This window comes from Dermochelys coriacea, chromosome 10, assembly GCF_009764565.3.
Source record: "Dermochelys coriacea isolate rDerCor1 chromosome 10, rDerCor1.pri.v4, whole genome shotgun sequence".
Classification (NCBI taxonomy): domain Eukaryota; kingdom Metazoa; phylum Chordata; order Testudines; family Dermochelyidae; genus Dermochelys; species Dermochelys coriacea.
The window spans coordinates 24,857,948-24,930,036 of record NC_050077.1 but is presented as its reverse complement, the minus strand read 5'-3'; positions in this window follow the sequence as shown (position 1 = coordinate 24,930,036).

The window sequence follows — 72,089 nt, the reverse complement described above, 5'->3', positions numbered from 1 at the left end:
CTTCAGTAATACTAATTCCACTTGTATTAACAAGAAAAAATGAGGAGCTGTGATAAGAAAAACTTTCCCTCCTTAAAATAAGGATAGAATCTAGGGCTAAATTCAGAGGTTAGTCTAAAGTGAAATTGTGATGTGGAGATCTCTCTCCTTCTCTATCAAACAGCCAGATCCAAACCCAGACCTAGATCAAAGTTCACAATGGCTCCTAGCTTTGTAACAAGCTGAAGCAAACACAGTATCAGTACTCCCCTGAGCTTCAGGATGTTCAAAAGCCAGATACCAATTTTGCAGTTTGTGCCCATTTGGGATTTTCTACATTTGTGGCATTCTTCTCAAAATACTCAGTAGGGATAGGCCTAGACACCCCCAACTTCCCGTGTTTGAAATCCAGATCTAATTCCAAATTTTTGTTTATTACTATAAGTAAGGAGGTTCTTCCTCATAGCTGATGGGCAGCTAACAACCTTCTCCATAAATTCTTGAAGGATCTAAATGATCTTCACCATGAAAGGGGAAAAAAAGCATGGTTTGTAGTGTTTCTGAGCAGGAGATTAAAGCAGATACCAGAAATATACTCTTTTGATTCCTTAATGTTCTTTTATTATGCTGCTTAAGTTTCACTGTAGTTATCAAGCTGTTCACCAAATGTACTACAATAATGTTAGTTGCTTCAAAAACCTCCTCCACACAGACCACTTTTTCCCTAGTAAGCAAAAATGGATGTTGATCTGGGGCCAGTATCATTTGGCTACTTGGAGTGATCTTCATAAAACAACTAAAGAAGTCCATGTAAGATCACATGCAAGCTGTTCATTAGAGCAGATGTCACATGCAGCCTCAGCTCCACCTCTCCTGGAAAACGCTAATGGTTTTCCATTACTCAGAGAGCGCTTGAAAGATCCAGTGGATACAATCTCAGTTCTTCCTTATCTGCTCTTTGTGGAGTGGCATTAGCAAGCTTGCTTAGAGCTGTAGCTTTTGTAAAGCCTGACCGATTGTGCAAGGGGTAGTGAGGAGGGAATTCATGTGCAGTGATCAACAGCATCTTATCCATATTATTGCATTTTCCTAAGATGCACAATATTTCAAGTATAGCATGTGGCTGTATTTCTCATACTGCATTGTGCAGCCAGTTTTAAATCTCGGAGGAGTGTGTCACTTTTATTGGGACAGATTTGATTGTGGCTCTGTGCCAGATACCATTAGGTACAGAGTCTTTGTGGCATCATATCTGCCAGGAAGGAAGGAAGGTTGTAGCTGTGGAAAGCACTTTAATCAGCCGAGGTCACAAAAGGAGCAGCGATGGATGGGGAGCAGTATGACTAGGGCAACACGAGGCTGCCCTGATTCAGTGCATCTTTCCTGACCACCTCCACAGTGAGTTTCTGTGAACATCTGGCAGAGATGAAAAGCTGCCCTTCCCCCTGCAACACTTGAGGGAGGAGAGCAATGGGAACCTCCCCTGTCCTCTCCATCCGCCTTCACTGTCAACACATGCAGGTTAATATTGCGCCTCAGAGTGCCAGCAGTGTGGAATCTGGCCAAGACGGTATTTGATTTCGTGTATGTCTGTGTTCCCAAATATGAGCTCTGCTATGTCTCTAGCAGCACCTTGCAGACAAGTATACTTTCCCATTGGATTGCAATTCCACCTGTGGCTTTGAGTATCCTTTCTATAAACCATATTTAGGATGTGGCATTGCCATCTTTCCTGCAGTGATGTGGCTAGTGGAATTTCAAACTACCTGGATCTGCTGGATAATCCCCCCATACCAGCGTTCCTACAGGCTGGCAGTTGATACAGCACAATTGTGTATGTGCTCTGTTTCCAGGGTGATAAAAAAAAGACTTAGCTACTCGAGCCCTAATGTAGGTCCCCAATACAACTGGGTTTTTCACTTGGGTTTTGCACAGGGGTGAGTGGTTGAGTATTTAAGAGGCACTTCTTAGAGCAAGTATCCACTTGATGGACTATTGAACCACAAACACTAGTCATTACTTATGACAGCAACTGTTCTACTAAATGGATCCTTGACACTATGAACTGTAAACCTAACCTACTGTAGGCCGTACCAGTTAATATTAGTCTACGCTCATGTGTCACACACTAACTGGCCCGTATGGACCTCCTGGTGTGCACAAAAAGTTCTCTCGTGCACCTTTAACATAGTACTATTTGAAATGGGACTGCGTTAATGTGCATGATGGAACTTTTAGTGCCCATAGGAGGGTCCACACCGGCCAGTTACGGGCAACACACTAGTGTGGAGTAAAGTACCATGTAATAAGCCCTCAGTCATTATGTTACTCTGTCACATCAGTGTAGCAGCCACGAAATCATACTTCTGAACTGTCTTAGAACTATAAAGGTCCAATTCTACCACTCTTCCTCCTGTTAAATAATGTTCATGCAAATTGTTCCCCTGGACTTAGTAGGCCAACTCTTAAAAGAAAATGTTATTTTCTATGAATAAAAGTGGCAGAATCTGGCTGTATGTGAGAAATTGCTGCCTTTATGTTTTAGTGGGAGAGAAATTTTATACCATGTGATTGCTTAGGGCCAAATTATCCGCCTTTTTTTTTTCCTTGATGTAAGTCCAGGAAATGAAGTCAATTGTGTTATCATGGATAAGCAGCATTATAATTTACTGAAGAATTTGGCTCTAAGGGTTTGTCTACACATGGCATTATTCAGAATAAATATTGCACTTTAAAGTCACATCCTACCTTAATCTGAAACAATTTTCAAGTGTAGACAAGACCCACCCCCAGAAATCCCCGGAGGCCTTTGTTTCCACTGTGGGTTAATAGCCCAGAAATGTTTGTTTGAAAATCAGAAAACCATACTGAATAAAAATACTCAACATTTCTATTGCTGTGTATAAACACTAACCAATACATTCTCCCACCAGCTCTGTAAGGTACAGATAAGGGAATTTAGATACAGAGGGACAGATTTTTATCTAATTTACTTTTGTGTAAATCCAGGATCATTCAGTGGAGTTCACTGGGGTTATGTTTGTGTAAATTCTCAGTGGATGAGATCAGAAAATGGTCCAGTGAGGCATTAGTTATGGGAATACAAAACCATATCTGAGAGTGGAGATACCCAGCACACCAGCTTCTAATCAGGAGAGACTTTAGTGTCACAGATTTGATCCACTGACTATGACACACATCTCTGATTCCACAGAGCCCAAGTTTGTTGACATTCAGAAAACCTATAGTGCTTTTTGCTTTGGGCCCAATCCAAAGTCAATGGGAGTTTCTTATTGCCTTGAGTGGGCTTTGGAGAAAGCTTTTTTTTTTTTCTTTTCTTTTTCTTCCCCTGAGGGTTGGCCTTTTCAGTGCTCTGCTGTATTGAGGTATATGTGCAGAAAAGTCTATCATCTAAAATCATAGATGAGTACAATTTGTGTCAATAGTCAAATGTCAAACCTTCTGACATGCAGACACATACTGAGCACTTTAAAATGAAAGTGTGGAGTCTGATATGGATTTTTAATAAGGGAAACTCTTCCAGAAATTATATGGCGCTTTGCAAGTAAGAAATGCATGCCTGAAATCATAAAGAATGCAGCATATATTTATTCTAGTGCGACAGACCTTGAAAATAAGTTCAAAGTTTGAAATGTGAAATATGGATAAAGCTCTGCCCTTAATCCAAACATTTACTCAACATAACTTTTTCCTTTTCCATCTATAAAATATCAGTAATAAGGATTCACTTCCCTTGGTGCTGGGCTAACAGGAGATGTAGAAGCTGCAGTTGACACTAATGGAAAGAATACTCTCACGAAATAACGTCAGTCACCTTGCCAGAAATGTTGAACGACTCTGAATCTCTATTGGACTGGGAGTACAAAACCACAGATAAACACAGGGTAATCTATTTGGATGCATGGTGGGGAAAACTCATATACTGCTGTTGAGGAGGAATTCATATCTGCCATTTCATACTAGCAGCAAACAAAGCATCACTCCATTTTTATTATAAAAATAAAATGTTATTGTATCACGGGGGGATAACCCCCAAAAGAAATACTGAGCGGCACCGAGACCCCATGTGCCAGGTGGCAACCCCGCTCACTCAAATTTGGCCTGGCCACTGCTCCATGACAAAGGGACAGCAAGTCCAAACCTGAGCAGTGTGGCATCCTGTGAGTGCAGGGTGGGCAATGGGAACAAGAGGAGACACTGTAATCTGGGATGGGAATGGAGCGCTGAGTCGGGCATACTGCTGAGTGGCCAGGAGAGTCTCAGGGCAGTGGGTGAAGGGCTGGGAGTGAATTGCTGGTGGGCTAGGAAGTGAGTGGGGAGTTGTTGGGGTGCTGGAATGAGTTGTAGGGACTGTAGGAAAAATGGAGGGTGGGGTTGGGGCCTGGGCTGTTGGGGGTGAGTAGGAGATGTCGGATGCTTCAGTGAGTGGGATGTATGTCAGGGCTGCTGGGATGCGTATGGGAGCTATCAGGATAAGTGGGGGCTGGTGAAGACTTGCTGAGGTATATGTGGCATGGGTGGGGCATTTGGGCATGTGTTTGTGGGAGGAGGCATAAGTATGGTGTGGGGGCACTTTAAGGAAGGCTCCCAGTTTGCACAGTGCACAGGGCCACAAAATTCTTTAATCTGAGTCTCAGCAGCATTGCAGCACCATAAACTAAATGGCTTTGGAAGACTATCTATAAAATTGTGACTGGAGGATCATAAATGCCAGTTTAATGAATAGTATGTCATAAAGGGGAGAGCGAGAGAAATCCAATGTTTTTAACCTCCAATTCAGCAGAGCACTTAAGCGTATGCTTATTTTTAAGGATATATGTCCATCCCTTTTCAGCAAAGCAATTAAGTACAGGCTCCAGTCATCACAGGTGCTTCTCCATATGTTTAGAGTTAAGCATGTGCTTCAGCGCTGTGTGAATCAGTGCCCTAAAAAAGAATCACTTTTTTCAGGAGGCATAATAATGTCCATACTCAACATAGTGGCATAAAAACCAGATTCTATGTTAGCCCATATCTGTCTAGAATCATTGGACTGTTAAAACCATTCATTTAATGTTTTAAATATAGCTGGAGAGAGAGCAGATGATAGTCAGTGAAACATTTTTGATTGTGGCATTGCTACTGCTGTTTCTCAGGACCCATCAGTGTTTATCATTCAGCAGACACAGATGTTTTCGCAGCACACTGCAGCTTTCGGGGGGTGGGGGATCCTCCAAAATTAAAGGCAACTATGTATTAGCACCCCTGAGGACCGTTCAGAAATTCAGTGTATTATACAGAACAATGGAGATGGTCGTGGCCAACCTATCGAAAACCATCTCCCACAGCCAGCAAGAAAGAAACAGATATAATTTTCTATTCTGTTCAGATTCTTACACCAGGATCTCGAATGTAATCATTTCCTCCAGGACAATTAATAGCCTTATAGCACATGAACATGCTTGGATGATATTCACATCTTTTTTGCATGTACATTCACACAGCTGATTTTTAGTTCAGGAGAATTTGGCTTTCTGCAAACACTCTTGAAAATATTTCTGTGAATGTGTTCACAGGAGGCTCTGTAACCCTTGGCCAAGAACATAACTTCTGAGGTTCTACACAACTCTTCAGAACTCCATAAAGGCCCAGATTCAGCAAAGTACTTGGAATAAAGAAAAGAGTTCTTGTGGCACCTTAGAGATTAACAAATTTGAGCATAAACTCACGAGAGCTTATGCTCAAATTTTAGTCGCTAAGGTGCCACAAGTACGCCTTTTCTTTTTGCGAATACAGACTAACACAGCTGCTATTCTGAAAAGAACTTGGAGACGCTCTGATCCCAGCTTCTTTAGCCTCCTGAAAGGGGCTGGGATGAGGGCAGAACATTGTGTTCATATGGCTGCTTGTGGCCCTGCCCTTGCCTTCTGCATTAGCTAGCAGGACTGGGCTGGCATAGGAACGAGTGCATGCTACATCCTTTCAAACTCAGCAAAAAATTTCCCAGGACTCCCACAGCATCATCACTTCTACTCACCTCTCCCTGCCCACACCTAATGCAGGCCATGGTTTGAAAGCCATTATTTGACCCTTCTCTCTACAGAAGCCATTTAAAACATCAATTTTTATTGCAAAACTTCCCTTCTGTAGCATTTGAAAATGTATACATTTTACACCTCTCTCTATTGCAAAATTTTGAATTTTTCTAGACCAGTGGTTCTTAACCTGGGGTGCGAGATGCCCTTTCAGGTGGTGCGAGACATGCCAGATTTTTTTTAGAAGATAAATCATCGAAAACACAAATTAAGCAAAGTCAGATAAGTACAACTATTTTGTTTCATCAAACCTATGTATTTATTAACATTATACATTTTTAACAATTACTGTAATATACAAACAAAAATATATCTAAGTTTAAAGAACTGACCTATTTCAATTATTTTTGATATGGGGTGCGAGAACATATTTTCAGAACCAAAGGGATGCAGGCTGCAGTAAAAGTTAAGAACCACTGCTCTAAACTCTTTGGTATTTAATTAGCTTAAATTCAGGAGTCTCATATTGATCCTAATCATTTACAGGAGATTTTGGCATATTCTCAGCAAATGTGGGTCCATGATTTTGGCCTTTAATATTAGTAATCTAAAACTGTGTTCAGGAAGCAAGACTAACTCAGTGCATTTCTCCCTCCATATACCTTTAGAATTGCTCCATCTTTTATCACTCATGATGGTCAGTGGTGTAGTAAATTAGTCAAGAGGTTAAGAGTATTATGGATTAGAGACGTACTCCATCCCTCCCTTACTTCCAGTTCAGTTAATGGAAGATTTTTTTTCTGCCACTCTGTAATGTAGTTGGATAAAGCAGCACATTCCCAGCTTGCAGTGCTGTAAGTAAATTGTTTTGCACTCAGCAATCCCTTTGCAAAAATTGGGGATAGCTTCCTCCCACTTTTGAGGAGCTGATTGGGATATAGTCTGCATTTCAAATGTACCATTCCTGTTGTGAGCTCCATCCAGGCAGAAGAGATGAATGCTGCTTTTGGATCTTTCATTCTAAGAAAAGTCGCTTGCTATTTTAAATTCTAACAGAAAGAAAAGTCGGTCAAATTTCTATTTTTCTCTGAATAGATTTCTCTGAGACTTTCTAATGGTTGCCAAAGAAAACTCCATAATGTACTGAGGTATTTTTTTTTTACTAGAGTTTAACTGATTCCTTCCTATCTGTAAGAAATCAGCAGAACCTGGTTATCAGATTTAGAAATTTTCTGAATTGTTGTTGTTACACCTTTTTGAGAGCAATAAGATTTCTAATGTTGTGGTCAGGTAGCATTTGTTGTCTCAAAGTTAAAATTAAAGCTGATAGGAAACTTCCTGTGTTTCCTGTTTTCAACAGCATTTTAAATCAGAAATTCAGTTTGCGGTGGAGTGAAAAGCATTCAGTTTTTGACAAAAAAAAAAAAAAATGGAAGGGTCAAAATATTCTGGATTTTGAGTTTCTAGTGAAAATTTGTTGGAAACCCATCACTGAAGTGTCCACGTTTTTCAAGCAGTTCTAACTGAACTATCCTTCCTGCATGATTTGTCCATTTATCTCTAACTCCCCTGTGCCCTGGCTCCATAGCTTCTTCTTTTGTTGCAATTGGCCCTAACATTTTCCCTGTTCTATTTCAAGGAATCTTCCCTTTTTGGTTTTATATTTTCATCTTTATTTTTAATGTTCCTTATCAAACCGCCTTAATGATAATGAAGGAGACAGTGAGCTGTTAGAGTCTCTATACTCATTCACTCCTTGCCCTCTGCTGAAACTATTCACAAGCCTTCGGCCACAAGGAGTCAATTCGCGTCAACTGTTGAAACAGTTTTTGGTGTGAACACCCATCCACTAGGAATTGGACTTAGACAAACTCATTTCACATAAATAATGAAACTAAAATTATTCACCATATGAAGTATTATGTATCACAAAATAATCAAAAAAATAAATACAATGGCAGCTCGAAGTCTGAGTTCTCCTAGTCATGATATACATGCCAATGTACCTTTTATTAGTTTAAATTAGAAAAAACAGACTAACTCAAACATCTGCAAGTAGTAGAGGTAAACTTCAAGTGAGCAACTATTTGGAATTACTCAAATCATTTGGTAGGCTTACAATCAAAATGAACTGAGGAGTCTGAAGTTCCGACAGATATGTCTGAATACTTGTAGAAATTGATTTAATTTTTGCAGCGTTAAGTCAAACTAAAGCAGTCTGTTATCCTTTGGAATTTGAAATATACTGAATGTCCCTTGAGTTTTTATTCCACCTGTCATAAAGGAAACTTATTTTTCAAGTCTTGAGTTTGGATGAGTTAAGTCACACCGTTAAAATCTGTTTCTCCATGACATGTTGGATGTCACTTGAAAATACAGTCTAGACAAATTATACAAGTCTACAATATTTTCTGTGGACACATATTGACCGTGGTGGTTGAGGACATCCATATAGAGGGAACATCTGTTCTACAAGGACACTGAACAATCTTTGTTGGGAAATGCAGCTTTCTTCATTGTTAGATCACTTGTTCAATATACATCTTTCTGATTTTGTATACAGCATTCCACTGGCAGGGATACAATATCAGGATGGGCTGCCTTATCCACGTGCAATACTTCTGGGGAATGACAACCTAGGAGAAACTGAGTATTTGGAGGGATATTTTAATTCTGAATGAGGTCAAGAAGTTCAGTGTTCTTGATAGTTTCCATTATGTAAGCGGGGGAATAGTCCCGCTATTGTGGGAAACTTTCCTGGCTTCTGCACTACCCCGGTGAAGTGGGCTAGTGAAAGGATCCAAGTCCTCGCTCCCACTTCCTTTACCCAGTGGCCTCCCTGCCCTTGAGGACTCCCCTTCCACTCTCCTGTCTGGCAGAGTCCTCGTAACTCCAACAAGGCAGGGCCCAGGATTCCTGGTTGGCTCAACCCCCAACCCTGCTGTGGTCACCTAGGAAAGGGGCTAGGGTGTCCCCATTCCAGGGTACTCTCTCTGCACTGGGCACTTCTGACACACTGACCATTACATACAAGTTAAAGCAAATGCAAGTTATTTAATCAACAATTAATTTTAAAAAGAATAAGGAAAAATGGGAAAGGTTAAAGGAAACACATCAACCTGCTCAGTGGCAGGGAACATCACAAACGGTGTCTCTGGAATGTCTGGGCAGTTCACAGTCTGTTTCTTGTAAGTCCCAGGCCGCCTTCTCAGGCCCTGGCTTTGCTGCACAGATGCTGTGGGTTGGACACTTACTCTGGTGGTGGCCACACACTCTCAGGCTCTAAGTGGTAGGACCCTTTTCCCAGTGTTGCCCCCGCCCTGTCGGGGTTACGATCCAAGCCTGGCCTGCAGAACCTCTTGGCTGAGGTATCTCCCTGTGCTGGGCCCGCTGCCCAGGGTCCCCCTCGCTCTCGCCAGCTGCTCACTGCACCCAGCTCCGGACTGCTCCAGCCCCAGCTCCACCACTCTGTCTCTGCACTGCTGCTGCTCTGCCTCCAGCTCCCTGGGCTGCTTCTCTAGCCCCTCTGGCTCTAGTTGCTGCAGCTCTGCTCCCAAGGCAGGTCTGCACTGCAGGCTGCTTCTGTGACTCTGCTCCCAGCACTGACCTGCTTCATGGGCTGCTTTTCTGGTCCCTCTGGATCTGGCCCAGCTCTGCTCCCCAGCTTAGCTCGGCTCCACTCTGTCTGACCCAGGCAAATCCAGCTCACACGGAGGATGGGACCTCCCTGGCCTCCTGACTCCCTGATTAGCCTGCTCACCCTGTCATTCAGGCTGACCTGGAGCATTGGCCTCTCCGCATTGTTCCTGGGAGCTGTTGGTCTCAAGGTCCTGATTCCCCATCGACCCTTCCCCCTTTTTAGTTTTGAGCGCTAGCAACTAAAACACCCGCACTGAATGTTAGTAAGGGAGCAACAGTCCCCTTACATTTACGTCATCTTGGGTCCACTGCAACGTTCATTCTTTCCTTAACGTTTTGAAAATTGGAGGGGGGAGGGAAGAGAAAAGCACTGGAGGAGGAAAGGGATTTGAGTTTTTAATTTACCATGCTTACTTGTGTTGTGCTGTATTAAATTGTGCTCCTGCAGATAGGGTATTATTTGTGATGTATTTTAAAGTCATGTTAGGGTCACCTACATCTCTTTTTAGCACTTCTATAAATCTACATAAATAGTCATTAATCTAATTATGCTCCTTAGTTCCCAGTTGAAAAATTATTCTTAGTTAATTTGAAGCACTGGTCTATTAGCTAGGAAAAATCTGTAGTTATATTTGTTTTCAGTCATTATTCTTCTTCAACTTGCAGCATTTTAGCAAATAAAAGGAGTACTGCAGTTAAACAGTAATTCTACTGTATTTAATAGCAACCACTAGACTGCTCTGAGCTACACAACTGTACAAAGATGTAGAAGTTGACATACTTTTTTAAAATCTATCATGTGAATACCTGACGAGGCTTCCCTCCCCCACCCCCCAAAAAGTCTTTGGGGGCAAATTTTAGACTCACTTGTGCTGTGTTAGTTTGGAGAGGAACTTTGGTATAAAAAAGAGCAGAATTTGGTTCTTTGGGCTTTGGTCATTCAAAATGCATCTTTTCAACCCACATATGTATTGGCCCTGATTCTCAATAACACTGGTTGACACTCAATGAGGCTGGTTTATGCCAATGTAATGTACTCCCAACTTAAGGACTCTTTACTCTGCCAGAGATGTTTAAAAGGGCCTTACTGTAAATGAGATCCAGGCTCTAAATGATGAAGCCATTTAAGCAAAGGAAAATAATCCGCCAGTTCCTCAGCTAGCTCCATGCTGCTATACCAATTTACACCGGCTATGAAGTTGTCCCACTATTTTGGCTGAAGCAGCAGAACACAACATAACTTTGCTTTTGTTTAGTATCCTTGCAGTTTAAGGAAGGAGGGCTGCAAAGCTGAGTCAGCATGTGGGTTGCAATTGGAACAAAAAAATGCTTCAGTTCATGCTGAAAAGAGTCACCAGTGCAGTTTTTTTAAAATTATTAACGTATTCTGGTAATGTCCCTGTGACAGGGTTCAGCTGGTCCACCGAGCCGCTGGGGGGTGATGGGGAGCTACTGTCTCACTGGCAGGCCTTGGTCACACCTTTCTGTCACTAGGGAATTAGCGGAGGGAGGTGCGCCGCCCCGAGTCTGTGGCGTGCCCCGTAGGCAGGGGGAGCACCGGCCCACCCAACTCCACTGCGTTCCAGCCCAGGGCCCTGACAGTGGCGGGAGGAGAGGGTCCCGGCGCAGGGTCAGTGGGGAGCCATCTGCAACACGCTGACCAAATAGACCCACTGCACTGTGCAGTTCTGCCCCTGGGCTACTTCCTACCCGGTCTCCCGAGCGGGTCCCTCTGGTCCCTCCAGCTCATCTGGGTATTCAGCTGCTGGCAGCTCCAGCCCCCCTTCAGCATCAGGCTCACGCTGGCCCAGGTTACTGCCTGGCTCCTCCGGGTACTCGGCGGCTGGTAGCCCCAGTCCTTCCTCCAGGTCAGGTTTCTCCTGGCCCAGGGCCTCCCCGGGCTCGGCAGCAGGGTCTGGAGGGAGCAGCCTATGTCTGTCTCCCTCCCTGGCGCTGCCCTCACCCGCCCTTTGTACTTCCTGTTCCACCCTTCCCCTTTCGGGGATTGCAGTAAAGTTGGTCTGGCCCCGCTCACTCAGGCTGAGAGGGTGGCTCTTTACCCTCTGGCTTGGAGGGAAGCCACCCTGGCTCCCTACCGACCCCCTTTTTGAATCAGTCTTGTGGAGAGCCACAGGGCTGAAACATTGAGTGGATTTAAGAAACCTAACATACCATTTCCATCAGAGGTTTGGAGGCCGGGGGGGGGGAAGGGGAGGAGGATTTTGTGGCTTCATGAAAGATTAAGTTCTGGCCCTGGGTGAATGTTGTCAACTGGGAACTTACTGGGGCTAATCGTTGAAGCCAATGACAAAATGCCCATTGACTTCAGGACTAGACTGTTCCTCAGGCCACTGGGAGATGGATATGCTGAGCCACATTCTGTGCTTCATCGTGTTACATTCAGAGTGGGAGAGTAAGGAAGCTGGTCACAGCTCTCTGATTCTCTGTCCAGTACCATTGCAACCTAGGGGTTGCTCTAACCTGCGTCAGCTGCCAGCAATCCTCATGGGACCCTCTACAAGCTGAGCATAGTCAGAGTTCATTAGGCTCTGGCCACTCTTCCTCCTCTGATGCCCATCCCCTGTGCTGCAGGAAAAGCAGCATAGGAGACAGCTGCGTTGGCTACACACCACTGAGGACATCCCAGTGCCAAGGGAATCCTCGGCTAGGAGGATATGGTCAGTGTCTGTAGCTCTTCAAAAGAACAAGGGGACAGTCAACAAAATTAAAACATGGCAAATTCATACTTTTTAACCCAATGTGTACTTAGACTGTGGAAATCATTGCCACAGGATGTCATTCAGGCCAAAAGCTTATAAAAGATTCAAAAACTATTGAATATTTATGTGGCTAATAAGATCATCCAGAGTTATCAGAATTAATTATAACTATATTTTTAGAAGGGATACTAAACCTCATGTTTCAGGTTTAAGCCAATTCTTTAACTATTGGAGATCAGAATAAGACCTAGCATGGGGTCATATTACCCCACATCTGCATGCTGCAGGGTTATAGCACCTTCCTCTGAAGCATCTGCTACTGGCCAATGATGGAAACAGGATACTGGGTTAGGTGGACCTCTGGTCTGATGCAGTTTGGCCAATCCTATGTTCTTTTTTGTATTGCCTGAGTATTGCAAAGGGAAAGAACAAGGCAGAAAAATCTGCCCCTCTGTATCTAACTAACCCCCTCATTTCCCCTCATCCCTCAATGAACCTTCACTGGATAATATTTTTATATCCTTCAGTACAGTGCACTGGCAAATTATTTTGTGCCTTCAGCAGGCATTGAATCATTGATGTGGGCTGAGCTTCCCTGCAAAAGCGGCTACAGTCTATTGGCATTTCTCATTGATGGCAAATAACAGAACACTTCCCTGAGAAAATTACTTTGAACAAATGATCCCTTTGTAAGATAATATCCATGGGTAATCCCATGCCAAATTTGTTTGCATTTTCCTCAACTGTGCTAATGAGACCTGATTTATAAAGCTCCAGATAAGCTTGCTTTCTTTAGTACTTCAAAGAATGTTACCAATAACAATCTCCTAGAACCCGAACAAGTTGATATCTTGATAATCCTAAAGCAAATAGATTTGATGACTAAAATCTAAGCAGCAGAGCTGAAATACCCAAAGATATGAAAATCATGCAAAATATGTATCTGAAAATCAAGGTGACCTTTTCTACCCGAGCAATTTCTTTTGCATGTGAGGGACATTAAGAAAAAAAATTAATTATGGGCTTGAAAGAGAAATCCTCTTTAACAAAATGAAGCTGGATATTTAGTTACTGGATACTGCTACTGAAAGCCAGAATAACGTACACTGTTAAATTGATATTTGTATTAAATGTTTCCACAGTTTATAGGACTGAATTACCTAAGAAGTGCAAAACAAATTAAAAATTAATATAGTCAGAGTTTGCAGTAAAGCAATGTAATGTGATCAGCAGGTTTCCTGATTATTGGTCAGCAGTGAATTGCACTTGGTCCTCCCCAGTGTGAGATGGATTAACCCATCTACAACATGAGATGCTATTATTAATGCAATCACAATTGAAATGAAATAGGGATGCCAAAGTGCATTCTTCACAAAGTAACAAAGGATGCTAGGGGACTATTTAATAAGACAAGCATGACATTTCATAAGCTTCTACATAAGAATTCTGTAAATGTTAGTTTCTGTTTGTATAACTAACATTTGTTAAAAGCTCTAAAGGCATTCAAATCACTGTTAGGTGAATATATTAAATTTGGCATGAGAGAAAATTACAAATATAAACTGGGAAAGTATAAAATGCAGTGAATATTTCAAAATATACACTGCTTGTAGGTAGCTGCATTTTTTTCCCCACTGAAGAGCAACAAATTTTAAAGGGATAAAAGGATATTTTGCTCTAAACACAGCATACAATTAATCTATGGAACTCATTGCTGCATGGTAATATTAGAGATCTTTCTTACCAAAACCTCAATGTAAGTTTTTGTTCTTTACTCCCCAAATTTAACATTTCCTCCTGTCTGAGATGCAGCAATACTTAGCGTGGCACTAAAGGTAGGATTAGGTACAATAACTTGGGAACCATTTGGAAAATGCAGTGGTCCTTGTTACAGTTGAGTGCCAGTGGCAGAATGGGGCCACTCCCGCCACGCTGTGCCTCTTTGCCCCCTGGACAGCCCCTCACTCTGGGGACCCCCCCGCGCCATGCCCTATTGCCCCCATGGGGGCCCATAAATATGTTTGGGGCTGGGCCCACAAAAAGTTAATCTGGCCCTGGCCAGAAACCTCTCCTCAATGGGATACAGCATTGATTTCTAGCATTTATAAATGGTGAGGTAGCAGACCTTGAAAATGCAATATTATGATTTATAAACAAGCTATTTGAGGTCATTTTAGAGGTTTCTAAAATGTATTTGTAATAATCTTTTTCTTCCTCCCAATCCTGTTCACTTGAGCTCAAGGTATTAATATATCTTGGTTCTACAGGCAGAAGGATATGAAAAATATCAATAAAATTCTCAAAAGCCATCCTAATTTTTTTTCCTGTAAAATATGTGGTGTAATCCAAGGAAATGTTGGTGTGGTATAAATATTTTATTGGCATTCCATTGGGATGACTTGCATAAATCACAAGAGGCTACCTGTAAAACAAAGTTGCCTTATGCCATGAGTCAAACTACGTGTGTGTGAATGCGTGTATTAAATCTGAGTAAATATTGCACAATAAATAAGTTGTTTGAAGTTTGCCCTTATTTTTATTCATGAATTGTCTGTGAATATAGTGCAAAATTCTTGAACTCTTTATCAGGCTGATCGTACAACCATTGAAATCAATGGCAAAGTTCTCCCTGATCCTATCTTGAAATAATTCCCTAGTGTCTGCAGCAGCTATTTTTTGGTCTCCAGATCACTGCAAAGAATGTGTTGAAAGTCCAGCACGGTATTTAATTTTGAACTCGGAATATGTGTAATTCACGACAGTGCAGTAGACTATCAAAAGACACATGCACCACTTGAAACTTCAAAATAGAGGGTAAGTGGGATTTAAACAGTTCATATAACTTGATCTGGCTCTGTATACAGAGGTGATTTTTTTTCTCAACATGGACATGAAAGGGTCATAAATATGGAAAGATCAATTTTTTCTTTTGGATTTGAACAGATATTCATGATCAGCTTTTCCACTCTTGACTCAGCTATAACTCTCTCTCAAAATAATAGAGACATAGTCTCTTTATTTAGTGAATATATTTAGCAACCAACCTACACAGACAGTATGGGCCTGATTCAAAGCCCATCAAAGTTTATGGAAGCTCTCTCATTGACTTCAGTGGATTTTGGATCAAGCCCCATATTGTCATGGAGACCTATCCTGTTGTGTTGGATGATAATTCTTGGGTGATAGAACAGCCTTCTGTTGTGGGAAGTTAAACATTTTTTTTAAAGTTCCTATTCCAAATAAGTTAAAACTTTTCTTAAATTTATAAAATATGATTTCCATCTGGCAAAGATCCTAACTTGTTTTCCTGGTGGAAATATTGTAGTAGATCAGAGCATAAATAGAGAGGACATCCACATTATTACCATATAAATTCATTAGGAGCAATGCTAACACAGCAAATATCAAATGAATTAACAGTGACAAGGCAATAAATTAGAAGTGTTATTTATCTTTCTTACTGTTTACAAACTTGAACACGTTCCTGACTTTTCGTGTAAAACTTGACAATTGCTGGTAAATCATTCATGATCCCTTTGGCATTCAGTGCAATAACACAGACCTTTCCCACCCGAAGATGTAACCGGTAATTTTCTAAGAATTCGTTTGTACATTAACATTGATTTATTATGCACCTTTTGTGAAAGATTAATAGAGAAGTAAGTGGTTTTCCATTCAGAACACTTCCCAATACATTCTTGAGGAAGTTCTACCTGCCTGTGATGCGTGCGCATAATGCAAGTTCCCTCTATTGTCATCCGCCACCACGTCCCTTCTCTTGACATGGCAGTTGAAGAACCTTCCCGTTGGTTGCTTGGAGTCTACAAAGAAGTTCTGATTGGTTGGGGCTATTGCGATGAGGGAATAAAGAATAAGCCAGACAAAAATAGAGGAACAGCTTCCTGCCTGTCTGTCCGTTAGTGTTTGATTTGGGGGGGAAGGCCACAGATAGTATTTGACAATTAGATTTATGTAGCTGTTTGTATCTGTAAGATTGTGAGTTTGGTCCTTGTCATTTGTGCTAAAATAACAGATAATTGCATTTGGTGTCGATAATGAATTTGCCCTGTAGGGCACCTAAGGTTTTCTGTGTCTCATGCTGCAAAATGAGCATCAGGAAAGAAAAGTAGAAGTGCTGGATGCTGCTGATTGTGTAAACGCAATAGACTGGATTATAGTTGGGTTCATCTGTTTTCATGCAGATTGATAAGGTATTTAATAAAGTTCTGATCATAATTTGAGTGCCAGTGTATTGATTAGTGGTTGGTGGCAACTTGGGAATCCCCATTGCTTTCACAGCAGAAATTCCCTTTTATGAGAAGTGAAGTAGAACTGTGTTGGGTGACTGAATGTCAAAGATTTGCTGGTGAACTGACACAAGAAAAGCAAAGTTGTTGCATCACAAATTGCATCTCATTGATTTATTGTCTGACCTTAGTTTTTATTTATTCATAGTGCACTATCCATGTACTATAGTTTATTATGTAAACATAGTAATACCATATTAATCTGAGGCCTCCCTCCAGCACCCTACTATTAAATCTTTACTGACAATATGGGGAGACTGCCATTTTTGTGTGCATTTTACTGAATGTGGACTAGCAAATGCAGATCAGTGAAGTTTTCCCATATAGTCCTGAGCAGGACTGTGGAAAATCCAAGTAAAGTGGCTGGTCTGTCTTTCCCAGGTCTTATACCTGACTGCCTTCATGCTAGGAAAAGACTACAAAAGATTTAGATCATTGTAGAGGTCCATTGCAATAGGATATTCTGCATGCTAATATTGGCTCATAATTTATTTCAAGGGCTTCTCAGACATTTGAATCAGATGCACATCAGTGGGATGGAGTAGGGCTGAGGATCTGGACTAAAGCTCACTTACTTACTTACAACAAAATGTACCTGTGTGTGTAGAAATAAAATGACGCTTGTGGGCATATCAACGTCTAGCAACGATGCATCAGCTGTCTTTGTAACAGCAGTGCACTAGGTTCCTATGTACATTAGAACATAGTATAATCCTGCATTATGCATGTGTGCTTATGCTCTTACTAGTATCTAATGACAGCGCCTCTGTCACTTGTATATGGAATTTTATCACTCACTTCCATGGGAACCGAGTTAGGCTAAGGCCCAGGGCTTATGCTAACCCCACACTGCATATGTATTTACTTGTGAAACTGCCTACAAACGTTCCTTTAAACCTAAATAACTAAGAAGCAGTGTTGCTTTAGGAGAGGGAGGGAGTTGGAAAGTGTTTTATTATCGTTCTCCCTGCCATCCCAGATATCTGGCTCTGTTGTATTAGAAGAAAGGGGAGGGAAAATAGCCCAGAAAATAGATTTAAACATATCAGTTTTTGTTGTTGTAATTAAACTCACATTATGTGCCTATTACAGTGCTTGATTTTAATTGGTTTTTGGCTTTGTTTCTCAACGTGCTCCACAATGGGCACCCAAAGTACCCAGCACAGATCTAAAGCGAGGCTCAAGGAATTGCTTGTTAGTTTTGCTCTTCTGTCATCCACAAGGTGTAATAAAGCCAGACTGAGGCACACATCCTTATCTGAAATCCTGAAAATAAACATCTATGTGTCTGTTTCAAAGCGGTTATGTAAGGAAAGGAATTGTCATGGCAGTAGGGTTTACTGGCTGGCTTTGCCTACAGCACATTAAAGAACAAATATCCCATTACACTTGTCACTGCAATGAGTCACCCTTGTCTGAATTTCAGAATAGCAGCATAGTCTTCTCGCCCGGGCTCACCAACCCCAGTTTCACAAAGTATTCACTGTGATGAAACTGCTGCACAAATAACAGAGAGAAGGAATGGCCACAGCCATCATTTAAAGACCCCGGACAGTAATATGTGAGGGAGGTAGATGCAAAGGGATTGTTGACCACTTTCTCCTGCCAAGTGGGGCTCGAAAGCCTTCTGTAGTGTTTAGAATTACCAAGTGAGATCTGTGGGGTGAGGGTCCATGTTTTTTACATGGGCATTATTCATTTATGGATTTATTTCCTGTTAGCCCCCAGAGGTCCCAATAAGGACTGGGGATCCATTGTACTAGGCTGTACAAACACACATGAAAATACATTCCCTGACCCTAAGGCACTTCACTCTAACAAGACAGAAAGGGAGAGAAATGGAGGGAGAGTGGGTGGGATACAGATACAAGCAAAGCAATCAGGGTGGTGACAAGCATGCGTTTTATTATTTCCAGGGTTCCCCCCTGCCCTTACTATGTACTGGCAGCTGCCTCCATCTCTCATCCAAGGGATTGGCTTCCAGAAGTGGGGGTAGGATTTAATGCCTCCCGTGGTTCCACAAGTGTTCCCCTGTGTCCTGTGGGGTTATTCCTGATATTGGTGGGTGGAGTCACTGAGGGGCAGGTCCCTGAAGATTTTTTTGGTCCAATCAGAGAGCAGAGACTTGAGTCCCATAAGCACTGAGTAATTCTGCCATTGGTGAGTATGTCTAGAGTGAGGGGAGGCCGGGCTGATTCAAAGAAACATGTTTTGCCTTCAAATAAATTTTAATTTATTATATTTTCATTGTGGGGAGAAAGGAGAATTGATAGTTCAAACTGATCTCTCTTCTAAAGTGTTGACTATGCAGCATCCTCTACACAGAACTCCATTGCTGTCCAAGAAGCACTGTGTGAATGAAAGGTGGGTTTCAGCACCAGGACTGCTTCATGATAAATCTGGTGGAAAGACTTGTGTGTGAAACTGAAAAGAAAGGCAGTGTGAAGACTAGATTCTGCCACAACTGCCCTTTGGAAAACCAATTCCAACAACTACTACAGTATGATGGAAAAATAGAAAATCAAAGCCATTTTCCAGTTATACACAGCTGTCTGTTTCCTACGGCTAATACGTTTACAGAGCTCGCCTTGTGCATGTTGCTTTACTTAGAGAGCAGGTGGAAAATGCATTAGACCCAGATAAGAGAAGCTACACACAATACAAGATGTTTTTCTTCCTTCTACTTTCCTCCAGTCATATGTCATGAGGTTGTTTTTCCTCCTCTGTGTTATAGGAGTGATGCTGAATGCAGATGAGATAATACTTGGTACAACCTCAACTACTTATTTTCAGGTAATTCATTCATATGACAAAAAGCCCAACCAGAATCTATGTGGCAAATGCGTAGGTTAGGTAATTTGCCTACCTGCCTCTCGATGGTTATTTTGCTTAAACCTCCCTTGGCTGCTTAGAGATTTGGATTTTCTGTTTAATGGCATTACATAAAAAAAAAAATCAGTGTGCTCCATGTGCTGGTATTGACTGACTCAAAGAATAAACAACCCACGAAGTTGCATTAGAAAAACAAGCTGCTAGTGCACTGACTGAAAAGAAAACAGTCTCTTGAGTCCCTGTGTTTTGATCCTTTGACACATTATTTTAAAGGCTGTAGGGCAAATTTTGCCCTTGGATGAATGCTCAAGTGGAACTCCCATTGACTTCAGCTGGAGCTCTGGGTGTGCGTAGGCAGTGTTTGGCCTAGTGAGCAAATAGCAAGATCTAATACATGCATGCATATCCAGTCAGCTGAAGCTCTGAACATTCCTTATACAATGGAAGGTGTTAGGGAGGAGAAAACCTTGAAGCCACCTGAGCTAAACCATATTGAAAGGAAAAATTCTACTCAGATTATATTGGTGTTAGTTAGGAGATCGGTTTACTACTTTTCTTAAATATATATTTCTAGGTATTTCTTCCTTTTGCTGTTGGACTATTACACTCACCACTGGTTTTATCACTTGGTTCCCTCAGCTGGAAACCTCCTTGGCAGAATATCTAAAACCTTGTTTTGCTATCGCAAGTTCTGTTATGTTGACTAGACCAGGAGATCACACATTTTTGCATCTTGAATTCAAAGTACTGAAATCATTTCTCAATTGTCTGAAAATGTTCTTAGAAAGAAGTGACTTTTCAGAACTATGTAGTGCACATGGGGTGGGCTTAATCTTCCACAGTACATGGAGAAGGAGGAGCGGGGAGAATAATTTGCAGGGGTGGGATTTGCACCTCAAGGGCCAGATTTTTAAGCACTCAGCATCTGCTGTTGGCTCAGAGGCGTTCAACTCCCTTTCAGGCATGTAAATAAGGACCAAATTGTCCACAGTGCTCAACTCCCAGCAGCTCACATTTAGACAGTTATGACCAAGTTTTCCAGAGCTCAGCACCCAATGTGCTAAGCTCTTTGGGAAATCTGACTCCCAAAGGGAGGAGCCATAGGGAGAGCACAGGGGCTCTGCATTAGCAAGAGTGATCCTACACAGCCAACACCAAGCCTCCTGCTATCAGCAGCGAGGTCGGAGACTAGTGTAGTTTAGTTTATTTAGCTGCATTCTAAGGATTGTGCATAAACCTAAATCTCTTCAAAAATACCTATTCCCAGCCTGCACCCATCTTGGCCTGCCCTCTTATAGTTTCATAGATATTAAGGTCAGAAGGGACCATTCTGATCATCTAGTCCGACCTCCTGCACAGCGCAGGCCACAGAATTTCACCCACCCATTCCTATGAAAAACCTCATCTATGTCTGAGCTATTGAAGTCCTTAAATCATGGTTTAAAGATTTCAAGGAGCAGAGAAGCCTTCCTCAAGTCAACCATGCTACAGAGGAAGGCGAAAAACCTCCAGGGCCTCTCCAATCTGCCCTGGAGGAAAATTCCTTCCCGAACCCAAATATGGCAATCAGCTAAACCCTGAGCATATGGGCAAGATTCACCAGCCAGATACTACAGAAAATTCTTTCCTGGGTAACTCAGATCCCATCCATCTAATATCCCATCTCAGGGGATTAGTCCTATTTACCCTGAATATTTAAAGATCAATTACTTACCAAAATCCCATTATCCCATCATACCATCTCCTCCATAAACTTATCAAGTAGAATCTTAAAACCAGATAGATCTTTTGCCCCCCCTGCTTCCCTTGGAAGGCTATTCCAAAACTTCACTCCTCTGATGGTTAAAAACCTTCGTCTGATTTCAAGTCTAAACTTCCTGGTGGCCAGTTTATACCCATTTGTTCTTGTGTCCACATTGGTGCTCAGCTTAAATAATTCCTCTCCCTCTCCTGTATTTATCCCTCTGATATATTTATAGAGAGCAATCATATCTCCCCTCAACCTTCTTTTAGTTAGGCTAAACAAGCCAAGCTCCTTAAGTCTCCTTTCATAAGACAAGTTTTCCATTCCTCGGATCATCCTAGTAGCCCTTCTCTGTACCTGCTCCAGTTTGAATTCATCCTTTTTAAACATGGGAGACCAGAACTGCACACAGTATTCTAGGTGAGGTCTCACCAGTGCCTTGTATAATGGTACTAAAACCTCCTTATCCCTACTGGAAATACCTCTCCTGATGCATCCCAAAACCGCATTAGCTTTTTTCACAGCCATATCACATTGGCAGCTCATAGTCATCCTATGATCAACCAATACTCCAAGGTCCTTCTCCTCTTCTGTTACTTCTAATTCATGCGTCCCCAACTTATAACTAAACTTCTTGTTATTAATCCCTAAATGCATAACCTTACACTTCTCACTATTAAATTTCATCCTATTACTATTAGTCCAGTTTACAAGGTCATCCAGATCCTCCTGTATAATATCCCGATCCTTCTCTGAATTGGCAATACCTTGCAGCTTTGTATCATCTGCAAACTTTATTAGCACACTCCCACTTTTTGTGCCAAGGTCAGTAATAAAAAGATTAAATAAGATTGGTCCCAAAACCGATCCCTGAGGAACTCCACTGGTAACCTCCCTCCAACCTGACAGTTCGCCTTTCAGACTATGGGAACAGACAGAGCAGTGGCTTGAAACTTAATTCCACTCTACATGGAGTATCAAGTCTGCTACTCAACCTTACTCACACCCTGCATGGCATTCATTCATACTTTCACCAATTTAACAACTCTGTGTTTTCTACTGTGCACCATCAACAGGTTGCAGTTTTACAATGATTAGTATTACAGTAGCATACCATTGGCACTGGGCCCCACTGTGCTAGGTCCAGGATAAACCTATAGGGTGACAGAGTCCTACCTCAAAGCCTTTATATAAAACAAGACTCAAGAAGTAAGGCTAATTGTGGTGTTTAGATGTTGCTTGTAACTATTTAGAATTGGGAGCACTGGCTGTTGGGAGTCTGAAAGGACAGGAAATGAGGAGGAGGAGGGAGGAGTTGAGAGGCTGGGAGAAAGCTACAGAGGGTACAGCAGCAGCTTGGTAAAGAGATTTCCACTTTGAAAATAAAGTCCTGTTGAAGCTTATTAGTACCTTGCTTGGTTTGTAAACCTTTAGAAGTATCTGCCAATGCCAACCTAAGTTTTAGTGCTAGTTTCACTTTAATGCTCATTTTTTATCTCCCTGGGCACAGATGAAGTGTCAGCTCATGAAGCATATTGTAGCCTTAGCTTTCAGATTTATTTGTATTCACCAATATTGAGTTAAAAAATATAAGGTGCTCAAGAGGAAAAACTCCTACAATTTCTCAGAGGCAAGCAAGCCTTATGTGATAGCTACAGAGCCTTACACTATTTCTTCCAGTATCTCCTTGGTTCACGGATAGTAGCAGGCAACTAGTGCAACTGTTGTTAGCAGCTGGTTCCTCTGCTGTCTGGATTTCAGGTTTATGTGATAATCTCTCCTTTATTTTGCATTGCCATAGTGAGATCTGTTGATGGCAGAATTGTTTAGTTTCAGGCTAGCATGCTAGAAAAAGTCACTTAAAAACTGGATACAAATGAAATCCACATCAGCATTAAACAGAGGAAGAAGGAGAGAAAAAACTCATCAATTCAGAATGACATTTTCTGATATTTCAGTATATCACAGTCATTGGGGTGCCAGATCCTGGGGTCTGGCAGAGCGGCATGGAGCACTGCTCAAGGGAGCACTGGTCTTGGGGCTGCTCCATAGAGAGCTGCTTTCCCAGCATAAATAGAGCAGTTCTCAGGGTGCTCTGATTCATATTGTCAGCTCACATCAGAGTGAAGCCACTGTTAGGAACATGCAGCGTTGGGGTATCTAACCATGCATCCTGTTCTTCAGCTGCACCCTCTATGCTGTTGGCAGGGAGGGATGTTGGCTTCTAAGATGGCCTTCCACCAGATTCCTTCTCATACTGACCTGATACTCCCAGGGCTTATTATTCCAGCTCCATGGCAGATTCTGCCAGAGGTGCAAAAGAAAGCAGCCATGGCACATCACAGGATTTTTCTCTATGTGATATAGTGCTGGAACTTCTGAGCATACAAAACACACATGATGATCTCCTGAGATTTGCTCCCATGTATCAAAACTTAAAAAAACCTGTCTAGCTTAAGTTTAGATATGCAGGCCGAGGTTTTCAAGAGACCAGCCATTTTGGTTGCCTCTGTTTTTGGGGTGCTCAACTTGAGACATCCTAAAGGGATGATCGTCAGAAAGTGCTGAGCACCCTCCTTCTGAAAATTTGATCCCTTTTGGGTGGCTCAAACTAGACACCCAAAGTGGAGGCCTCCCCAGATAGCTAGTCATTTTTGATCACCTGGGCCATGATTGCTACACATTTCTTTCTTTCTAGAGCTCTTCATGATTTTCTGGTCATGCATGGTTTTATAGTGGGGGTGCTGATGATGGAAACCATGTATTTGATGATTGTTACTATTTCAAGCCAGAGGGTGCACCACCCTGATTTCCTGCACCACTGTGGTCATGCCCACTTTTCATATAGCTTTGTGGTTATGGTTGCATTTAATTTTTCTCTTAAATTATAACAATTTGTGGAGTCAACAATGTTGCCCGATCTTTATATTATGTATTAATTATATTGATTATTTAAGAATCCCCAGGATCATTTTGAGGGTTGCCAGGTTCTTGCCCCAAGATCAAGCCCAGTATTATTCAAATTATTATACAGTTGGGAACCCTGATGTGCATAGTTGTAAACACTCACACAATAGGAACTCTTTTATATTTACAAATATAGTTTATCAATATATTTAGCACAGTCACAAACACCCCCAACTTGGTAAGGTAGATAGAGATGCTACAGAATGTATTTCTGCACATCCATATACTCACGTCATCCCTTGTAGAGAAATCTGATATGTTAGCCATCATCTTCCTCATCACCATCACCTTCCCCATCATCACCACTGGCCACCATTCTGGCACCTCCCAAGGACTGCATCTTTCTCTCCTACTGCCCCTAGGCTGGGATGCCACTTTTATAATATGTTACACTGACACCATTATGTTTGATGCATATTCAGTAGGGGATTTTTTCCCCCTTTTCCTTATTTGTATTTCCTCACCTTACTAATGTCGGAGTGTCTTTTTCCTATAGGTTAGTATATCAAATCTCATAGGTTAGTATATCAGTGTACTCAACTTATTATCATATATGTCCATTCGCTACCATGGCCCTTTTGAGGTTAGGCATCACATTTATTATTTCTGTCCTAACGGGTTACTTCGGTTCTTTCCAAGTTCCAAATTGTAGTGTATCTGTTTAAGCTTAAAAGGGTATGAACTTAGTAAATCCCCTATGCCAATCTGCTTTAATGCATCCTCTATGTTAAAGCTCATAGCCATACATGGACCTTATGCTTTAGCTCTTCACCATCTATTTAGGTCAGTGGTTCCCAAACTTGTTCCACTGCTTGTGCAGGGAAAGCCCCGGCTGAGCCGGGCCAGTTTGTTTACCTGCCGTGTCTGCAGGTTTGGCCGATCGTGGCTCCCACTGGCCGCGGTTGACTGCTCTAGGCCAATGGGGGCTCAGCCGCTGCTTCCAGCAGTCCCCATTGGCCTGGAGCAGCGAACCATGGCCAGTGGGAGCCGCGATTGGCCGAACCTGCGGTCGCGGCAAGTAAACAAACCAGCCCGGCCTGGCAGGGGCTTTCCGATGAAGTTTAGGAACCACTGACTTAGGTGAAAGGTCCCAAACATATGTATGCTAACTTTGCCTTCGCTCAACATACAGGATGTGGCCTGTAGGTTACAGTGAAAATATAGTCTAATATAAACCTATAAACCTATTATAATAAAATAAATAACCAAACTTATAAGAAAAGATATATAGGCAAGCAAGCAGGCTAGCCTTAAGATGCATCTTATGTGCCTGTTATGTATATCAGTTCATTGCCAGGACACTTCTGTGGTTGAATTATTTACCTGTGGTCAGAACTTCCCCTTAAACTCCATTTTCAGCTCCCCAAATACTTGGGTTTTTCCATTGGGCTGTTTATCTGTGCAAAGTTTTTCTGATCAAATTGCACAGGTGTCAAGGCTGATTCCCCACTCTGGCACTTCGAGTGCAGAAGGTGGGGGCCTGAAAGGATTCTAAAAATGAATACTTGCCACTCCAGGCTTGTATTAAACTCCCAAGGTTATAGCTTCTCTCTGACCTTGGATGGGTAGATGCTGGGTAGACCCAAATGTAACCCCCCACCTTTTTGGCGCACTTGGGAATTCCTTTCTGTAGGATACCCTCAAGCCCTTTCAGCCCCCCCACCCCTTTCTGGGAAAGAGCAGAGAGAGAAAACAAAGGAAATTAGCTGTTGTCCCTAGCTAATTAAACAACATATGCATAAACCTCTTAGGACACCAAAAATCCAATCCTGTTCTTAAAAAAGGGTAAATTTTATTTAAAAAAAAATATGCATCTGGAACTTAGGCTTTTGCTAGATTTAAAAAACCCACTTACCGAAGTAAACATCAAGAATAACCTTCTTGAGGTCCAGCTTAAAGGTTACAAGCAAAACAAAAACATTTGGGGTTAGCACAGAGGAGTCCACTAGCCATAAGAAATAAACAGAAATAAAGCTAATTGCATCTTTCTAAACATTCCTGATCTACTTACATATCTGGGTTGTTAAATAAGAAGTTCTAGATATGATCTGATGGTTTTCATATTTGGTCTTCAGCTTCTCACAGCATAACTGCTGCCGTGTTCCCCTCTTTCCTGGAGAACCACAACACATACAAAAGGGAAGATTTTTCCCCATTTTAAAAAGTTCTAGCCTTCCCATGGGCACCTGACCAAAAGAGCCAACTCCCTTTCGTTTGCCTGGGGAATTTTTTAACCCTTTACAGGTAAAGCAAGCAAAGAACAGCCACCAAGAGGAACTTTGTAGCTAACTGGCTGGCTGGGTGTCCATAAAAGGAAGCTACACCCCACCCCACCCCGCCGCCTTCCTTTATCACAATCAGCGGCATATTAACACCTAGGGCAACAAGGCCTAGTCCTAGCGTGGCAAATTTGCAGGGGTGGCAAATTTATAATAGCAGCCAGAGGCTGCTTCCCCCAGCAACAGTTCATGCCCTCTGCCCCCGGCCCTGCCCCAACTCCATCCCTTCCCCACCCCCTCCCTGCCCCTACTGGTCCCCTTCCCCAAATCCCTGCCCTGGCCCCGCCTCCTCTCCTGAGCACACCACATTCCCCCTTCTTCCCCCCTCCTTCGTGAAGCTGTTTCGCAGACAAGCACTGGCAGGGAGTGGGGAGAAGCAGGACCCAGTGGCACGCTTAGGGGAGAAGGTGGAGGCACAGTCGGAGCGGAGGTGAGCTGGGGTGGGGTGGGGGTGGGGAGCTCCTGGGAGGGGGCAATTATTTTAGGGCCTAGGGGCAGCAAAGTCATTAATCCACCACTGATCACAATAGGTTTCAAGCCTTTTATGTGAACTTGCTGAAACTAATGTCTAACAGGATACAGGCCTGTAGGTTTCTTGCATTACTGCTGAATACAATGCAAAGCAGTAAATATAACAAAGGCAAACTAGCCCACTGGGCTACAATAAGAGACTGTGGAGAGTTGCATGATTCTGCATGTTTTAATGTGATATTTCAGATCTCTACACAGGCATTTTGACACCAAAAGCTCAGGTGTAGCAACTGAAATAAAGTGCATTGAATTGTGATGGGAAACTCTCTCAGTATAAAGAAAAGGAGGACTTGTGGCATCTTAAAGACTAACAAATTTAGTTGAGGATAAGCTTTCATGAGCTACAGCTCACTTCATCGGATGCATTCAGTGGAGAATATAGTGGGGAGATTTATATACACAGAGAACATGAAACAATGGGTGTTACCATGCACACTGTAAGGAGAGTGATCAGGTAAGGTGAGCTATTCACAGCAGGAGAGTGGGGGAGGGGGAAGGAAGAAAACCTTTTGTAGTGATAATCAAGGTGGGCCATTTCCAGCAGTTGACAAGAACGTCTGAGGAACAGTGGGGGTGGGAGGGGGGGCGGGAATAAACATGGGGAAATAGTTTTATTTTGTATAATGACCCATCCACTCCCAGTCTTTATTCAAGCCTAAGTTAATTGTATCCAGTTTGCAAATTAATTCCAATTCAGCAGTCTCTCGTTGGAGTCTATTTTAAAGTTTTTTTTGTTGAAGAATTCAACAGATTTGTTGAAGAGATTGAAGTGTTCTCCAACTGGTTTTTGAATGTTATAATTCTTGAACTCGGATTTGTGTCCATTTATTCTTTTACTTAGAGACTGTCCAGTTTGGCCAATGTACATGGCAGGGGGCATTGCTGGTACATGATGGCATAGATCACATTGGTAGATGTGCAGGTGAACGAGCCTCTGATAGTGTGGCTGATGTGATTAGGCCCTATGATGGTGTCCCCTGAATAGGTATGTGGACACAATTGGCAACAGGCTTTGTTGCAAGGATAGGTTCCTGGGTTAGTGGTTCTGTTGTGTGGTGTGTAGTTGCTGGTGAGTATTTGCTTCAGGTTGGGAGGCTGTCTGTAAGCAAGGACAGGCCTCTCTCCCAAGATCTGTGAGAGTGATGGGTCGTCCTTCAGGATAGGTTGTAGATCCTTGATGATGCGTTGGAGAGGTTTTAGTTGGGGACTGAAGGTGATGGCTAATGGCGTTCTGTTATTTTCTTTGTTGGGCCTGTCCTGTAGTAGGTGACTTCTGGGTACTCTTCTGGCTCTGTCAATCTGTTTCTTCACTTCAGCAGGTGGGTTTTGTAGTTGTAAGAACACTTGATAGAGATCTTGTAGGTGTTTGTCTCTGTCTGAGGGGTTGGAGCAAATGCAGTTGTATCATAGAGCTTGGCTGTAGACAATGGATCATCTGGTGTGGTCTGGTTGAAAGCTGGAGGCATGTAGGTAGGCATAGCGGTCAGTAGGTTTCCGGTATAGAGTGGTGTTTATGTGACCATTGCTTATTAGCACCATAATGTCCAGGAAGTGGATCTGTTGTGTGGACTGGTCCAGGCTGAGGTTGATGCTGGGATGGAAATTGTTGAAATCATGGTAGAATTCCTCAATGGCTTCCTTTCCATGGGTCCAGATGATGAAGAGGTCATCAATGTAGCGCAAGAAGAGTAGAGGCATTAGGGGACGAGAGCTGTGGAAGCGTTGTTCTAAGTCAGTCATAAAAATGTTGGCATACTGTGTAAAAGAATAAATGGACAGAAATCGGAGGTCAAGAATTATTTCCCCCAAACTATTTCCTCATATTTATTCCCCCCTTCCTCCGCCCCGCTGTTCCTCAGACATTCTTGTCAACTGCTGGAAATGGCCCACCTTGATTATCACTACAAAAGATTCTCCCCCTCACCCCCCGCCCCCCCGGCCTATGTTAATGTCCATGCGATGAAAAATGCAGAAGTGTCTTTTGACACCTCATGAGTCCATGCAGGAAAAATGTTTTTAATTTAGGTTTTGTTCCCCTCGTGCCCTCTCTTCCCCCCCAACCCCCCAAAAAAGAGAGAGGCTCAATTCCAAGACCAAATTGTGAGAGGATGGCACATTTTCAGCTGTAAATGCTGACACAGTTATATACTTGCTCAATTTCATTTCTGGAATTTTAAGAAAGTTATAAAACAAAGCAAGTTTTGAATGATAAAGAACTTATTTTTGGTAAACAATAGCAGTATTATGCTCTGCTAATGAATGAAAAAAGCAACTGTCCTTGTTTCTGCCTCCTGCCTGCGTTATAGAGGATCACTGCTTAATTTCGGATGAGGTCAGTACAACTGTTAATAGCATAGTGTTGATGATTATGAATATTTAGTGCCTGATAAAAGTTCACTGGACTCAAAGGGAGTTTTTCACCTTGATTTAAATGGACTTTGGATCAGACTCGTACTGAAGGATTTGTCATGAGAGACAGAGAAACACCATTTCTCCTACAATTCCTTGTTCTCAGGATATTATGCATCATGTATAACATTTTCCCACTTTGAGATAATGTGACATATAATGAGTGCATCTGACCAATTTTCAACTCCCCTATATGCCATCCTATGCACTCTCTGAAGACTGTTTTCTGACTAATTTCAACCTTCTAAAGTGATCTTTTTTTAAAGCCTAGACTGTATGAAGCATATGCTAACAAAGACTTTAAGATTAATGAGTAGGTTAAGCTTTTTTCTAAACACCCATGGCCTGTTAATTGCACTACGTAATATAACTGCATAATGTTAGTCAGGAAGGTAGAAAGACATGGCATTAATGTGAAATACTTAGGGTGAAATTCTGTCTCTCTTAGCATCAATAAGAGCTTTCATCTACTTAGGATTTCACCCTTAGACTCCCTAGAATTGCAGGTTTGATTAGTCAAAATATAGAATTGCATGTAATTATTGCACATTAATCTTTCAGCTGAGACCTGTCTGTTTTTCATAGGCATTAATGCTCTCTTGGTGCTACAGAGGGAGTATAATATCCCAATTTTTCACATTTATTCTCTGCAATAAACACTCACAGAACTGCAAATAAAATATCTTTTGAAAAACAGCAAATTTATTAATGGGGGGCACATAATTAGAAATAACATAAGGGTAAGGGAAGTCAGACAGAGCTTTTGTCAGCTGCACTGACTTAAATGTAAGATGTCAGTTAGACCAATATCACAATATTGTGAGGGGTGCTAGAGGAGGGAGGAGAGAATCAAAGAATAAAAGTTCAGTTGCAAAAAATGTTAACAAAGGTAAATAAACAACAAAATAAAAATATAAAAATGTTTTTAAATGTTCAAAATACTAAAATAAAACAGTTGTTTAGGACAGTAAAAGCAGCAATCAATAAAATAAAAATAAACCATGAACCATCTGAGAGAGAGAGAGATCAACAATATTGCTAGGTATACTAAGGTTCTTTGTGGATAATATGGGATGTTACGAGGACGATGAAACCCATGTACAACTCTGATTACCTACAGTACTTTGCCAGCTAGCCAACACACTTGCACTGTTTTCTGGCCTTGCTTAGTTTAATGTGAATAACAAATACAGGCTATTTTGAAACAAAGCAGAACACTAATTTGCAAGCAAAGAACATAGGAAGTAAGGCTGCCTTTCTTTTAAAAAGGAATGTGCAACTATTAAAAGCAGTTCTGGTGTTCAGACTCATTGGCCCTGATCCAGGAAAGCTTTAAGCACATGAGTTGTCCCATTTTCATGAATGTGATTACTCACATATTTAAATGTCACATGTGCTGCAGTGCTGTGCTGGTTTGTAATGGGAAAATGTTAAAGTAAGGTGTGTGTGTGTGTGTGTGTGTGTGTGTGTGTATTTATATAAATATATATTTATATATATAAAAAATGAATGATAGCTGGCTCTATAGAATGCTAGGAACATAAGATAGCCATCTAACGTTCCTAGCATTCTATAGAGCCAGCTATCATTCACTTCTAGGGTTTCTATATGACAATAATAAGCCAGTAAGCAGCCTTTAGATAGGTAGGAATATCGGACAGCGGGAAACCAGTATTCAGAAAGACTGAGGGTCAATGCTCCTTACTCTTAGCTTCTGGATAATATTCCTTTTCAAAGCTTCAGTGAAAAATAGTAATTGGCATTTTATTGTTGTTGTTTCTATTTGCAGTTCATTCCCTTGAGTACTAAAAAATACATTCCCTTCTTCTGGAATTAAAAGTACTTGAAAATTCTCTCTAAGAGTGTTCTCTTTTGAGACACAAACCTATAGGGTCCCATCCAAAGCCTACTGGAGTCAGTGAACCTTCCCATTAATGGCAGTGGGCATTAAATCAGAGCCATGCTGTAGGAAGCAAAGCTTCAGGAAAATTTTGTGAAACTGTTTCTTTTCTGGATGCCATGATGAAAAGATATTTTACAGGCAACTGCATCTACTATTTATTTATTGTGCTGCTCTCCATCCGTTATGATCATAATTGTCAGTGCATAGTTAATAAGGGACAGAGTGTCAGGAGACCTAGGTTCCATTCCTGGTCATGCCAGTAATTCACTGTGTGACCCATTAGCCAGTCACTTCACCTCTTTGTGCTTCAGTTTTCCTATCTGTAAAATGGGGATAGTGATATTTTCCCTCCTTGTAGAGTGCTCTGAAATCTACAAACGAAAAGTGCTATACGGGAGTGAAATATTATTAGAAATATGTTGGAATGAAATAAGAACTGACCCAGACTTTAGCTCAAAATTTGAACCCAGCCTAAGGTCTATACCTCTTGGGTGGATAAAAAGGGGTTAATTTAATTTTTTTAAAAATTGCATGTTAATAGGAATCTGAAACAGTGGGTGCTTATCTGCTGCAGAACTGCTGTTCCTTTTGAGGTTGATCAATGACTATGTGAATACCATGTGCAAGTGCCACATGCTGTCTATTTTGCATAAACTACATTGAAGAACCACATACTATGTAATTTATGTATGAGGAGCAAGCACCTACTTTCTGATTATGGGTATACATATAGCCCTCCTTCTTTCATCTTCAAGCTCGGAGAACTGTTCATTTGAATATCTCATCTATATTTCTATTTCAACAGACATGCAAGTAATTCGTGTCTGTATTCAAGAATTATGCAAAGAATCCACATAAGGCTCACCCATAAAACTTCTGTCTAACTAGGTTGAGTTGAACACACAGTAAAGTTTGTTTAATTGGCCACTAAATCAATTTTTATTCTTTTGTTGACTGAACGATTCTTTAAAATATTACTGACTCTATTTAAAATATCTGTCCTTGTTATCCTAACAAACTTCTGATGCCATCATCTGGTGACTGAGCTATGATTTAATTTTCAGGCCAATGGATGGATGATAGAAATACTTAAAATGACTATAGAGGAGTGAAATTGTAAGTCAGCAGAGCATTCAGATGAGATCTGATAGGTCATGGTAAAAAAAACTAAGCAAATTACAGCAGGAATGGAGAATAAATAAAAAATGTGTTCCCTAAAACTATAAACCTCCCAAAAATCAGATGTGGATAATCTTGAAATGCACATCATCTGCCAATCATCTTAGTCAACACTTTATAGAATGAGACTGCACCTGATGTCTACACTTCCAAGTAACAAATTACATTGCAGTACTGAATAGTGAATTCTTTATCCACTGATATACAAATAAGCTACTTTATTTGTATTGTGAAAAAAAACTTGCTAAAATAATATTAACCATTAATCATAGTTAACACTTACATAGAGCTTTACATGTATCTATTTAATTTTGCTTGATCAGCACTCAGCTCAAACTTTAGGCAGTCTTGCTTTGTAGTTTTCAAAATGACAATATTTACTACACCTCAAGAAGAAGGTAGACCAATTAAGTGTCAGAAAGGCATCCTTATGGTGTCCAACCTTGGTGCTGACCAAGGAGAAGATGGAAGGATAATATTGAGCAAGACCTAAGAGTTCTTAATGTGAATTAACATCAGTGGGAAAAAATGTGCCTTTGACAGAAAGACATGGGGCCAAATTGTGAGAATGGTCAAGATCCTCAATCTTTTACAGAGCCAGGGAGTTAATAATCCATAGCAGACTTAATAGACTGACCAAATAAATTATAAAGCTGTCTCCCACACGTGCATGAAAACCTGAAACACAAACTGAATACACAACACCCCATTAACCTCTGCCTCTTTCCCAAGAAAGATGAGCTTTGCAGCATGTAATAAATCTGTGATGTAGTGGCATATGTATCAGCAGTGGGGAACAAATTCTAAAATTAAGACCCAGATCATACCAGGAGCTCCATGTTGCAGAGCTCCTTGCAGTATTGGCACCTAGGTAATGAATAAAAGAAAATAATCTGGGACAAATTTTGTGCCAACATAGAACCCTCTTTGCAATGAGTACAGCTCAGCTGGAACAGAGAATGGAGCCCTGCTATCCAAGATGAACCTGTGAATGAGAATATATTTCAGGGAGACAAATAGTCAACTTGAGAAAGATCATCATTATCTAACCAATTGATTCCCAGCAGGAAGATGGTTTTTTTCAGCTATCCATGTCAGTTTTTGAGGAAGCTGGATTTTGGGTTTCATGGCCTGACATTTACTTTGTCTAATTTCTGGACTCATCATAGCAATAGACATTGGATCTTGAGTATCCAAGAGTTATTGTAGTGCTTACTCAGTAGCTTTATACAGTGAAATCAAAGCAGAGGAGAATTTGTGAAATTTTACAAGAGATATGTAGTTTCTTGCCAAGAAGCATCTCTTAGAAGTTCAGAACAGCTGCTGAGTTGCTGACACTTTCAGTGCCCAGGACTTCTCCACTTGCTAGTTCCGTACTCTGTTTGTTGAGCATCCACTGCTATGTTCAGTGGTCAGTATTGACCACTTTCTCCACTTAAACAACAAGGAGTCCAGTAGCACCTTAAAGACTAACAGATTTATTTTGGGCATAAGCTTTCATGGGCTAGAACCCACTTCATCAGATGTATGCGATGAAGTGGGTTCTAGCCCATGAAAGCTTATGCCTAAAATAAATCTGTTAGCTTTTAAGGTGCCATCGGACTCCATGTTGTTTTTGTGGATACAGACTAATACAGCTATCCCCTGATACTTTTCTCCACTTAATGAGTAGTGCAGAACTGAAGTCAGTTATAGCTTCTTGAGCAGCCCAGACACAGGATACAGCACTTGAGCTGCTCCAACTTGTGCCAGCAAATATTGACCCATTAGGACTCCAGCCATTCTCCCTCTCCAACCCTAACATGTTCACACAGGTGGCTGAAGAGAAATGTAGGAGCCAGCACTACTGACTATGTGTGCGGAAGACTCCCCTGAGGGGGCACTGGTTCTCAACCAGAGGTTCAGGGCCCCCTGTGGGGCCATGAGCAGGTTTCGGGAGGGCTGCCAAGCAGGGCCAGCATTAGACTTGCTGGGGTCCAGGTTAGGAAGCTGAAACCCCACTGCATGGGGTTGAAGCCCAGGCCCTTAGCCTTGCCACCCACGGCTGAAGCCAAAGCCTGAGGAATGTAGCTTTGGTGGAGCCCCTGTGGCATGGGGCCCCAGGCAGTTGCCCTGGTTGCTATTCCTTAACGGCGGTCCTGGTTTTTATAAGCAGAAAACCAGTTATTGCGGCACAGGTGGGCCGTGGAGTTTTGTAGCGTGTTGGGGGGGCCTCGGAAAGAAAAAGGTTGAGAACCCCTGTGAGTCCTGAGCTGCACCTCCTAAGAAGCAGAGAGCAGAATCCTGATCTACCTGATTAAAAAAATAACTACCAGGATTAACTTTTGCACATCACAGGTTTCAGAGTAGCAGCCGTGTTAGTCTGCATTCTCAAAGAACAGGAGGACTTGTGGCACCTTAGGGACTAACAAATCTATTTGAGCATAAGCTTACGTGAGCATCCAATGAAGTGAGCTGTAGCTCACGTAAGCTTATGCTCAAATAAATTTGTTAGTCTCTAAGGTGCCACAAGTACTCTTCTTTTTGCACACCAATTTGCCTTGTGCTAGTGTAAGATTGAAAAATAGCTGAATGAACTACAGCTCCATACTGGATAGCAATTATCTTGGGTCCAACATGAGCCCAAGGTCCCCTTTAAGAAGTTTATTCCATCAAAATATAAACCGGAAATATTAACCTCCATGTTTGGGATTAATCAGTGATAAATCTGTGTTATTCTGATTCAGGCAAAGATCATATGCAAAACTGAATTTCCAGACAATATTGTCATGTTAGACTCTAATATAAAGGAGATGTAGCTTCTCTTTTATCTGCGCTATGAAGGAATTAAAATCACGCTACCTTGTAATCTCCCTTAGTAGCAGCCTAAGAATACTGGAAACAATTTAACACAAACCAGAACCCTAAGGAGCCCCATAGGACATGACAGTCCAGGCACAGCTATGGTTGTCTAAGTAATTATAAGCTGCAATCTTTGAGAGAGAGCACTCAGCCAACCTGATATTAAGAAATTCAGTTGTATGCTTTTTGCTGAACTGGTAAAATTCCATAGTTCAAAATGTCAGAGGTTGCCAAAAACACCTACTAGATTAAGTATGGTTTAGGGGTCTTCTGTCAGGATTAACAAGGAGATTGTTACAGATTCTGGCCATGACATTCACCATAGGGGAGGAACAAATAACCACAGAATTGATCATCATCAAATTCAGGTGTGCCTGTAGTTTGGCTGCTGCACTTAATCAAGCATTTTATTTAGAAGGGTGATATTGAGCAAAGGTATCTGTAGGGAATGGTAATTCTGTCAATAAAAGAGTGATGGGGTCTGATTTCCACATCCGAAAGCTGTTCACAACGCTGATGTATGGATTAACAAGAGTATAGGAACTCAAACAAACAAAAACTGGAAAGGCCAATTTCCTACTATGACAATATGGGGTAAAAAAATCTGACTACCTCAGCTGTATTTTTGCAGCATTTTGTATGTATTGTCAGGGAACTGATTTACATTTGCATTAAGGCCCTTTTACATCATTCTGGCAGTGAAAAGTGCCTTTAAATTGGGTGTAGCTGTAACTCACATACCCTTTACACTGCTAAAGGGGTGTTAATGGACCTTAATGTGAATGAGACAGACACTCCTCTCCTCCACAGTTCGATCCTGTATTCTTAGAGGACAGAATCTCCCCCTCACTTACATTGGTTTTATGTTGTTATAAATCCATTAGTTTCAATGGAGTACTCAAGTGAAAGTGACAGCAGAATTGGGCACACAATATCTGATATACTAGTTTATAAAGAGATATTTTTACTACTTTTCAGGCACTAACTGCAAACTGTAGAAGCAGGAGAATAATCTCACTAAGAGTAATAGTGTATCAGAGTAGCAACCGTGTTCATCTGTATCTGCAAAAAGAACAGGAATACTTGTGGCACCTTAGAGACTAATTTGTTAGTCTCTTAGGTGCCACAAGTACTCCTGTTCTTTTTTTAGTAACAGTGTATGTTTTTCTTATTCTTTTTATTGTGTGTCTAAGTAAGGCATTTCTTCTCATTAGAGCAAGATGCATAGTAGGTGGGCCAAGGAGAGGATGTGGGAATCTGGACTATGTTTAGGCACAGCTTTAGAATTTAAGTCTCAATTTGATGCTGAATCAGAGCTGGGGTGGGGATCATAATGGAAGGTAGTGAAACCTTGCGAGCTGCCTCCTCAAGGTTCCTGCTATCTTGCAGGCTGAAATTTCAATAGATCAGCTATTCTGATTTCAGCTTTATTCATAGATTCATAGATACTAAGGTCAGAAGGGACCATTCTGATCATCTAGTCCGACCTCCTGCACAACGCAGACCACAGAATCTCACCCACCCACTCCTACGAAAAACCTCACCTATGTCTGATCTATTGAAGTCCTCAAATCGTGGTTTAAAGACTTCAAGGAGCAGAGAAGCCTCCCTCAGGTCACCCATGCCCCATGCTACAGAGGAAGGCGAAAAACCTCCAGGGCCTCTCCAATCTGCCCTGGAGGATAATTTCTTCCCGACCCCAAATATGGTGATCAGCTAAACCCTGAGCATATGGGCAAGATTCACCAGCCAGATACTACAGAAAATTCTTTCCTGGGTAACTTGGATCCCATCCATCTAATATCCCATCTCAGGGGATTAGGCCTATTTACCCTGAATATTTAAAGATCAATTCCTTACCAAAATCACTTTATCCCATCAGAATCAGACAACAGACCTGTCTGAGTTCTGAATCTGCTATGGAACCGCATCTGTAGGCTGTGGTTTGGGATCCAGGGAATCAACCCCACACACGAGGGAAGGGTCAGATTCAGTGTTCCAAGTCCTGTTTCAGCTCATTGGTAATCACCATGGGTTAGATAGAGCTTTTACAGCACAGCCATGGGAGAGGGGAACAGCTGCCCCACCAGAGAGTGAATTCAGGAATGGATTGTACTTCTGAGAATCTCCGTCCCCTCCCACCCCCCCAAGTTCTGATGTGCACAAAAGCATTGTAGGTTGTTTCATTCTTCTTCATGATTTAGCCTGCTCCCCACTAGTCTGGGAACACTGCCATACTTCAGTCCCATCCCATTTTGAGGGAGCCAACTGAACTCCCATGAGCACAGAGACTGGAACTATAGCTGACCTTTATGCAGGCCACACAAAGAGAAGCCCTTTGCACTTCTTCCTTCTCGCTCAGCTCCATAAAGGCTAGTCACAGCCTGTTCCTAATGATCATGTAAAAGTCACTTACTGTGTGTCCCTCAGCATAGAGATTTAGGATGCGAGTAAAGTTTATACCTGGGAAAGCACTTTAAATTGATGACCTTAACAATACTGACAATCCCTGTGACAATACCATATGTGTTGCAGTAACTAATCTTATTTCTTTTTCCACTTGATTTTTAGGAAAATGAGACAAATGTTAACCTGGGCTATTGAAAATGCCTGGGCATATCACACTACAGGATTTATAGGCTTGGTTTTGGACTTCTTCTCTGACACACACTTCTGAAGTACACGTTCCATCATCACCTTAATTGTTTAAACTGCCACTTGTCTGAACTCTGCAGTCTTATGAGGTACCCAGCAGTCTTTGTCTAACACCGATCACTTTCAAAAGCCTGATTCACTAAATAATAGTTAAAAGAGAAGGAGAGTGGTCTGGTTGCTTTTCTTAGTGCTTGATATGTTGGAACAATATGTTTTAAACTATCGGGATGAGGCAGGCGTTGAAATGAGATGGAATAAAAGAACACAAGAAGGCAGAAAAGAAGCAGAGGTAGGCAAGCAAATTTTTTGGGGAGAAGAGGGAGGAGAAGGAACTATATGGATTGGATATTCTGGAAAAGATTAATTTGCAGCAATATACCACGGTTTCTTAAGCCCAGTCCTTAACTTTCCATTGCATTATTTTTTTGGGTTTCAGAGTTATCATTATTATTTGCATTTCACTAGGAACTTTTATCAAAGATTATAAATAAATAAAGCCTCACAATATCCATGGAACTCTGTTGCACCTACTACTTCTGTCTAGTAGACACAGACCTACATTGGAACCGTATGAAACGGCAATGTCCCAGTTGGAGATTTGGGAGGTACTTTGCCTCAACAAGAAGCAACATTCTCTGCAGATCTCAGAGCAACACCCTTACTGCTACAATCGTGCAGGAGGTTGTCCACCATCCCACTGAAAAAGTGGGGAGGGAAGGAGTCCCAGTCCTCACTCATACCATTACACTATTTTATGGATGATACCGCAAGGGCTTCAGGCAGTCATCTTATATCAGCGGAGTTACGCATAGTCGTCTATCCCACTGAAGACAAACAGCCCCATAGACCTGGGTGGGAAACAATTTTTTTTTTATCCTGTGACAGTTTTCAAAGTTGTTTGCCAACCTGAAACAGGGCCAAAAGTTGAAATCTCTAAAAATTTTGGTAACTGATAATTTCCCCCCCCCCCAAAAAAAAGTTCTGTTTGGGTCAATGTAAAGGTTTCATGTTGATGATTTGAAAATTTCATTTCAGTTTTGTCTTTTTATTTTTTAAACATTTTTAAAGTATGAATTAACTAAAATTTCAAAATGAAAAGTTGTTTCAGTCTGAAGAATGTAACATTTCATTTTGAAAAAGTCAGAATGTCCCATTTTGGTAATGTTAAACTTTTTCCCCAAAAAACATTTGTTGAATTGTGAGAGTTGTCAACACCAACCATTTCCTGTGAACGGTTTTGATGGATTGGCATTGTCCAACAATGTTTTGATGGAAAATTTCTGATGAATGGATCACTTGATGATTACCTGTTCTGTTCATTCCCTCTGAAGCACCTGGCATTGGCCAGTGTCAGAAGACCTGATACTGGGCTAGATGGACCGTTGGTGTGACCCAGTGTGGCTGCTCTTATCATCAGCTCTACAACCCACATCCAAAAGCCTCTCAGTATACTGCTACTGCCTTTCATTTGAACAACCGTCCTATACCCTGAAGGAGCTGATCAGAGATGATTGTGCATTATAGTGTGATATATATTTGGATCAATAGACACACTAGCATATTTCATCTTATGAGTTAAATATTTGATATACATACCTTTTATGAAAAGGTCTTTTGTGCACTAGATCAATGTCCAAAGAAATGGGTCACTGCTAGATGGGGGGGCATTTTTATGAAATAATAAATAATTAGGGCTGGATTAAACACATGTAGTCATGTACAGCAGTGCACAGTGGATGTGAAAATGCTATCAAATCAGGACATCAGCATTTTATACCCACTGTGTACTGGTGTAAATGACCACATATGGTGAAGCGCAATGGAGAATCAAGCCATTACCATTTGCATAGGACTTTACATGTTCTGAGAACTTCATGAAGACTAATGGGAAGTCTACACGACAAATTTATATTGGCGCAACTGCGCCGCTGTAGCACATCTCATGAAGACACTCTAAACCAATGGGAGAGAGCTCTCTCATTAGCTTAATAACACCAGAGGCAGTAGTGATGTTGGTGGGAGAAGCTCTCCTGACAACATAGTGCTGTCTACACAGGGAGTTAAGATCTGTACAACCACATTGCTCAGGGGGGTGGATTGTTCACACCTCTGGGTGATGTAGTTATACTGACACACATATGTCGTGTAGATCATGCCTAAGGCTCTCATTCCACTAACCTTATTTAAGCTGGGCCCAATCCAGAGCCCACTGAGTCAATAGGAGGCTTTCCATCAACTTAACTAGCTTTGGACCAGGGCCACTGAGCAGTGGCTTACTCTGCATCAACACTGATGTCAATGGGACTGCCTGTGGTGTTGACTGATTTTTAATCTGGCCAGGAAATCAGCTTAGCTTTGCCTCCCTATCCTGCATCTGTCATCGGGTTGTTAGCCCCAAAAGAAAACTTACAGGGATAAGGTTAACACAAAGTCACAGCTTTATTTATAACACAACAGGTCAACCACAAAAGTTAAAAGTAGGACTCCCAAAACTATAACTGTAAAGGACCAAATACAAAACCCAGCTTTGGCTGTAACAGTTATGGGCTGAAAGCCCTGACCCAAAACTATATACAGGACAGATAATCAGAGTACAGATGTTCCTTTACCATGTCTCGCAGCTTGGTCCCAGACACCCACCAACATGACAGGATGGAGCACTGAATACAGGTGATGACAGCAGGCACTTGAAGATGGGATCTCAGGACAGGTAAGCTGAAAACTCTGTTCTTCTCTTCACAGGCCTATCTCTTCACAGGCCTTTCACACTGTGCCGTCAGGTGTGCGTGTATGAACTGGAACTAAAGGACAGCAGATGAATGGTTATCCTTGCATGCAGCTAGGTATCCTAGCCCAGCAACCCTTAGTGTGGTACCTGTCACTGTCTGCCTTTCAGGTGGGCAGCCCTTTGTGACTGGTTGGACTTTTATACTGCCCTGTTACTAGGCAGATTACCAGTCACGTGGCCTGCCTCTTTTCCTGCCTTTAGTGTAAAAAAAAAAAAAAAAAAAAAAAAAAAAAAAAAAAAAAAAAAAAAGGCACCAAAGGGTGGAGAAGAAGGGCACCAAACATGGATTCCCAACAACTACTAAGGTGGATCCAAGATGGCGATGTAGGGAAACCTGTCAAAACTGCAAAAATAAAGAAAGTACCCTACAGTGGCATTATGGAACTGATCAGTGAGAGTAAGGGTGGTAGCAAAAGTTACTAATTAATTTTTACAAGACCTCTGTGAGGAAGGGGTGTGTCCATTATTATCCCTGTGCTACAGATCTGTGGCTGACTTTGAAGCATCACAAGTCTATTTCTAAACTTGTATTTACAATATTGAATTTCATATGTTAAGTAAAAGCTGCCACTTCTTTTCTCTCTGTTGCATCTTCTACACATTCAGCCGCTGAGCATTCCTGTCTTTTAGGCCAAGGAGAGTAATAAAATGAACAACATGGAATAGTACTCAGGTCATACGGAACCCAGCACAGCTTTAAGGTTTGGATATCATTAACAGAAAGGGCAGAAGGTTGACCGCTGTCTTACAGGAGTCCTCTATAAAAATGGAGATCTCTATGTATGTGGAAATAGTTATTCAATAAAGTGCAAGTAGATGGCGCTCAAGAATATGTAGCATAGTTTTGGGGTTTGTAGCATCAATAAAACGTTTTGTTGCACTGTAAATGGCCTCCATGTCTGCAGCTCTTTACATGACAGTTCTTAGCACCTCATGCTAATCTGGAGCTCCAGCTTCTATGCTTGAAATGAAAGTGGACCCTTGGGGTGATATAATTGCCCTATACCAAATTGTTCCAGGTAGCTTGGTTAATGGATCCGTAGCACAGAACCAGCTCCACCAGGTATTTACTGCTCCTGTTGAAAACATTCTGGGGCTGAAGAAGACATGACCAGGGTGTGTTTATGCACTGGTCATCCTATGGCCTTGCAGTAGCCCATATGTGGCATTGAAACATGGACACAAGTTAGGGTAGTCCTGCCCTGGTTCTCCAGCAGATGGACTGTCCCCAGCTACCCTTGAAAAGGGGAGATGGAGAATGCCTCCCTTCTGTCCCAGTGCTAGCATAAGGATGACTGCCCCAGAAGCCACTGGGGCTCCTTAAGTGCAATTTTTACTTTCATACATTGCATAAAGGCCTATTGCAACTGTCCTGACTCCAGTTTCAGAAAATCAAAGAAATCTATATGTCAGCCAGGCATGTGAATGTTGCTCATCCAGTGTACAGGGCTTGAAGATCTGACTGAGTACAGCCACTGTGGACACAAACCTTCTTTATGTAAGAAGAAAACTGAAATAGCAGCAGTTTCACGTTTCATCTGTTGTCATCAAAAAGAGAAAATTAGGTAGGTAGGTTATGTCCTTTGTGTGTGTGTTATATAATGCATACAAATTTTTATAAACTTATTTCTTCTTTTTGGAATGCATAAACATTTTTCTTGCAATTAAATTGAAACATAGATACGTTTGTGATTTCTTCCTTGACTTTCAGAGTAGGAGTCTGCACCCAGGTGTGTATGTCAGAGAGAAGGAAAAAAAGAATTCATTAGTATGCTATTATCAGAAGTTTCTGAAGGAAATGACCTTCAGGCTTTTTGCTAATTACAACTAGAGCTGAATTTATAAGGTGTGTTCATCTGTCTTTTTTTGTTGTCCACACACACTTCTATTCACGTGATGTCCATGAGCAGATTGTGATTTCATCAAAATGCATTAATTATTTAAATTTGCTCAGTGAATATTTTTGTGCAGGTTTCTTTTTTTCCAGTTAGCTGTGAGTATTCAGAAGTCAAGTTGTGTTGGTTCATGTGATAGATACATTAGCATGTGACTTATGACACCAATTCCTTGGTTGGATGAGTATGATTTTTATAAGGCCAAATCCTGAAATCTGTCCCCCGGCAAGAGTTTCATTGAATTGTAAAGGGTGTTTTGGTTGAGTATCAACTAAGCAAGGGCTACAGGATGAGTAAGAGGACTTGAAATCTCTAAGGCTTTGAATCTTTCAGAGAGATGGAGAAGATAAGCAGAGACTGCTCTAGTTCTTGGCAAACAAGGCAGTTTATTCCTGGACAGCTGCCTATGGTGACAGATTGGGCCTGACTGCCCCTCCATTAGGACAGATGGGTAACCAGGCCAAACCTGAGTAGTGTTGCAAGTCTGCGTGCCAGGTCACAACGCCACTCACTTAAATTTGACAGGGGCCAAATGTGAGTGGCATTGGGGGCAGCCTACTGAACTGTTGCCTAGGGTGTGGGAGATTGTCTTGAGCAGCCTTGGCAGATAAACTATATTAAGGAGCTTCAGAAAAAATGATTGTTGCACTGTTTAATCTGAGGGAAGTGGCAGACACTCAATCTGCTAAAGCCCTTAAATCAAGACTGGGGTCCAACTCTTCAAAGGCATTTAGGTGCCTAACTCCTATTGATTTCACTGAGCCTGTGTGCCTTGCTGGAAGATCTGCTTTAGCCAATTTAAAAGTTATTGGGCTCCTTATAAGAGTAACTCAATGAAATTCTAAGGCTTGTGTTGTACGGGAGGCAGACTAAGTGAGCGAGTGGTCCTTTCTGGCCTTAAATATTTTTTTTTCTGTTTTGTGACATTAGCATTTGCTGGAGCCATCACTCCCAGAACAATTATGCCAATGTCCAATTTACTGGCTGGGTTCAGACTTTGAATTTAGTTTGCCCTGTTCCGATTCTCAAAGTAAAAGCACATGCACTCATCGCCCTAGGTGCATTCATATCACTGTTAGGTTTAATTGCCTCTGGCAAGGGGAATCATTAATTCTAGGAGTCACATGCCCCACTGATGTCTAGCAGCATCACATCTCATATAGGTATGTATGAGCAAGATGACAACCTTCACGTAGTGCTTCTGTTAAGTGCTGGTGCTTTTTGTGCTCCGTGTTTTGTGCAAGTCCACCAACATACCAATGTTGTCAATTGGCCGCAGGACATCATTTTACCAACCTCTCAGTGAAGGTAGCAACGAGCCTCATATAAAATCTCACCAAAAAAAATAACTGAGTTCAGGTTTTTCTCACACTGCAGTCTAAGAAACAAGGAAATAGTGAGATGAGGCATCTTCCCCCAGTTCACAGATAACTCTAGGGCTTAGGTGAGGGACAGGCACCCAGAAATCTAGAGTAAGGCAGCAGTATGTCTACTCACTGGGGACTTAAGCTGCAAAAACTGAGAAGCTGAGACAGTTTAGTTGCCTACAGCATTTGGGGGCAGCTGAGTGGGAGTTTCATGGATCACAGTGGAGCCTAAAACCAGGACTTAGGCACCTAAGTCTGGGGGTTTGGTGATGAAATACCATTGTGGATCTAGGTGTGAGTGACTTCTCCACGTCATACATGGAGTCTGTGGCAGAGCCTTAAACTGAACCCAGATGTCTTGATTCCTATCCCAGTGCCTTATTCACAATAGTAATAATTATACCCACCTCCTACATGGCACTTTTCATCAGTAGATCTCAAAGTGTTTTACAAAGGTCAATGTCATTATCCCCATTTTACAGATGGGGAAACTGAGGTCCAGAGTGGCAAAGTGACTTGCTCAAAGTCACCCAGCAGGTCAGTGGCAGAACCCAACTCTCTTTAGTCCCAGTCCACTGCTCTACGAACTAGCCAACACTGCTTCAAGACCATCTTTCCCCTTTAAAGGCCTGGTCCAAAGTTGTTTAAATCAGGGGAAAGACTCCTGTTATTTCAGTGGGTTTGAGTCAGTCCTCCCCACACTCGATTCAGTTCTACTAACCCCTTCATTACACAGATCCACGAACTGATACATATTTTTTGTGCTGTTATGGTTAAGAAAAAAAATCTAGATTAAAAAATAGTAAAAAAACAAAAAACCATTGTCTCTTAAATATAATTTCTGTTGATTTTTGCAGTTCTGAAAATGCATACAGTATAAAAGCACTGCCAAGAGACCTACTAGTAAATTATTCTGACAATTACGACTCATTTTCTCGATGACTTATTTTACTCTTTCCACCACTCATTTAACATTAATCCATTAATTGTCCTGATTAATATGAAACTACCATCTTTTAGACACTGCCTCTTTTTTCCTATCTTAGCTGACTGCACAAAAGCCATACATAATGGGGTTTGGGAACCAAACAAAGCAAATGCCTAAGATGTGTGTCAGTTCTTGGCTTATAGGCTAGGGAAAAAATACAACGGATTTCACCCAACAGTGGCCAGATATAGCACGGAATTGCTGGGAAACAGGGACTAGTGACATGGGAAGATGAATGACAGCAGAGAGTACTAAAGAAAGGTCAGTGTGGGCTCTTTCATGATGTTTTTGACAACTGGGATACCAGAGAGAGATTCAGATTGCTACTTCTGTGCCCAGTAAGTCTGATACTATTTTCCTTCCCACTCATATATTTTCAGGGATATTTGAGTCTAACGGTTATTTGCATAAGTCAAACATTTATTTTCCAGCTCGATTCTTAAAGGTACCCCTCTTTGGAAACTAAATTCATTGCCAGTAGACAACAGGTTTAGAACCTTCTCTTCTGCTTAAATTAGAATTTATTTCCCAAGGTGAAAGACTGGCACTTTGCAAATTCCTTAACTCGGTGTTTCTAGTGCTGAGAGCAAGGTGGTGAGATTTGCGAGCCCTGAGGATCTCTGAGGTCTGCAGGAGGAAAGGGAAGCTTCTATGGAGCTCTGCCTCCAAGGGTCTGCCTCAACTGTGGCTCCCTCCATAGGTTGGGGTGGGCAACAATGCAGAGGAAACCTATTGGTCTGACACCTGAGGGTATACTAAAACCTGAAACCAATTAGTTTTCTGTAGTTATAAGTTTCATAATGTACATTCCTGCTCTACCCTGTGCTCCTACTGACATAAATGACTTTCTGAGGCTCCTCATTTACCCCAACTTTGCACTGGTGTAACGGAACTGACTACAGCAGGGTTAATCTGATTTACACCAGTATAAGTGAGAGGAGACTCAAGCATTGGGAGGTTCATCATGGCCCATATGGAAGCAGGATTGGGCCTCTGACTAGAAAGTGTACGAGAGAGCAAGAAATGCTATAAAATAGCTATTGATTCTTAATACATATACTTTAAAAATCAGTTAGTTATCAATAAACTCTGCAAGTAGATGCATCTCAAGAAAATAATAGTTATTAAAATGTGTTTGTTTAGTTACACCAAATTGAACTGCTTTTACCTATTGAGTATTTACTTAACACACAGTCAGTTATCTATTTAACTCAAATTATCATTTGTTAAGTGCATTAAGAACACATACTTTTTATTATAGCAGGGCTAAGAGAGTAAGAATAGTAATAGAGCCATTTTGTGTGTGTATGTCTCTATATATGATCATTTCCAAGTAGCTGCAAAGCAAAGAGATCAGTCAGTAGACTGAGCGAGACAGAGTGAAGTCCTCAGGACGATCAAGAGCTATGAGAGCTTTATTGAGGACACATGGTTGGGTGATAGTTTCTGGAGGAATGACAGTACAGGAGAAGGACCAGCTGTGTGAGAGTTTGAGTCAGCATTTTAGAGGACCAGGGTATAAAAGTGCAGTAATAAAGAGCAGCAATTGGGTAACTCTAAGAGCAGTCGAGGGGAGCAGAAGGGAGAAATGCACTAAAAGCAGTAGGAATAGTTTCTAATTACAATGCCTATTACATTAATTGAAGCTACAATCTACCCAGGCAGGAAAAAGAGCATAAGCATCTCCCCCAAATCTTTGCATAAGAAATGGGGCTTGTGATGTGTATGTCCCAGATTATGTCTTCCTTCCTAGTCTGATCCAAATCCCATTCAAGTTAATGGAAATGGTGCCACTGACTGCGATAGGTTTTGGTTCAGGATCATAGTGCACAAGGCTGAGTTAGAGGGTGTACAATACACCCAGCTAACATGAAGCCCATGCACCATGACTAGAAAGGGAGTTTGAATGCAAATATGAGTAACATCAGTGACACCCCAGACTGATGTTATGTTCTATAATTAGATTTCACCAACTCAGTAACAAGTGTGAACGTCCAAAGTACTAAAATAGTCTAAAATGGAATCACATACAGGCCCCTTAAATACTCCAGTCCAGTCTATCTTGCCACCCAGATAAGCTTGACTATGTGATAAATGGTCACTGATACAAAAATCACAAAATATTTAGCTTACACCCAGACCCAAGAGACCAGTCACTCACCCAGATCAATTTGCATCCTAGATCTCACACCAAAGACAATGCTGGTAGCCAATTCTATAGTGAATTAAGTAAAGGTTTAATAGACAAGAAAAAAGAGTGATAGTTATTTTCAGATTACAGCAGATAAAATATATGTACTGGTGAGTCACAGGCTATAATTTTAAAAGGTAGCAGAGATGTAGAAATCTGCCAGTTTCCCAAAAGTCTTTCTGGGCTCTGAGTAACAATCAAACTCTCCATTTTCTCATTCGGTTATTCTGCCCTTTTAGAATCCAAACAGTCAGAGATAAAGAATTTTTCCTTGTGTGCATATTTATAGCCTCTTCTCACAGAAACCAAGCTGACCGCAATGGTTCCTATGCAGGTTCCTTCTTCATGGAGGTGTGCGAAGAGCGGGGAGGAATGCACTTAATGTCTTTGCTCCTTGATCTCACGCAATGGTTCATTTCTGTTTAATAAACAGGATTTAACATCTTCTTGTTACAGAACATCATTTGCATTACACAAGTGACTCCCTGTTTGATGAGTTGTATAGTTCAAGCCTTACAATGCAAATGCTTGATGGGGTATAGTTGAGTGAGAACAATACATGCAGCATGCTACAAGCATTTTATAACATACTAAACACGTTCTTGTCAACTTAACATGTAATATTTATTTTGATAATGCTAATAAGTAAGACTGGTTTCTAGCCATGCATTTGGAAATTTTCAGTGAAGCCTGGAGCCTTGGCATGAATTGGCATCTGGTCTACCAACATCACAACATGTTATGAGTGGGTGGTATTTTTTAATGCTTTGGGTGGAAGGAAGCACTTTGAAATGCAGACAAATGACAACCTGAAATCAGAAGAGCTTACTGCAGAGCAATGGCTGGCAGATGGCATTCTGAGCTGGGGAAACAGCTAAACAAGACAGGAGCCTCTGACTACATGCTCATAGAACTAGAGAGAGACAAAAGAGATTGTGATAAATAAAGGAGGGAGGGAGGGGAAACAGCTTTCTTTGATGGACACCCAGCCAGCCAGTTAGCTGTAAAATCCTTCTTGGTAGCTGTTCTTTACTTGCTTTACCTGTAAAGGGTTAAAAAGGTCCCCCAGGTAAAGGGAAAAAAAGTGGGCACCTGACCAAAAGAGCCAATGGGAAGGCTAGGACTTTTTAAAATGGGGAAAGAAACTTTTCCCTTTGTCTGTTGTTCTCTGGGCTGCAATGACGGAGCAGCAATACTGTGTAAGGTTTGAACCAGGTATGAAAAAGTATTTTCCATACCTAGAAGGAATAATTTGGATAGGGAATGTTTAGTTAGATACTATCAGGTTTATTTCTTATTTTGGCTTGTGGATCTCCTCTGCGCTAATCCCTGATGCTTTTGTTTGCTTGTAACCTTTAAGCTGAACCCCCAAGAAAGCTAGTTTGAGTGCTTAATTTTTGGAAGTGCTCTTTTAAAATATAGCAAATACATCTGGAACTTAGACATTTTCTTTCTTTTTGTTTTAATAAAATTTACCTTTTTTAAGAACAGGATTGGATTTGTTTGTCCATATTGTTTAATTAGCTGATAGCAACAGCTAATTTCCTTTGTTTTTTTTCTCAGCTCTTTTTGTGGGTGGGGAGGAATGAAAGGGCTTGAGGGTACCCCACAGGGAGGAATTCCCAAGTGCTCCTTCCTGGGCTGAAAGGGTTTTTTTTTTTTTTGCATTTGGGTGGTGGCAGCATTTACCAAGCCAAGGTCCAAGAGAAACTGTAACCTTGGGAGTTTAATACAAGCCTGGAGTAGCAAGTATTCATTTTTAAAATCCTTGCGCTCCCCCACTTCCTGCACTCGGAGTGACAGAGTGGGGATTCAGCCTTGACAGAGGTATACCTGTTTGGGATAGTTTTGTTTCTCACTTGGACATGGCAGATGTTTTCCCAACAGGCAGGAAACAGGAGGAGTGACATTTCTTCATTCGTTTTAGTAAAGGTGTACATATAAAAGAAGAAAAAGGGTGTTCTATAATAAAGGGGATCCCCCTTCCTTTTCATATCCAGAGAAAAATAGATTAGCTTCCCATGACAGTACCAGTATAGTAGAAAAACCAAGTTCTGGGAGCCTGGGTTTAATTATGTTTTAAATAGTGCATAGGCCTTGTGCTATACATCTGAAAAGGTATGAATTTCACCCTTAGAGAACTTAACAATTTCCACTGGGGGTTCCTTTTCATGGTACCCTCTGTAGAATGAAAACAATGGGCCAGATCCTCAGCTAATGTAAATTGGTATAATTCTACTGAAAATCATTTTGATCAAAGATGGGAATACAATTTTTGTTTTATTTATCTCCCTACATTTTCCCCCTTACTTACTTACAAAATTTACTGAAGAACCACCGCCCACACTAAAAACCCCAAAGCCACACCCTCCCACCCTTCCTTTCTTATGGAGCATATTAAAAAGGTAGCAAATAAAGAATACTATATCATATGCTTGCCAAGCATAATATAAACAATAAACTGGAGGTTTTTCATGTAAACAGTTTGGTAAAAAGGAGGAATTGGAGATCCATAATAACCAACAGCCACAAAACAAGTTGTAAAGAGAATTAAATGAGTGAAATGAAATATTGAATGCTGACATCCAGTGAGCACTTTGATGATGATGATGATAATAAGATTCCTCAGATGTATTCATGGTGTACAGAAGGTAAAAGAGAAGGTTTGGTCTATTAAAATGATAGCAAAAATGAGGACAGCAATGGAGATGTGTAAAAATGATGTGAGAAGAACAGGAGGGAGAACTTATAAGGGAATAATCCCCTATCATGTGGTGTGGTAAGGAAGGGCATAGGTAAAAACACAATAGCTATTTGAAATTAAATGTATTTAAGACAATAGACTAGATCCACAGCAAATATAACTTCACTGACTGTAAACAGAGGAACACCAATTTACACCAGCTGACGATTTAGCCCACGATACGGAATACCCAGTCTGCATACTCAGTGGAGAACAGATTCATCTCTGGCATAAGCAGCTGCAGCTTCCATCAGAGTCAGCGGGAATTGTTCCCATATATAGCACGCATGAATTTGGCTCACGCCTTGCCTGATCCAAAGCATACTAAAGCCTGCCAGTGTCTGTAGTGAGTTTTGGATTAGAATACAGGAACTCCTCACTTAAAGTCGTCCTGGTTAACGTTGTTTCGTTCTTACCTTGCGGTTGCTGATCAATTAGGGAACATGCTCTTTTAAAGTTGTGCAATGCTCTCTTCTAATATTGTTTGGCAGCCTCCTGCTTTGTCCACTACTTGCAGGAAGAGCAGCCCGTTGCAGCTAGCTGGTGGGTGGTTGGCCCCCGCTGCCATGTGCTGCTGCTGCCCTCTTCCTTGGAGCTGCTCCCCGAGACTCCTGCTTGCTGTGGGGGGGAGGGGAAGAAGAGGGGGACTAATGTCAGGGTGTCCCCCTACCCCCTGCTCCTGCACCCCGCTTACCCCCTCTTCCATAGAGCAGGGGGGACACATGGCCAGAGGGAGCTGCTGCCTTAGGCAGCAGCTGCAGTTGGGGTCTTGTCTCAGCTTGCTGATCTAATTAACAAGGCAGTGTGTTTCTGACCCCACTCTTCATACTTAAAGGGGAAATGCGCATCTCTATCTCTCAAACACATACAGGGTTTGTCTCTGTCTCTGTCTGCCCTCCCTCCTTTCCTACTGCCTTGTCGAGTGTGAGAGTTAACTCTTGAGGACTCAGCCAATTGCTAGTTCCCTGGGAAATATCCCACCCTCTGACTCCTCCCCCTCATCCAAGTTTCACAATCATCACTGTGTACCAGTACTAAATGTTGTTTAAAACTTATACTCTGTGTGTGTGTGTGCGCGCGTGTGTGTAATACAGTCTTTTGTATGGTGAAAAAAATTTCCCTAGAACCTAACCCCCTCATTACCTTAAGTCTTATGGGGAAATCGCTTAAAGTCGCATTTTTCAGGAACATAACTACAACGTTAAGGACTTAAGGAGGAGTTTCTGAATATATTTGGCATTTAGGTATTTTTTTTCCAAATGAAGTTGTATGGTAAGGTGTATTGTAATCAAGCATATGAACTACATAGCAGGGAGATACCGATATACATCATTCTACCTGGCACTCTGGTTTACTATACAAACAATAATTCACCAGTTTGTCAGCTTGTGTAAAGAGGAGTAGTTCCACCAAGTCAGTGATCCTTTGGGAGCTGCCTAGTTTGGAGACAGACCTTATTATCTTTCTTTTTCTGTAGAGGAGCAGATCCTATGCCCAACAGCACCTGTTTGGGTCCTTCTTATTCCATGTAAGGTGAATTCAAGAGATGCTAGTTGCCACAGGCCTGCTGGGGAGATTGTCATCATAGGTGGTCAGGATGGGTGCAGATAAAATTGGTTGGTATTATTTGAGACATTGGTCAGGCAAATGGTGAGTTGTGACATCTGCTCATCTCTGTTCATTTGATTACTTCATCCTCCCTAATAGTCCATTTCACCCAGCTGTGGCATCATGTCTGACCACTAGAGCTAGCTCATGAGCTTTTGTAAATTGCTTAGTTCCACTGAAATCAGTGAAGATACACTGATGGACACCAGCTTCGGATCTGACCCTAGATCGTAAGGGACAGGCGCTGTTTTGTTACTTGACTGTTCAATAGGGCCTTGATCAGGGTTCCTGGCAAATTTCTATAATATAAATAAACACAATAGTCAGTTGGCACATACTGGAACCAGCAAGGAGCTGAAGAAACGTTCTGTTAAGAGCAGCTGTCAAATTATCAAACGTCATGTGACATCATCTATAACAATTTTGCATCTTGGACCAACTTAGAGAAACTGTGTTCTCTAAGGACCTGAGAAATAAATTGACACAAATGTGTCTTGAGTTGTCTGTTTTAATAATCAAAACATGCTGCTAAAATAGCAACACTTCCTCCTGTACCTTCTGAATAAAATATATAATCTGAAAATTCTGATGGGCCACATCTCTACTAAAACTTGTAAAACTGAAATAGCAATAGCTTTGGGGTGTAGCTACAAGATGAACCTATTTATCACAACTTAATGAAGGCTAACACATTAAACCACTCTCTTCAAAGTTTTCAGAGTAGCAGCCGTGTTAGTCTGTATTTGCAAAAAGAAAAGGAGTACTTGTGGCACCTTAGAGACTAACAAATTTATTAGAGCATAAGCTTTCGTGAGCTACAGCTCACTTACGAAAGCTTATGCTCTAATAAATTTGTTAGTCTCTAAGGTGCCACAAGTACTCCTTTTCTTTCTTCAAAGTTTGCAATAGTAATTGCTCTAGCTTAGGCTTCAGGTCTCTGAACTGATCAGGATTGATGAAGCCTGACTTCAGAACACTCTCATAGGTTTTTAAATGGTCTTTGTTAGGAGAAATAAAAAACATAGTTGACTAATGATTCTAGAAAACTTTAGAAAAAGTTAGGTAAGAAGAATAGATGCTTTTTCCCTTCTCTCTACAATATTCCAGAAGCGTTCACCCAGGGTGAGAGGACATTAGGAGGTAAATTTTACCCCAAAATTACAATAAGTGCAATCAGATCTCATGCTTCAGAGTATAAGCTTTTAATACTATAGGGGGGTCAGGAAGTAATTTTTCCATCGGTCCCTTTATAAGATTCTACAATTAGCTAATACAGCTGCAATATGGGTGATTTTCTACCTTCGTCTGAAGCATCAGTTACTGGCCATTGCTAGATGCAGAATATTAGGCTGAATGCATCTAAGAGCTCATATGGCATGACAAATCCTGTGTTTTGATTTTTTTTTTTTTAAATAGGGTTTGATATTAAGAAGACTCACATACCTAAATGCCTGGGCACCACAGTGAAAGTATGGCTTTAAGGATATTTGATTTGAATGTGAGGTTAGTGGGCTGTAGGACTGTGCAGAAGTTTCCATTTAAATCTGTTACATACCTGACAGCAGTTTTGGTTTGAGTCCAACCTGCAATCATAAACAAGCAGTGACATTTTTTTCCCTTCAGAATTGTTTGGTCCACATCTTCGAAGTTATTTGTGTACCCAACTCTCACTGAAATACCTAAACACATTGGAGGATCTGGGGCCTTTGTGTCCAAGAACTATTTGATGCTTTGGGCAAACTTTGCTTTTTCTATTTATTCATAAACATTCAGATGTGTTTGTGATGGGTTCCCCCCACCCCCCAGGGTGCCATCTGGAACTGGGGTACCACTGAACTCCCCTGACCCACCAGCCTGGGCTCCCTCTACACTGTACTGCTGTGACCAGCCTGCCAAGCCCTCTCCCAGGCTCCAGCCTTCACTTTTACCAGCACACATACAGGTAGGGACACACCCAGCTGCAGTTGCATACAGACACTGTGATCAGCTCTGCAGGGGGAGGCTTCAGCTAAGGAACTTTCCAGCTACTCAGGTACCCCTCCCCTCTGGGGTATAAACTCAAAATTATACTGTCTTGCACTGCACAAAGAACTGTACAGCGTAAGCTCATGAAATGTGCCCCCCTCCCAACGTGGAGAGGAAATATACAACAGCTTTTCACCCTGAGTTATGATTTCCCCACATACACTGGTTTTAGACAAAGCAAAAACAAGTTTATTAACTACAAAAGATAGATGTTAAGTGATTATAAGGGATAGAAAACAGATCAAAGCAGATTACCTAGCAAATAAACATGCAAACTAAGCTTAAAATACTAGATAGATTGGATATGAGTAGCAAATTCTCACCTTAAATGATGATACCAGCAGGCTACAGATTCTTAAGGGGCAAGCTGCACTGATTTACACTGAAATCCCCAGGTGTTCCATTCACAGGCTAAAAATCCCTTTAGCCTGGGTCTAGCACTTCCCTCAGTTCAGTCTCTCTGTTCCTTAGGTATTTCCAAAAGTCTCTTTGGGTGGGGAGTCAGTGAAGAATCATGATGATATCACTCCCCTACCTTAAATAGCTTTTGCATATGGTGGGAACCCTTTGTTTCAAAGCTTGGTTCCCATGCCAGTCAGTGGAAAAATACTAGTATCCTAAGATGGAGTCCAGCATCAAGTGACCTGGTCACATGTCCCTCTAGTGTCACAGCAGCCATGAGTTGGAGGCAGTTTGTAGAGTCCTCAGGAAGACTCCCTAGGTTCAGGTAGATAAAATTCTTCTAAGGCCTATTGTTTTCCTAATGGCGCATTAACCTGAATGGACCCTTCCCAGCCAGCCACCTAGACTGAGAGCCTTTTGCCTAGTGGGTGTTCTCCAGGTGTAATCACATTTTTAACACAGATACATAGTCAATATTCCTAACTTCAGATACAAAAATAATACATGCATGAAAATAGGATAACCATATTCAGCAAATCATAACCTTTTCAATGATATCTCACATGATCAATCTTGCATAAAATACATCAGAATTATGGCATAATCATATCTTTATGAAGACTATGGGGGTGCAGTGTCACAATGTTCAGAGTTCATGCTGCATTTCAGATTTGATCCACGCTTGTTGTGACAGGGTATGCAGGACAATTCACACGGTATTTTTCCAAGACAACCACTAATTCCACTTTTGGTTTCTGTGAAATCACACAAATCTATTGAAAATGACCCTTGACTATAGATTTGCAATATGATTCAACCCTGGGAAAGCCTGCCTCATTCCATTTGTCATGGGGTACACTCACCACTGGGGTGCTCCCTTGTGACTGCCTTGGGTGGTTAGCTCTGCCTGTTCTGATGCCGCCTGTGACACTGGCAGAGCAGGTGCCAGCTCACGCCAAGGCCCAGGGCTTCAATGAACAATGACAGATGCATAGTTGGAAACTAGGCTGGTTCATCTGTGGATTAGTATAGTTAAAATAAATATTTATGTTATAAGAATGAGTTTAATGTTTAGACTTTATGGAATGCTTATGGGATGCTGCATGTATTAATCTGAATTATCTGTATCTCATGGTATAAAGTTATATTGAGTGTTTGCATTGGAAACCTCTGTAATTGTGTAACAAACAGGAAAAGAAGCATTAATTAAGGTAGAGTGCTTGTCCTTCACATAGTATGGCCCATTGAAGGCAAATGAGGCATTGTGTAGCATGAAAGGTCAGAGACCTTGTCTTTGGAGGGCTGCACATGAACTCATCCCATCAGCTTGGATTCTGGGATGAAGGGGATAAAAACTCCTTGAGAAGGCGAAACTGGGTCTTTTTATGCTGGCCGGACTCTGAGGGGCAAAGATTCCTAAACATAAGGAAGAGATCCCCATTCTATTACAATGGCTATAGCCAACTATGGCTGATCAGTTGTTAACAGTAATATTTCATTAAGAATATCACTTCTGCTGTCAGACTTACCAGCCCTGAAAATTGCCTGCAGCCCTGATAAGGAGTCAGACAGGATGGCCACAGCATCTGGATACACATCTAAAGCCCAAGTTTGTGCTAGCATAATCCCTATTAGCTCAGCTGTAAAGACAGATACAAAGTTAGCTAGCCTTATGGCTTTCTTGTTCCTTTCTTCTTCAGAGCCATCAGTTTATATCTGACAATATCAATATTGTCCCCACTTATCACAAATATATTGGTTTGCCATATCTTATATATTTATCAGTCTTTTATTTATTTCATTATATACTTCCATGTCTATCTCAGGGAGCATGGTTTTGCCATTGCCAGAGTATTTTCCCATAGCTACAGATTTTGGTCTCTTTCAATCTTTTCTTTTCATATCCACTTCTGTACCTGTCATAAACATACAGTTAAGGGTAGCATAAAATCCCTCCTTTACCTGTAAAGGGTTAAGAAGCAGGTAACCTGGTTGGCACCTGACCAAAAGGACCAATAAGGGGAGAATATACTTTCACATCTGTGGGGGGAAGGTTTTTGCTTTGTCTCTTTGTGTGGATTCTCTCTGAGACAAAGAGAGAGACCAAGCAAGTAGCTCCTACTGAATGATACTTATTATTTCTGTAAGTTAGATGTAATAGCAAGGAAATGCATTAGAGTATCTTTTGTTTTAGCTGGTGAATTTTCTCTGTGCTAAGAGGGAGGTTGATCCCTGTTTTTTGTAACTTTAACGTTTTCCCCAGAGGGGAATCCTCTGTTCTGAATCTTATTACCCTATAAAATTACCTTCCAACCTGATTTTACAGAGGTGTTTCTTCTACTTTTTTTTCTCTTGATAATAAAGATCTATTTTTTAAGAATCTGATTGGTTTTTAGTGTCCAAGAAACCCAAGGGTCTGGTCTGTGCTCACCTGGTTTACCTATTTGGTTGGTAGATTATTCTCAAGCCTCCCCAGAAAAGGAGGTGAAGGGACTAGGGGGGATATTTTAGAGAAACAGGAACGCCGAATGGTCCTTTTCCTGAATCTTTGTCTAACTCACTTGGTGGTGGCAGCGATACCCATCCAAGGACAAGGAAGGATTTGTATCTTGGGGGAAAGTTTTTAACCTAAGCTGGTAAAAATAAGCTTAGGGGGTCTTTCATGTGGATCCCCACATCTGTGCCCTAAAGTTCAGAGTGGGGAGGGAACCTTGAGAGTACCCCACTTGAAATGAGGAAATTTTGATTTCTTGTCCTACCCAGCCTCCACTTAATTCCCAACAATCATTATATGTTAGCCTAGTGTTGTCATCTTCTCTCTTACTGTACTTTATCCCAAAAGGATTAGTTCTAGGGAGCTTCATTCTAAGAGTGATAGGCATTTCACCAGCGTCTATATGTAGTACGCACAGAGGAGGCGTAATGAAGGCACCACGTGCAATACACAATACCCGTGCTTGGATACAGGATAGTTGTCTCAGATTTGTGTTCACTGCTGATCCAAAAGTCTGGCAGCCATACTCAATAACTGGTCTAAGTAGCACTCTGTGTAGCATTGCCACTGTTTTCTTATCCACTCCCCAGGATTTCCCAGAAATACTTCTAAGTAAATTAAATCTGGCTTTGCATTTATCTTTAATACTTTCAAAATAGTCTCTCCAAGTTTGCTTGTTATCAAATATCACACCTAAGAATTTGTAATTTTTCACTGCATTTATCAGTTGATCATGTAGATACATAACTACATTTGTTTTTGGTAATTTTGTCTATGGAGAATATGAAACCCCACCTGTTTCCCCACTCTGGCCTTCTCTTAAGTGCATCATTATTTCTTTTGGTGGCACTTTCTGTGTTTGGCCCATATGGCACAGTCGTCAGAAAATAACCTGATCCCTGTTCCTGTTCTCATCTCCTTAGGGAGGTCATTCATCATGATGTTGAAGAGGGTTGCGCTAATTACATTCAACTGTAAATGAAACTCCACAGGGGAGTGTATGTTGGAAAAAGCTTTCCCTATTCGGACTTGAATGGTTCTTTTGCTTAAGTTCCTTATCTGTTTATAAGATTTTCCTATAACAACCAGAGAGGCCACTTTATGATACAAGTCCCTTTCTCCGTAACACAGCATAGACTTTTGCCTGTGTCAAGGAAGGATACTATCATGTATTCTTTGGTTCTTGTGCTTTTTTGTTCTTCTATCTCTATCCTTAGAACACACTTTGCTTTCTATCTATGAACCTATTTATTTCTAGAAGTTCTACTAATATCTCCATGGTTCTATTCTTTCCATGGTTTTACTTAACCATGCTGTGAAGGAAATTGGTCTGTATGCCTCAGGTCTTGAGAACAACTTCCCCAGTTTCCTCTCCGGGAGAATAGCAGCATGTTTCCAGTCTTTAGGTATTTCACCTTTTGGCCATATATTGTTATATCATTTTAGTATCCTCAAGCTTCCCAACCCCTTTCTGCTCTCAACTTCCTGGCTTCATACAAGCTCAGCTTCCCTTTTGTCCAGCTGAGGTTCATCTTCAAGTAGTTCTTGTCATTCAAGCCCAAGTCTCCCCCCCGGATGCAGAATACCAGGTGTGACATTGCACTCCATATGCTTATGAATGTGAATATGATATAACTGGAATATGCGTTATGCAAAAGTCTCTTGTAAGGTATCCTTACAAACTTATAATCTACTGAATGTGTTCATCCTATTTATATGTATGTGTCATTCTTGTATCTGAAGCTAGAAATATAAAGAATAACTCTGAGGTCCTATTGTAATTATGCAACATGTGGGCCATTAATGGTGGTTTAGAATCTTGATGGCTCCCACTGACTAGGACAATTGGTTGTAGATGGTTTATTTACCTGTAAGCCTTCCTGTATATGTGTGAGCCAGCCCGTAAGTAATGAAGGTCTTACAGTGACATATGACCATGTCACATGATACTAGAATCCATCTTAAATCTGGTACTTTTCCATTTAGAAGAAGGGGTGGGGACCCAGAAAAAGACAAATGATTCCCACCTTGTGCCAAAGCTATAAAAGGAGGTGGAACTGAACAAAGGGGGGGTCCCAGTCATGAAAACACCTCTAATTTCCACTTAAAATGTCTTCTGGAACTAATAAGGACTGTACCAGGGGAAAGGATTGGGCTCAGACTAGGAAGGAGTCTAGTCTGTGAAAGAAGCTTTTTGTAACATCACTGAGGGTGAGTTTTTATCTGTAAACAGTTTCTTAATGTATTAGGCTTAGACTTGTGTGTTTTTGTTTTATTTTGCTTGGTGACTTACTTTGTTTTGTCTGTTATTACTTGAAACCACTTAAATCCTACTTTTTATTCTTAATAAAATCACTTTTGTTTATTATTGAACCCAGAGTAAGTGATTAATACCTGGGGGACCAAACAACTGTGCATATCTCCCTATCAGTGTTATAGAGGGCAGACAGTTTATGAGTTTACCCTGTCTAAGCTTTATACAGAGTAAAACAGATTTATTTGAGGTTTGGATCTCATTGGGAACTGGGTGTCAGGGTGCTGGAGACAGGTGATCTGCTGAATAGTTTTTGGTTAAAGCCTGCAGCTTTGGGGGCATAGACCAGTCCTGGGTGTGTGTTGCAGCAGGCTAGCATGTCTGGCTCAACAACACAGGGTTCTGGAGTCCCAAGCTAGCAGGGAAAATGGGCTCAGAGGTAATTCCAGCACGTCAGGTGACAGTCCCAAGGGGGTCTCTGTAACTAAATCCATCGCACCAGGTTAAATAGTTGCTTCTGAGCCACCTTAACCTCTTCATGGCAGGTGTCAGGTGAACACCCCATCACACCAGCCTTGATCTTTTTGAAGGTTTGTGAACTCATGCAAACAGGTTGTGATGTATCAGATTTTTAAAAATACCTACACACATGAAATCAAGCTTCAAAAGATTTCAACATCTCTAGTGTACAATAATTCAGCTGCAGATTAATAAAATTTAATGGAAGTTCTGCAGTTAAACTCCCAGCAAAATGTTTAAAAAAAATGACCCTTAGAAATTCCCCATTTTTGGTCTAATCATGCAGGGTTTTGTAATTCATGCATGGTCTTTTTCTGTCCTGGTCTGTTTGCGTGTTTGCTCCAACCATCTTCCTCCACAGCTCTCACAGTGTCTTCACCTCAACTTCATTCACACCTGCCCGTCTTCTCTCCTGCCCTATTCCCTTCGCTTCCATGTCCCCTCTCCCTCTGCCTGTCTTTCCATTTAGCTTACCCCCACCTGAGTAAATCCAACCTCGCCCCCAAAAATATGGAACTAACATGTTTGCCATCGCATTGTTCACTCTATTTATGCATTAGAACTCATTTCTGCAATTTTTGTCTGTTTTATCTATTTAGGCTGTCAGCTCCTCAAGACAGGGACTGCTGTTACTTCATGTTTCTACAGTGCCTAGCACAATGGAGCCCCATTCTTTGTTGGGCACTAGATTCATAAGCATTTTCATTATTACCACCACCACCAGTAGCTAAGTAGGAAGGAAGTTTTAATTATACTTTTCAAACCTTAAGAATGTACTAATATCTAAAATGGTTAGCTATTATTCAATTATGGATGTAACAGTCTAGTGTCAAAGCTCCATGGAAAACAATGATGTGTAATAAGGAAAGACAGATATTGGACAGCATATATATTACCGAGGTACAATGAGGTGTACCTATATGAATTGTAAGCAAAAGAGTTCATTGATGTTGGCATCACCGTTTATTATCGTACCTAGAGTATATGCAGCTGTCTGTTGCAGTTGTTTTAATCAATTCCTCTTTCCAGCATTGTCTTCTTCAATTCATACACACCTGGGTGAAAAAAGTTCATCAATTATTCAAAACTATGCACACTAGCTTGGCTCCATACAAAACATGTGTCCCTGTCCATATATACTGATCGGAATGGATTTACAGCTTATTTAAATACATATTTAATTGACTGTTGCCTAGTAGTCAAAACTCTGCATGCCAAATAAAATACACATGGAAAGATGACACGTCACAGGCATTCCATTTCTGCCCTCCTGTAAGTTTTTCACTTCATCCTTAATAGCATCTTTTGAGTGGATGCTTCCCATCAGTTTCCTGGGGGGTGTTGCAGGAAATGGAAATCAGGAGGTAGTTATGTATGAAACTAGGCCACTAGCAATCTGTTCCTAACAGCAGTGTTACTCACTGACTGCACAATTCAATTTTCAGTGGGCAGAGGCGCTTTTTTTAATTCAATGACTAATATGAGTGTCAGTGGCTACTCATGGAGCACTCCAGTGAAGGAACATATCTATCTTCAGAGGTGGCTGCCCTGCTCAATGCAGAGTTCCCCCAGAAAACCCTTACTTCTCTCACAGGGTCAATTTTGTAAAGCATGTTGAGGTCCTTTGATAAATAGTGCTAAACTTGGAAGAGAATTCGCACGTGAGGCAGTGTTAGGCCAGTGATTCTGTTTGTTCCCTTGAATGTATTTACTGGAAATATTTCTTGTGCTGCTCATTCCCTTGAGGAAGTATACTTATCACTTGGGTATCCTGCATTAATTTTTTGAAGCAAACAAATGACAGCCACTCTTCTCTTTGAAGGCTGATCTTTATCATCTGGAAAGAGAAATGGCTGCTTTATAAATGAATTGCAACAGGGGACAAAAATATACATGCATATTCTGTATTCACATTAGGTGGGCAGGGAGGAAATGTAACGCCCAGCACCAGCTGCACAAGATCTCAAGTGAGGGAGGACAGAGAGTGAAGTCAGTACAAGATTCCCTGGCTTTGTTTCTATTACGTTTCAGGATTTCCACTGAGAACCATCTTGTGTAAGAAACACTGATACAATGGCGACTTCCCACAGAGGCAAGTGTAGCTTGGCTACTAGTAGCTCAACCAAGAGTGTGTTGCTTGTTCAAACTACTGTTCACAGACCACAAAGGGACTTCACTGTGGATGGGCTGGAGTCAGAAATTGTAGATTGGAATTCAGGTCTGAACTTCCCAGCATTTCAGAACTAAAACTGACCTGTCTTCACAAGGATTGTGACAGGTTAAAAAATCACCTTTTCCCCCTAGTGAATGCACAGCCTCTGTCACAATCCTTCTGAAGATAGGTCAGTTGTAGTTTTAACCCAGGCCACTTGCTGTGGTTATTTCGAGTAGCTGAGTTAAAACAACAGCTGCTTTGTTTTACTAGGGCTATGTCTTCACTGAAAATAAGTGGTGGGTAGGCAGAGTTGTACGAATGTAATGTATGAATGAGTGTGTGACAGGAAACTGAGAAGTTGTCGGCCAGAGCAGTACTGTGCTGAACCCTGAAGGTGAGAACAAAGAGTTTGAAATTCTTGTGGAATAAGATAAGCCAATGGAGGGACTGAAGTATATGGTGAGACATGATCAGAGCAGTGGGCAAAGTAGATAACTTTAGCTGTAGAGGATCAAATGGACTTGAGCTAGAACATGTGAAAGAATGGAGAACAGGATGCATAATAACCCATTCCAGATCCTACATCTGTCCCCACAGTTCTTGCATGAGGCTGGAAGAGGTAATAACTTTAAGTGCATGGACTCTTACTGAAGTTAATGGGATTAACTAGGTGCTTGAAGTTAAGCACATGCTTAAATGCATTATTGGATCTTGGCCAGAGTGCTCCATACCTTGCAGGATCAAGCCCCAGAAGAAGATCCTCTGCAATTAGGCAGCACGTAAAATTAGCTCATTTGGATTGAATACAACCACTACTCAGGGAGCATGAGCATTTCTCCTGCTGATTTTATTCACTATCTCCTTCTCCCATGGCATGCTCCTTTTTTGAGAATCATTCAACATTATAATTCAACTGTCCTGTCCAGCCTCAGAAAAGAGAGAGGTTAATGTGGAGCCCAGACATCAGTGTGGAAAGGATTTTAGCTCACAAGAATGATATGCCTTGACTAAAGAAAAATGGGGCTACTTTTGATCATGCTTACTCACCTCCAGGTAAATCCGGTAGGCCAGCTATTCGTCAGCAAAGATAAGGGATTCTTTCAATAAAGCAAAATTGTTTGAAGCTTTTCTCCTTTCCACTCTTTTTTCAGACCTTTCCCTTTGTGTCTGTATATCCTTAAATACTGCTTTGAGTGTATCCCGCATGAAAGGGCGGTTTGTTCATTTTAGTACAAAGTGTAAAGAGAAAACAGGTTTTAAAAGTGCTGAATTCAGAAAGTCAAAAATATCAGGGCTGCCAGTGAATGAGTGATAACGAATTAATATCAGCCTGGGACTTGGGAGAGCCACATTCAGTTCCCTGCACTGCCACAGATGTCCAGTATGACCCTTGGCCACATCACTTAGTCTTTCTGTGCCTCAGTTCTCTACCTGTAAAATAGGGAGGATAGACCTTCCTTACCTCACAGGTGTTTTATGACAATAAATAAATATGAGGTGCTGAGAGACTGTGGTAACGGGGGCCATAAGTACCTATGATACATTCACCAACTACTAAGAGTATACTGGGCTGATTCATGGCTATGGTAGACAAGAACTCAGTGCAAAATGGGGCAGGCAACATTTTGGGCAACTCAGCCTTCAAAGGTAACTAACTAGATTTCATCAGGTCTCTTAATGAGAATTATATTTTAGAGGCAGACAAATAGCATGTTATTCCATATAATTTTGTCTTAATCCTATCTATATTGTCACAAGGGATGCTGACTAGCTGTGGGATGGGATAAAGCAATTTTACATCTGTTCAAATACCATTTAAATTTCTATTGTCACCTCAGCATATGTTTGGCAGCTGTGACATTTCATGTTTCAAGGCAAACACTGTAGCTCCAATGACATGAACCAAATAAGGGTGCAAATAAAGAAAAGACTCATGGGAGCTTTTAACTGGGAAAGGTTACGTGCTAGTGTGTAGTTACAGCACTGCAGGTGCAATACAAAAAACAGCAGGGGCCAGATGTTCTGACACTAGATGTGTCTTGCTCCCTTTGAAATCGATGGCAACAGCTCCTGTTGACTTCCCATTAGTTCAGTAGTCAACTAAAGTTGCACAAGCAAATAAGCGGCATCCATGCTTGTGGGGAGTTTGGAATATGATGCACTTAAGGAAACTGTGCATCATCCTCCAACCAACCTCACAGGAAATATGCAGAAAAGTCCTGCAAGATGCAGCAAAGCACGTAAGCCCATGCTTAACTTTAATCATGTGCATAGATCCACTGCAATTGATACAGCTGCACCGAATTACAGCAGCTGAGGATCTGGCCTCTAATATTTGAGAATTTTTTGTTTTAAACTAAAGTGATCATGATGACATGAGGAAGGGAAAAAATTCACTGTAGAAAGTAAAGTACTTCCACACATGTCCAATTGGATCGAGTAGTAGTCACAGTGCACAGTGCACAGAGTGTCTACTACTTAAATTAGCCTAGCTAACTCAGTTGCCGCAATCTTTGCCACTATGCGAGCCACTGTCAAACCTGCTTATGTCCTAATTGTTCAAGGTTTCTCTTGATTTTGTTTTAGCACCAGCTACAAGCAAGTGACAATCCTTGGAAAGCACCAGTCATAAATTATTTGTGTTATTGGGTAGCAAGTCTATTAATTTTTCCCTTTGATAGTTCACTAAAAACCTACACTATTTGACCTAACCCTTCAACAAGTCACAGATTTGCTGTAACCCTTGAGCATCAATATTGAGGACGCTTTTAAATTAATCTGGCAATGTCTTTAGAGTAGTTGAGATGATTTATATAGACACCTACAGCATAAATGTCATTGCAACCTGATCCATTTTAAACATTTTTTCATTTATCAAACAAATTAATCTTGGTGCTTTGTGGAACACAATACTAACATTCCAATCAAAAGAGATATTACAGAATTAAATGAGAGGCCCATTTACCAGACAGCTCTGAGGTGAGAGAATGATTTACATTTCAAGATTGTACATATAAGTGAAGCCTAGCTACAATACCAGCCAGTGGTTCTATCCTATGGAGACCTTGAGATGTTATTTCATTCAGTAACCGATAAAGACATGAACAAGGTTTTCTGAGACATTCCTCTTTCCTCCATTAACCGATACACAGGCCAGATCCTTCCCATGCAAGCATGATTCGGAAAGGCCCTTATTATTCACAGTAAATAGCAATTAGGACCTGATGCACTTGATTGATATTGGTCAGATTCTCAGTTGCTGTAAATCAGTGTAACTCCGTATGATGATTTGTAGCGAAATATCGGGCCCTATGTGCTTTCTTCAAAAGTTCATGTATTACCTCATCCTCTGTTTTCCTCTAAGCCACATTATATCCTTCCAGTTACATAACCAAAAGGACAGAACATCAACTATGATACACTAAATGGGAGGTTCCACTCTGACAAGTTGTTCTGGATGACTCTAAAATATCTGCTGTTCCTCCCCAAAAATGGAAAAAATAGATGGAAGGCTGAAACTATATAATTAGTGCAGTTTTAGAAACAGGATACCACAGAGTCACTGATTTTCTCATGAATGACAGCACTATTAGGATTGACATTTCATGCGTTTCTGCAGAGTACAGTACATTTCTATTTAGAGCCATTACAGAAGTTAGCGATGGAATATTTTCTGGATCCATTCACCCAACTCTCCCATCATCCTTTTCAGTTTAAATATACTTGTAATACAGAGTCTAATTTAGCAAAGAGGGTGAAATGAATAGCATTGCAGGAGTAGGATAGTACAATGTTTTTACTGATTCACTGGTAAATATTGCATGCAGAAAAGAGCTCAAAACATCAAGTTCAGATCCAAAGTTTGGGACTGAGGTTTAGTTTATGCCTATCACGCTCACATTTTCCATAGCTGTCATTTGACTGTAGCACAAAGTCAATTTGCAAATTCCAAATTGAAAAAATGCCCCCCCCCAATTTACACCTCACTAGCATACAATGTTGATGTCTTTGTATTCAGAGCAGCATGCAAATAGGGGCTGCAAGTCACATTTGCACTGCACTGATCTGGATTCTGATCTGGTTTGGTGAAACAGAACAGCTCTGAGGGTATTCTGGCACCTGGCAATCACCAAGGTGTTAGAGAGGACCCAGACTCATCCTCTTTTCTTCAGTCATGTCCCTTGCACTGCAGCCACAGGTAAGTGGCTAGGAACAGTATGTTTGGGCAGCCCTACCTTTGCTACTTATTATTAGTCTCTGCAGCTCACAGCTGACCAGAATCTCTACAGTATCATGCACTACAGGGACTCCGCTGCAATCCACCGCCAGCCTGGCTTTGCCCCAGCATGCTTCACATACCTGTGTTTTCTACCCATGGCAGCCCTATGCAGTGCCTATGCCAGGGAAGTTTCTCATTGGCCAGATGCAGGGCCCAGATAGCCCTGCATGCCAGTACAGCATCATAAATATACTTGGAAGGATCCATTTTTTTTATTGAGAAGTGTGAGTAAATGTGGATTTCACCGTACAGAGACAAAAAAAATATATTTTTGTAGATAATTGAAAGGTACATATTAGTAAAAGCAAGAAAAATGCTGCTTGAGGACTTAGAGTGGGATTTAAGATATTTTGACATAATGTAGACAGTTTGTGATTTAATTATTATAAAGCTTTAACTTTTGGAATCTCAATATCTGTCATTAAATAATTATTGTCCCACCCCCTCCCAGTTTCCTGTAACTGTGAAAATTTAAAAATTGATAGAGTCCTTAATGATCATCAATGTTATCAGTGGATAGTTTAAAAAAAAAAACAAATTCTACCAAACTTTACTATACAGGCGTTAGTGGTGGGAGCAGGAGTGCCTCTGCATGCATGCACTGACAGAAACTTTGAAGTCTGCCTTTGTCTGGGAAGGGAGATGCGTCACTGGATCTACAAAGCCGAAATCTGATTACAAGGCATTCATCACAGCAGAACGGAGAAGCCATAGTTTGACAAAAGCAAGCTAAAAACCAAACAATGCACGGATACACTCAGCATGATGGTGTGTCCAGAACCCTTGTGTGGCTCTGTTTGAAGTCAAGCAATGATGTTAGACATACTGATATCATGCCAGAACAGCAGCAGAAAGAGTCTGTCCAGGTGCCTGGGGAATATTAATGAGCTTAAGAAGATTTGTGACTAGGAAAAGGATCTAGCATTGACTCTTGTCTATTTTGTTACCACCATATTGGTAATTCCACTGTACTTGGAGCGTTGCCTGGAGAACTTCACTGACGCCATTGTAAACATTTCTCTCTTTCAGTGGGAGCGCTGGATACTCAACACCTCGGAAAGTCAAAGCACTTATTTACTGAGTGAAATCTATAGATAGCTCAGTGGTTTGAGCACTGGCCTGCTAAATCCAGCGTTGTAAGTTCAATCCTTCAGGGGCTATTTAGGGATCTGGGGCAAAAATTGGGGATTTTTCCTGATTTGAGCAGGGGTTTGGACTAGATGACCTCCTACAGTCCCTTCCAACCCTGATATCTATGATATACAGAGATTGGAGGAGAGATTCTCAAAGGCGAAAACCGGGCATTCAAATCCCATTTTTGATTATTCCCTTAGGGCCTAGCTATAAGCAACTAGCTTTGAAAACATTGGCCTTTAGGCTACTACTACTATCTAAATGGAATGTGCCTTGGAGCAACTAAACACCATTTCCTCTAAAAACAAAGAGCAAAATGCTTAGAATCAAGTAGTTGAAGTTCTCCATGCAGTATACTGGCACATATTAGCAAAGAAGATGGCAACATGTGCATGAGTGTTCTGCTGGAGTTCTCTTTTAGTCATGGATCTTGTAATGCACATCAATATTCCTCATTTCCTAGGCACTGGCCAGGCTCTTTTTGATGCCATTCCAGCAGTAGCTCACCCTTCCTGCTTTTCTACATAATCTCTCAAGACTGCATTAAAGAAAACTTGAGACACGAGGTTTCTATTAAAAGAAACTCTTTTTGCTTCTGTTTGAAGATTCAATATAATCTATTTTTTTTAAGGCTGTGAAGAACTCTCCTACAGTTTGATTTAAGATCACATATTTAAAAACAAAATCCCTCTGGCAGATTTGACAGAGCACTGATATATTCAAATATTTATATGTTTGTTTTAAGTAACAAGGAATGCAGTACAATCTTGCTTGCCACTGAGGCATTAGTTTAGCAAGGAGCACAGATTTAATAAAAAACAATCCTGACCTTTCCCCAAAAGTCAGTCAAACAGAAACTGGATATTTGTTGAGGGTCAGATAAATGTAAATAAAAGAAAACATTTTATGCATCAATGTTGGACCCATATCACAAGAAGAAGCTACAATGGGGAACTTGTATTGCTTTGGGATTTGGGGGTGGAGGGTTGGTCGAGTGAAGTACAGCTTTTTTCCCCCTGTTAAAGTTCCAAACTCTCTGGGTTAGACTCTAAAAAAAATTCTGGAGATATTTTCAGTCATTGGCTTCAGATCACATATTCCCAAATCTGCATGGCAGAGACCTTCAAGATATTTCAGCTGTGTTAGACATCACTGCTTAGCAAATTAGTTAGCCACTTTTCCCATTCAGATCTACCATAACCACAAGATGTTCACATTTGCATCAAAGACAATCAATCAGTCACAGAACCAAGGTAGTGAACATTTGTCCACAAACAATGGTTTGAATGATGTCTTTAAGGCATAGCCCATGGCAGGGTGGAGTAGATGAGTATCAGCCCAGATGGAGCTTCCGGAAACATTCCAGCCGGCACAACACCTCCAGAATCAACATAATTTCTCGACCACCTTTGAGAAAGGTCAGCAGTACATGCTTGTTCCATCAAAGAGCAGCTCATAAATAGGTGTTAGATTTGGGTCGTCCTTGCTGTCTGAGACTGTGACTATGCCCTGAGATTGTACAAGGGCAAAAATGGAGTAGAAAGCTTCCTTACTCCTCTCGCCTCTTAGGCATAGCCATAAGAGCGATGTTTTACTTGTGAAGAAATTGTGCGGGTCTTGGGTAACTGGCTGTTTAATATTTCACATTCACAGGCCACAAGTTATCACGGATAAAACACAGCAGTGTAGGATATTCAGAACCTCTCTTTAAAATTCTGTCCTTAAAATTCAAGCAGTGCCTAACATGCATTCAATAAACTGGAAACAGCGTTCCTTTCCTTAAAGTAATTCCTGGTCCTTGTGAAGTTAGTGGACTGCTGACAATGACTTCAGTGAGGGCAGGAATTGGCACTTTGAAAGTAAGTATAAGCTATGCAAGATGCACAGCTGCCTGGTTTACAAGCTTGAAAATTTTGTGTTTAAAATAGCACTCTGCTTGCTTACTTCAGGTTATGGAGCCTTAATGGAACACAAAGCCATTAATGTTAAAGTTTCTGCCTCTTTCTGAATTCCTAATGTTTGAGTGTATTTGGCATAAGGCTAACAGTCGTCTGATGTTATTGATTATTGACACCACAGTGGTGCTGAAGAGAGTTTTAAAGTGACTGTGTTTTGTCTTCACAACACTACAGAGTATATGTACATAAAGATGTTGTTACCAGCTTTGCCTGTTACTTTGGGGTATGCTCATTTATTAGAGTTACTCTTCTGGTGGCAGGGGTTTCTGTACTTCTATCAATGTACTGCTTGTGTCACTTGTGTTCTTGTACGGCGCTCTACTTCTCCCTACTGCAAGTTCCCTCCCAGCGGAGCTATCCTGCAGGACCTAGGTTCCCCAGGGCTGGGTTCTTCCAGCCCCAGAATCAGACCAACACACACACATTAACAGAGCGCCTCTGAGAGGACCAGGTTAATCAGCACTCCCAAACTGAGTCCCTGCGCTCAGTAGGCTGGGTTGAGCAGCATTTCCAAGCTATCACCCTCATAGGCACTTGAATTCAGCAGGCTGGGTCGAACAGCCCCTCGGAGCTGTCACCCTCATATACCATGGGTACCGAACGGGACTAGAGTACGCCTGAGCAGGCTGGGTTGAGCAGCACTTTCAATCTGCTGCTCTCATATGCTCCTGGACTCAGCAGACTGGATCAAGCAGCACTTTCAATCTGCTGCCCTCATATGCCCCGAGACTCAGCACCTCCCTATCCCCACTTTCATGTTACAATTGTTCTGGTAGTAACCCACTTCATGAGCAAATCCCACAGGATTTGATCTTTAGTTTAGGTATGAGAAGTGTTGCTGCAGTGCAAATGAGGAAATGAAAAAAACATCCACGGGGGGTGCGGGGGTGGGGGAAGGAGGGAGAGAGAAGCAATCAGCTTAATCATGAAAGTTATTTATTGTCAGGTAATAACCATAGGGGAACCAACCAAACAAAACAGTTATAATATTAAATCTAACTTAAATTTGATTTTAAAAGTCATGTTTAGAAAACTATAACTGACCACACAAGTCAGAAGGCTACACCTAGAGAGAGTGAGACAGATACAGTGCTGGGTTCTCACCACTCAGTGAAGCTTGAATCGATTGGGGGGTCCCAGGTGCTGGTGGTAGCTGAGGGTCCGGAGTGCTGTAGATAGGCAGAGCCCCCAGCAGTTAGGAGAAGATGAAGTCCCAAAAGAACTGATACAGATTTTGGATCCAGGCATCAGAACACTTACTTGAGCATGGGTAGGGGGTTTTGTAGAGAAACAACAATGGTTCAAGGGAGAACACTAAATTTGTTTATGTGTAAACTGATGACTCAAGGGAGTATCCCAAAGTTGTTTTGTTCAGGCTAGACAATGGGAGCTGATCATTCCTGGCTAAGGGTTGTGTTCCCTGGAGGGAGCTCACAATGCAATTAGGGAGGTTCACTATTTTGGATACCAATAAAGGATTTATTACTAGAATTGGTCTGATAACTACTGAGCTGGATATGTGCAGGCGTGTGTTCGTTAACATCTGGAGCAGAGATCCCCCATCATGCAGTGCTTCCCTGCTTTTCTGGTCTCAGAGTTCCATGTGGTTCTTGCCTTGGAATCTCTGTTCTCCATTCTGTACGCTAATGGAGATGCCTCCTTTTCTCATCTTTGATGCAAATGAGGCTAGGAGAGTTTCCTTAATCCTGTCACCCTTATCCGAGGGGTTTAGGTGGGTCTCCCACTGCCTTTTCATTGCTTTTTGTAAGTCTTTCTTCTGATCGGTTTTGGTTCAAGCAGAGGCTGGGCAGGGAAAGGTCTTTTGTGAGTCAGATAGGCTGAGTTCCCCAAGAACACAGAGCAACTAGGAATGTCAAATATTCTGAAAAAAAGAAATAGTATTATACTAGGATATAGAAATAGAAAATTATACTAGGATAATTGCACCATCTGGATGATAAAGCTTTCCGATAAATATACAAAATATTTAGAAGCATTCATTAAATGTTTAAAATTCTAACGTTCTCATTAACACCACAAATGATAGGCTGGGCAATGCAAGGAAAATGTGTGGTACTTAGGGAGACAGCGTGTCTAGCCCTTGCCTGGGAAACAGGAGACCTGGATTCTAGTCCCAGCTGTACCGTGGGTCTGCTGAGTGACCTTAGGAAAGTCACAGCCCTCTCTATGCCTCAGTTTCTCAATCTCTAAAATGGGGATAATGATACTGACCTCCTTTATAAAGTGCTTTGAGATCTACTGCTGAAAAGAACTCTGTAAGAAATCAGTACCATGATTAACCCTAAATTGTCCTTTGTCCTGAAATCTCTGTCAAGCCAGTTGTACCTTGGTTTCGGAATAGATCCACAGAAGCATCTAAATTGCCATTCCCAATGATACCAATAATCTTTCTATTCGAGTATCCTGGCTCTAACACTAGTTAATAAGGGATGCTGTAGAGCAGATGTGCAAATCTCCAAATGCATCTAATTACATCACGTTAGAAGTGGGGAGATGGAGTAACTCCATTTAAATCAGTAAAATTACCCAGGTATACAGTGCTGTCAGTGAAAGCAAAATTTAGCCCACTGACTCCAACTGGTGATCTCTTTATTTCCTGAAGCATGCAGACTGATGATCCTTACAATTTTTATCCAACTAGTGCAACTTGATTTTGTTCTCATAAAAGTCTAATCCTTGTTATAATCTCACTCTGCTGTTTGCCACTGAGAGATAACTAATTGTTTTTATAAAATAAGTATTACCTTCTATTTGTTTTAAATGTTTCCTTTTATAGCTGAATGCTTTCTTGTTCTTGTAGTAGCAGATGAGTTAAAGAACACCTGAATAGCATTCATATATTATTCTCAAGAGAGCTACTGCTTATATTATTCTGCTTCCTTTATACAACCTCCTCATATAACTTTGACTGCTGCTGCTTATTCAGAAAACTTTAGGTAGCCTACAGTGATACCTAGATATTCCCCTGGATGTATAAACGCATACATTCTGAATGACTAAAGACAAGTAGTTTAAACTCTTCCATCCACTTTGCATTGCACTTACTCACACTAAAATTCATCTGACATGAAGAAGCTGAACTTGTTCTCCACACCTCTGGAGTAGCTAGTATCTTCTTGTACTCTGTTAGACTCAGTCTGGCCCTAAATAAGTACATATGTCTTAAGGAACACGAGCTGGTATAACATACCTCTTGAGAGTGCTGGAAAAGGCTTATGTTAGACCTTCTTTGATGCCTTCTAAACTTT